Below are 72,089 nucleotides of genomic sequence, written 5' to 3' on the forward strand. Positions count from 1 at the left end.
ACTCAGGCTGCAGTGGCAGGCCTGTGTAAGAATTGTCAGAGCTCCCTATGGGTGGCAAAAGAAATGCTGCAGCCCATAGGGATCTCCTGGAACCCCAATACCCTGGGTATCTCAGTACCATATACTAGGGAATTATAAGGGTGTTCCAGTAAGCCAATGTAAATTGGTAAAAATGGTCACTAGCCTGTTAGTGACAATTTTGAAAGAAATGAGAGAGCATAACCACTGAGGTTCTGATTAGCAGAGCCTCAGTGAGACAGTTAGTCACTACACAGGTAACACATTCAGGCACACTTATGAGCACTGGGGCCCTGGGTTACCAGGGTCCCAGTGACACATACAACTAAAACAACATATATACAGTGAAAAATGGGGGTAACATGCCAGGCAAGATGGTACTTTCCTACACAACCCCCCCCCAAACGAAGGACAATAACATTAGCCATGACCTGATGAGTCTTCATTGTCTAAGTGGAAATATCTGGAGAGTCCATCTGCATTGGAGTGGCTACTCCCAGGTCTATGTTCCACTGTATAGTCCATTCCCTGTAGGGATATGGACCACCTCAACAATTTAGGATTTTCACCTTTCATTTGTTTTAGCCAAAGTAGAGGTTTGTGGTCTGTCTGAACAATGAAGTGAGTGCTAAACAGGTATGGCCTCAACTTCTTCAGTGCCCAGACCACAGCAAAGGCCTCCCTCTCAATGGCAGACCAACGCTTTTCTCTAGGGGTCAACCTCCTACTAATAAAAGCAACAGGTTGATCCTGGCCCTCAGAATTAAGTTGTGATAGCACTGCCCCTACTCCTAATTCAGATGCATCAGTTTGGACATATAATTTTTTAGAGTAACAAGGGCTTTTCAGGACAGGTGCAGAGCACATGGCCTGCTTCAGCTCCTCAAAAGCTTTCTGACAGTTTGCTGTCCATAATACCTTTTTAGGCATTTTCTTGGATGTGAGGTCATTAAGAGGGGCTGCAATGGAGCCATAGTTCTTAATGAACCTCCTGTAATACCCAGTGAGGCCTAGGAAGGCTCTCACCTGAGTCTGAGTGGTAGGGGGAACCCAATCAATAATTGTTTGGATTTTCCCCTGAAGTGGTGCAATCTGTTCCCCACCAACAAGGTGTCCCAGATAAACCACCTTACCCTGCCCTATCTGGCACTTTGAAGCCTTGATAGTGAGGGCTGCCTTTTGCAGGGCCTCCAAAACTTTCCATAGGTGGACCAGGTGATCATCCCAGCTGGAGCTAAAGACAGCTATATCGTCCAAATATGCTGCACTGAAAGCTTCCAGCCCTTGCAGGACTGTGTTCACCAACCTCTGAAAAGTGGCATGTGCATTTTTCAAACCAAAAGGCATTACAGTAAACTGGTAATGTCCTCCAATGGTTGAAAATGCAGTCTTGGGTTTTGCATCTTCTGACAATTTGATCTGCCAATACCCTGCAGTCAAGTCAAAAGTGCTTAGATACTTGGCAGATGCCAGTGTATCTATGAGCTCATCTGCCCTGGGTATAGGGTGAGCATCAGTTTTGGTTACCAAGTTGAGACCTCTATAGTCTACACAAAACTGCATTTCCTTCTTTCCATCTTTGGAATGGGGTTTTGGTACCAGTACCACAGGAGAAGCCCATGGACTGTCAGAGTGCTCAACCACTCCTAGTTCTAACATTTTCTGGACCTCTTGCTTTATGCAGTCCCTGACATGGTCAGGCTGCCTATAGATCTTACTTTTGACAGGCAAGCTGTCTCCAGTATCTATAGTGTGCTCACACCAAGAAGTGGTACCTGGCACAGTAGAGAAGAGTTCAGAGAATTGATCTAGTAGGTTTATGCAATTGTCTTTCTGCTCAGCAGTAAGACAATCAGCCAAAACTACACCTTCCACCAGAGCATCTTGTTCTGTGGAAGAGAAGAGATCAGGTAGAGGATCACTGTCTTCTTCCTGTCCCTCATCTGTTGCCATGAGCAGGGTGAGATCAGCCCTGTCATAGTAGGGTTTCAGGCGGTTGACATGGAGCACCCTAAGGGGACTCCTGGCAGTGCCTAAGTCAACTAAATAGGTGACTTCTCCCTTCTTTTCAACAATTGTGTGGGGTCCACTTCATTTATCTTGGAGTGCTCTTGGGGCCACAGGCTCCAAGACCCACACTTTCTGCCCTGGTTGGTACTGAACCAAAACAGCCTTCTGATCATGCCATTGCTTCTGGAGCTCTTGGCTGGCCTGAAGGTTTTTACTGGCCTTTTTCATGTACTCAGCCATCCTTGATCTGAGGCCAAGTACATAATCCACAATATCCTGCTTAGGAGTTTTTAAAGGTTGTTCCCAACCCTCCTTTACAAGTGTGAGTGGACCCCTAACAGGGTGTCCAAAAAGAAGTTCAAAGGGGCTGAAGCCCACTCCTTTCTGGGGTACCTCCCTGTAGGCAAAAAGGAGGCATGGTAGAAGGATATCCCATCTACTGCGGAGTTTTTCAGGGAGACCCATAATCATGCCTTTGAGAGTTTTATTAAATCTCTCCACCAGTCCATTTGTTTGTGGATGATAGGGTGTTGTGAACTTGTACGTTACACCACACTCCTTCCACATGGCCTTTAAGTATGCAGACATGAAATTGCTTCCCCTGTCTGATACTACTTCCTTTGGGAAGCCCACCCTGGAAAATATTCCCAGGAGGGCCTTTGCCACTGCAGGTGCTGTAGTGGTCCTTAAAGGAATACCTTCAGGATATCTTGTGGCATGGTCCACTACCACCAAGATAAACCTATTGCCTGAAGCAGTAGGAGGGTCAAGGGGGCCAACTATGTCAACCCCTACCCTTTCAAAGGGAACCGCAACCACAGGCAGTGGAATAAGGGGTGCCTTTGGGGTGCCACCTGTCTTGCCACTGGCTTGACATGTTTCACAGGACTTACAAAATTCCTTTGTGTCTTCAGACATTCTAGGCCAATGAAACAGCGGAACAAGCCTGTCCCAAGTTTTCATTTGTCCTAGATGCCCAGCTAGGGGAATGTCATGTGCCAGGGTTAGGAGGAACTTTCTGTACTCCTGAGGAATCACTAATCTCCTGGCAGCTCCAGGTTTAGGATCCCTATGCTCAGTGTACAAGAGGTTGTCCTCCCAGTAAACTCTGTGAGAGTCACTGACATCCCCATTAGCCTGTTTGACAGCTTGCTGTCTGAGACCCTCTAATGTGGGACAGGTTTGCTGTGCCACACTCAGCTCCTCTCTGGCAGGCCCCCCTTCACCCAAAAGCTCAGCAGTGTCTGCTTCCAGCTCCTCTGGTGTAGGTTCTGCACAGGGAGGGAATTCTTCTTCCTCAGAAGTTGAAACCACTGTAGAGGGAGGGATAGTAGGAAGTGGTTTGCTTCTACTAGCCCTAGCTTTAGGGAGCACTTGGTCCATTGTTCCAGGATCCAAGCTTCCCTGTCCTTTTTGCTTTTTGGCCTGAGCCCTTGTCAAAGCAAAAATATGCCCTGGGATGCCCAGCATTGCTGCATGGGCCTCCAACTCCACATCTGACCAAGCTGATGTCTCCAAATCATTCCCTAATAGACAGTCTACAGGTAAATCTGAAGCTACCACAACTTTCTTTGGACCAGTAATCCCCCCCAGTTGAGATTTACAACAGCCATGGGGTGGCTAAGTGTGTTGTTGTGAGCATCGGTTACTTGGTACTGGTGACCAAGTAGGTGTTGTTCAGGGTGGACCAGTTTCTCTATGACCATAGTCACACTGGCTCCAGTGTCGCTGTAGGCCTGAACCTCAACACCATTTATTAGGGGTAGCTGCTTGTACTTATCCATATTAAGGGGACAAGCAACTAAGGTGGCTAAATCAATAGCCCCCTCAGAGACTAACACAGCCTCTGTGGCCTCCCTAACAAGGCCAACCCCAACTAAGTTACCAATAGTGAGCCCAGCTACTCCCTTGGATTGGCTATTAGTAGGTTTGCTCCCACCACCACTGCTATTAGTAGGGACACTAGGTGTAGCAGTAGGGGTTGTAGTGGTAGGAGGCTTGGTGCCTTTCTTTGGACAACTGGGATCTGTTGTCCAATGGCCTTTTATTTTACATAAATAGCACCATGGTTTCTTTTCCTTGTTTTGATTAGAAGAGGATTTGGGCCCACCACCCCCACCAGAGTGTTTTTGTGGGCCTGATGAAGACTCATTTTTAGATTTGTCCCCACCCTTGTCAGAAGACTTATCATCCTTCTTCTTGTTGCCATCTTTGTCACCCCCTGTATGAACTTTTCTGTTCACCCTTGTTCTGACCCATTTGTCTGCCTTCTTTCCCAATTCTTGGGGAGAGGTCAGATCAGTGTCCACCAAGTGGTGCAACAAATCAGACACACAATTATTAAGAATATGCTCTCTCAGGATCAAGTTATACAGGCTGTCATAATCAGTAACTTTACTGCCATGTAACCACCCCTCCAAGGCCTTCACTGAATGGTCAATGAAATCAACCCAGTCTTGTGAAGACTCCTTTTTGGTCTCTCTCAACTTTATCCTGTATTGTTCAGTGGTTAAGCCATAACCGTCCAGGAGTGCATTCTTAAGAACTTTGTAATCATTAGCTTCATTTTCTTTTACAGTAAGTAGCCTATCCCTACCTTTTCCACTAAATGATAGCCATAGGATAGCAGCCCACTGCCTTTGAGGGACATCCTGTACAGCACAGGCCCTCTCAAGTGCAGCAAACCACTTGTTAATGTCATCCCCCTCCTTATAAGGGGGAACTATCTTGTGCAGATTCCTGGAATCATGCTCTTTTGCAGGATGACTATGGGGAATACTGCTGCTGCCACCATGGGTTTCTAAACCCAGTTTCTGTCTCTCCTTCTCTACTTCTAAAGTCTGTCTATCCAAATCCAGCTGTTGCTTCTTGAGCTTCAGTCTGGTTTGTTCCACTCTCAATCTATTGAGCTCCCTTTCTAACAATCTGTCATCAGGGTGGGTGGGAGGGACCTGCCTTGAAACAGAAGTATGGTGAGAATGGACAGAAGGAGACCTGTCCCTTACAGAGCGCACCCTAACAGCTTGGCTAACAGAAACATCAGTACCACTGTGGTGAGAATAAATGCTTTTGCTATGATGTGAGACAACACTATTTGTATGGTGTGACTCCACATCATTACCAACTATGCTAGACTGTCTAGTAATGGGCAGGCTAGGAAGTTTCTTTCCTGAATCTTTTCCTGGGGGAGTCCCTGGATCAGATTGGGAACCATTAGCTACTTTTTCAACAGATGGGGCACTTCTTGCCTTATCTTGTTCTCTAAGCATGTTAAGTAACAATTCCAAGGAAGGATTCTTCCCTACACTCAAACCTCTCTCTATGCAGAGACTCCTTGCTCCTTTCCAGCTAAGGTGATCATATGCAAGTTTGGACAGATCAACATTTTGGCCTGTGCCAGACATTTTTAGAGAGAGTTAAAGTGATAGAAAAAGATAAAAAAGTTTGTCAGAGCTTTTAGAAAGACAGAGAAAAAAAAACGTTTAAAACTTTTTAGAACTTTTTAGAAAGTTAGAAGTACTTTTCAGCACTTAGAAAAGAGTGAAAAGAGGAAATGCAAAACTTTTTGGCTATGTGTATATACACTGACCTTGTTTTGTATATTTTTCTCTTATGAAAAGTACAATGACAAGAGTGGTAAGTAGTCTCAAAGCACTTATCCCACTGCTGCACAACCAATGTAGGAGGCTGGACTGGCTTGTAGTGAGTACCAAGGGGTACTTGCACCTTGCACCAGGCCCAGTTATCCCTTATTAGTGTATAGGGTGTCTAGCAGCTTAGGCTGATAGATAATGGTAGCTTAGCAGAGCAGCTTAGGCTGAACAAGAGACGTGTGAAGCTACTACAGTACCACTTAGTGTCATATGCACAATATCATAAGAAAACACAATACACAGTTATACTAAAAATAAAGGCACTTTATTTTTATGACAATATGCCAAAGTATCTTAGAGTGTACCCTCAGTGAGAGGATAGGAAATATACACAAGATATATATACACAATAGCAAAAATATGCAGTATAGTCTTAGAAAACAGTGCAAACAATGTATACTTACAATAGGATGCAATGGGGAAACATAGGGATAGGGGCAACACAAACCATATACTCCAAAAGTGGAATGCGAACCACGAATGGACCCCAAACCTATGTGACCTTGTAGAGGGTCACTGGGACTATTAGAAAATAGTGAGAGTTAGAAAAATAACCCTCCCCAAGACCCTGAAAAGTGAGTGCAAAGTGCACTAAAGTTCCCCTAAGGACAAAGAAGTCGTGTTAGAGGAATAATGCAGGAAAGACACAAACCAACAATGCAACAACTGTGGATTTCCAATCTAGGGTACCTGTGGAACAAGGGGACCAAGTCCAAAAGTCACAAGCAAGTCGGAGATGGGCATATGCCCAGGAAATGCCAGCTGTGGATGCAAAGAAGCTTCTACTGGACAGAAGAAGCTGAGGTTTCTGCATGAACGAAAAGGGCTAGAGACTTCCCCTTTGGTGGACGGATCCGACTTGCCGTGGAGAGTCGTGCAGAAGTATTTTCCCGCCAAAAGAATGCCAACAAGCCTTGCTAGCTGCAAATCGTGCGGTTAGTGTTTTTGGACGATGCTGTGGCCCTGGAGGGACCAGGAGGTCGCAAATTGGACCGGGAAAGAGAGGGGACTTCGAGCAAGACAAGGAGCCCTCTCAGCAGCAGGTAGCACCCGGAGAAGTGCCAGAAACAGGCACTACGAGGATGCGTGAAACGGTGCTCACCCGAAGTCGCACAAAGGAGTCCCACGTCGCCGGAGACCAACTTAGAAAGTCGTGCAATGCAGGTTAGAGTGCCGTGGACCCAGGCTTGGCTGTGCACAAAGGATTTCTGCCGGAAGTGCACAGGGGCCGGAGTAGCTGCAAAAGTCACGGTTCCCAGCAATGCAGCCCAGCGAGGTGAGGCAAGGACTTACCTCCACCAAACTTGGACTGAAGAGTCACTGGACTGTGGGGGTCACTTGGACAGAGTCGCTGGATTCGAGGGACCTCGCTCGTCGTGCTGAGAGGAGACCCAAGGGACCGGTAATGCAGCTTTTTGGTGCCTGCGGTTGCAGGGGGAAGATTCCGTCGACCCACGGGAGATTTCTTCGGAGCTTCTGGTGCAGAGAGGAGGCAGACTACCCCCACAGCCTGCACAAGCAGGAAAACAGTCGAGAAGGCGGCAGGATCAGCGTTACAGAGTTGCAGTAGTCGTCTTTGCTACTATGTTGCAGGTTTGCAGGCTTCCAGCGCGGTCAGCAGTCGATTCCTTATCAGAAGGTGAAGAGAGAGATGCAGAGGAACTCGGATGAGCTCTTGCATTCGTTATCTAAAGTTTCCCCAGAGACAGAGACCCTAAATAGCCAGAAAAGAGGGTTTGGCTACCTAGGAGAGAGGATAGGCTACTAACACCTGAAGGAGCCTATCAGAAGGAGTCTCTGACGTCACCTGGTGGCACTGGCCACTCAGAGCAGTCCAGTGTGCCAGCAGCACCTCTGTTTCCAAGATGGCAGAGGTCTGGAGCACACTGGAGGAGCTCTGGACACCTCCCAGGGGAGGTGCAGGTCAGGGGAGTGGTCACTCCCCTTTCCTTTGTCCAGTTTCGCGCCAGAGCAGGGTTAAGGGGTCCCCTGAACCGGTGTAGACTGGCTTATGCAGAATTGGGCACATCTGTGCCCAAGAAAGCATTTCCAGAGGCTGGGGGAGGCTACTCCTCCCCTGCCTTCACACCATTTTCCAAAGGGAGAGGGTGTAACACCCTCTCTCAGAGGAAGTCCTTTGTTCTGCCATCCTGGGCCAGGCCTGGCTGGACCGCAGGAGGGCAGATGCCTGTCTGAGGGGTTGGCAGCAGCAGCAGCTGCAGTGAAACCCCAGGAAGGGCAGTTTGGCAGTACCAGGGTCTGTGCTACAGACCACTGGGATCATGGGATTGTGCCAACTATGCCAGGATGGCATAGAGGGGGCAATTCCATGATCATAGACATGTTACATGGCCATATTCGGAGTTACCATTGTGAAGCTACATATAGGTAGTGACCTATATGTAGTGCACGCGTGTAATGGTGTCCCCGCACTCACAAAGTTCAGGGAATTGGCTCTGAACAATGTGGGGGCACCTTGGCTAGTGCCAGGGTGCCCTCACACTAAGTAACTTTGCACCTAACCTTTACCATGTAAAGGTTAGACATATAGGTGACTTATAAGTTACTTAAGTGCAGTGTAAAATGGCTGTGAAATAACGTGGACTTTATTTCACTCAGGCTGCAGTGGCAGGCCTGTGTAAGAATTGTCAGAGCTCCCTATGGGTGGCAAAAGAAATGCTGCAGCCCATAGGGATCTCCTGGAACCCCAATACCCTGGGTACCTCAGTACCATATACTAGGGAATTATAAGGGTGTTCCAGTAAGCCAATGTAAATTGGTAAAAATGGTCACTAGCCTGTTAGTGACAATTTTGAAAGAAATGAGAGAGCATAACCACTGAGGTTCTGATTAGCAGAGCCTCAGTGAGACAGTTAGTCACTACACAGGTAACACATTCAGGCACACTTATGAGCACTGGGGCCCTGGGTTACCAGGGTCCCAGTGACACATACAACTAAAACAACATATATACAGTGAAAAATGGGGGTAACATGCCAGGCAAGATGTTACTTTCCTACACCAGGATACAGCAGTGGGCAAACCACCCACTGGAGAGACTTGAGAGACTGTGGCTTTACATTCCCCAGGATACAGCAGTGGGCAAACCACCCAGTGGAGAGACTTGAGAGACTGTGGCTTTGCACTCCCCAGGATAAAGCAGTGTGCAAACCACCCACTGGAGAGACTTGAGAGACTGTGGCTTTGCACTCCCCAGGATTCAGCAGTGGGCACACCACCCACTGGAGAGACTTGAGAAACTGTGGCTTTGCACTCCCCAGGATACAGCAGTGGGCGTAGAACCCCCTCGTGCAGCAGTGGCGTTGTGCGTTCATCAGGCTGAGGTGCCACTTCCCTCTCCCTACCCCTCAGGTGCTTGTATATTTTCAATCTGATGCCCCATCAGTGTTCTCTCCGTTTCCAGTCAGGTATCATGTGTGGGCCTCGCCCATGCATTTTGGGCCCAATGGTCCACGGACAATGAGTAGTACACTATCCGGACTTGTGTAGTTGGTTTACATATTTGTATATACTGAATTTGGAGTTTTGACTAATAAATTTTTAATAATTACAATGGTTACAATCTTTTCCTTTTGTCCTTGCGTTCTTCCAGGAGGTGGGGGCGTGGATGTATCTGTAATGTTGCTGCATGTATTTGTGTGCATGTTGTTGTGTGTGAGGGTGGTCGTGTTGCATGTGTGTGTCACTCTCTTTCCCTGTGTTGTAGGTGCAGTACTCACTGTGGTCACCGCCGCCGCCGTTCATAGTCCTGGTAGAAGAGGAGGTAAACCAACATGGGCAGTACGTGTAGTTCGGGCTCCATGGTGTCTTGGTTGCTCGTTGGGTGTCGAGAGAAGGGTGTTTTCGTTTCTGTGTACTGTTTCCACCGTGCTTTTGATAGAGTTGGTTCCGCCCCAGAAAAGGTGGTGGATAGGCCTCTTGTGATAGGGTGGGCGGCACTTTGTATCCCGCCTGTCTGTTGGTTGTGTCCGCCGCGCTGTTTGTTTCTACCGCCGTGGCGGTCGGAGTTTTAAAGTGGCTGTCTATGTTGGCGGTTTCCGCCACGGTCGTAATACCATTTTTTTTTCCCGCCAGCCTGTTTGCGGTATTACCACCGCTTTAACACCGACTGCCAGTTTTGTAATGAGGGCCAAAGTGTTTTTTTCAGTATCAAGTATTTCGTAACCCTCTTAGGTTTATTACATAAAATAGGAATCTGAGCTTTCTTGCTTTCTTACATAAAGTAGGAATCTGAGACCTGCTTGTTACATGTCATTTTCTGAAACAGAGGCGAGACCCATTGAAGTTATTTAGTGATTCAAACATGTGATCACAGATTGCACACGGGCCTCTCTAGCTAGAGCATCAACCATCTGAGCTGTCTCACTAGCATTATAAGGTGGCCTATTGCTATCTTACGCTGGGTCGCTAACCTTCAGTTTACTTGCAATTTAAAAGCAAACCATTATGACACACTAGCTGTACTATCATTTTTTAGGGTCAAGTCTGTGAGTGCGTATGCTAGTGCATGTGTCTCACTTGCAAGAGACTGTTGTGTTCAGTAAAGGCTTGGAGCCTGCCTATCGCTCACTATTTGTTGGTTTGTGTGGCACTCTTCTTTACAGCCTTGTAATTTGTCAACGACCGCCTGGCATAATTTCCATTCCTCTGTGTGGAACAGGGATCAAGCACTAATTGATTCAACTTAATTAGTGCCAGTCCGCTGCTTCCAACGTGATCAAGGTACTATTTTGTTTGTTTTTAACTTTTAGTGCCCTGCAAACAGAAGGCTTGTGACTGCTAAAAACATGCCCAGCAGGACAATCTAAATTGCAAAATTGTATTTTTTTAAAGCTAACTTTTTTTATTTTGCAAAGTCCTCTTTTTTCACTTCCGACTCATGCTTTCTTGTATTTTTGCTTGTGGGTGCTGTAAAGATTACAATGAATTTGTTCAAAATATTGCTATGCAACAGTGTTTCTTTATTACATGTAATCTCTGAAATGATGCTTTAATGCATAATCATGCCTCACACACCAATCCACCCCACTCAAATCTGCCCACTACTATCCACCCCAATCGAACCCACTTTACCCCACCCCAATCCATCCCACCCCAATCCAGTCCACTCCAACCCACTGCACTTCAATCCTCTCAACCCTGCCCCACTCCAATTTACCCTCTCTAATAAAACACAATCTTCACCACTCTGAAAAAAACTGCACCATCCCACCCCAGTCCAATCCAATCCAATCCAATCCACCCTTCTCAAGTCAAATTTACCCCACTCCAATCAAAACAATGTGCCCCACTCCAATCTGCCCAACTGAATTCCAAAACAATCTTGCCCACTCCATTCCAAAACAATCTGCCCCACTGCAATCCCAAAAAATCTGTTCCACTCCAGTCTGTCCCACTCCAATCCAAAACAATCTGCCCACACCCTTCCAAAATAATCTGACCCACTGCAATCCAAAACAATCTGCCCCACTCCAATCCAAAGCAATCTGCCCCACTCAATTCCAAAACAATCTGCCTCACAGCAGTCGAAAACAATAGGCCTACTCCAATCTACCCGACTTCTATCCAAAACAATCTGTCCCACTTGAATCTGCCCTGCTCCAATCTGCCCCACTCCAATCTCAAACAACCTGCTTCACTCTAATGCGCCAGACGACAGTCTGCCGCACTCTAAACAAAAACAGTCCACCCCACACCAATCTGCCCCACTCCAATATAAAACAATTTGCCTCACTCCAATCTAATCCACCTCACCTCAATCCAATCCACCCCACTCCATCCCAGTTCTTCCCCCTTCAATCTACCCCAGTCCCATCCAGTCAACCCCACACCAATCTAATCTACGTCACTCCAATCCACCCTAGTACAATCAGTCCCGCTCCAATTCACAACAATCTGCCCACTCCAATCCAGAACAATATGCCCCACTCCAATCTGCCCCAATCCAAAACAACCTGTCCCACTGCTATCTGCCTCACTGAAATCCAAAACAATCTGCCTCTCTGCAAACCAAAACAATCTACCCCACTACAATGCACCACACTCCAATCTGCTGCACCCCAATCATAAACAATCTGTCCCACTGCAATACAAAACAATATGCCCCACTCCAATCTAATCCACCTCACTCCAATCCAATCCACCCCTCTCAATCCCAATTTATACTATTCCCATCCATCCCACTCCTATCCAATCAACCCAACACCAGCCTAATCCACCCCACTCCAGTCCACCCTAATACAATCTGCCCCACTCCAATCCAAAACAGTCTGCCCACTCCAATCCAAAACAAACCGTACTACTCCAATCCGGCCCACTCCAATCTGGCCCATTCCAATCTAAAACAACCTGCCTCCCTCTAATCCAAAACAATATGCTCCACTTTAGTCTGCCCCACTCCAGTCCCAAACAATCTACCCCACTTCAGTCTAAAACAACCTGACCCACTCCAATCTATTTCAACCTGCCACGCTCCAATCTGCCCTGCTCCAATCTGTCCCACTTTATTCCAAAACAACCTGCCCCATTTCAACCTGCCCACTACAATGCCAAACAGCTTACTCCAACCCAAAACAGTTTGCACTGCTTCAATCCAATTCACCTCACCTCATACCAATCCAACCCTCTCCATCCCTTGTATCAAACTCCAATCCACCACAATGCACTCACTACAACCCAGTCCACTCCACACCAATCCAATTCAATAAAGCCCAATCAAGCCCAGTGAAATCTACCCTACTCCAATCCAATGCACATCATCCCAATCCACCACACCACAATCCACTCTAGTCCAGTCCACCTCCCCCACTCCAGTCCACCCCACTCCAGTCCAATCCAACCCACCCTAATCCATTCCAACCCACCCCAGCCCACTCCAGTTTCTCCCACCCAACTCCAGTCATCCCACACCAGTCCAATCCATCCTACTCAAGTCAAACCCACCCCACTCCAACCCACCCTACTCTAATCCAATCCACCCACCTCCAGTCAAGTCCACCACTACCCAATCCACCTAATTTCAGTACAATCTATCCCACTCAATACAATCCATTTTAATCCACCACACTCAGTCCAATCCAGTCCACATTAATCCACCATACGCCAGTCAAATTCATTCCACTCAAAACCACCTTAATCTACCCCACTTCAATCCAGTACACCACTCTCCAATCAATCCACCCCACACCAGTCCAATCCACCCCAAACCAATCCAATGCACTCATTCCCTCCCACTCCAGACCAATCCACCACAATCCACGTCACTCCAACCCACCCCAGACAAAACCATGCCACCCCTATCCAAAACAATCTGCCCACTCCAATCCAGAACAATATGCCTCACTCCAATCTGCCCCATTCCACCTCTGTCCAATCCACCACACCCAGTCCAATCCACCCCACTTAGTCCAATCTACCACACTCAATCCAATCCACCCCACTCAGTCCAATCCACCTCGCTCCACTCCACCCCAATCTGATACATCCCACTCAAGTCCACCCCACTGCAGTCTACACAACTGCAGTAGAATATACCCCATGCCAATTCATTCTACCTCACCTCAGTGCAATCCACCCCAGTCCAATCCATCCCAGTCCAATCCATCCCAGACCACCCACCCCACCCCACTCCCTCCTAATCCAATCCAATCCATCCCACCCCAAACCAATTCACCTCCTTCAGTCCACTCCACCCCAATCCACCCACCCCATTTCACTCCACTTCACCTGACTCCATTCCACCCCATTCCAATTCACCTTATTCCACTCCAATCCACCCCATGCTACCCCAACCCAGCCCACTCCACGCCTGTTCAGTTCACTGCACTGCAATCCAATCCATCCAGATGACCCCACTCCAATCCACCCCACTCCAACACAATCCACTCCACTCCAACCCACACCTTTACAATCCACCCCAGCCCAATACAATCCTCCCCACCCTATCCCAGTTCAGTATACCCCACTCCAATTCAACCCATCCACCCCACTGCACTCCAATCTACCCAACCTCCATGCAATCCACCCGAATTAAATCAACCCCACCTAAATCCAATCCGCCCCACCTCAGCCCTTTCACTCAGGCACTTCTGGTCACGTTAAAGCATGGGTGCAGCTCTAATCAAATCCCATAAATAGCTGTGTTCTGTTGAAACCCAACGAATAATTTTGAGGAATTGGGTTGTTGGTTAACTGGGAATCGAGCCCTAGTCAAGCAGCAACCACAATTAACCCATGCCCAACCCTCTGATAGATTGTCAGAGAGCCTACAGGCTTAATTTCAAGGCAGTGTATAAAAGTATTTGTGCAGCACTTCAGAAAGTATTGAAGTGAGAAAACAGATCCCACAACAGAAAAATATAGTTATTTTTAATAAATAAAACATGACTCAAATGACAGAAATCCAACCAGTCGCACCGGAGAAATGCAATTTCATATATTATTGTTGTAAAATAGGGCCAAAAAACACAAAAGTGGAAACTGTTGATAGCTGGTCCGGCAGGACAGAGACAAAGTCACAAGTTGAGGCCGATTTCAATGTAGCACGGGCCAGCTACAGGGACCCAGTTATGGCTGCTGAACACAGTACCTTAAATCGTGGTTTGTGCGTCGAAGATGTGTCACACAGCTGAAGCGATGCACTGGTTCTGAGGCTGCGATGCGGGGGCTGCGTCGTCCTTGAGGATCCCATGACAGGGCTTGCGGTGCTAAGTCCGGGGCTGAGTATGTATTGCACAACAGCAGTTCTGATGAGGCTTGCGATGTGGGTCGTTGTGACAGGGAAGACGCTCACAGTGATGGCAACATGCTGGTTCTGCTTGGGGTTGCACCGCAGAGAAGCATTGGAACCTCAGAGGCTGGCAGAAAAACGTAGGCCCACTTCCAAGGGTCAAAGATGGAGGTGGCACCACTTTGTGGGATAGACTGACAGACAGTAGAGTCCAGGTGCTGGTGTTGTGGTTGTTGGAGCTTTCTGTTCCTGGGGGTCAAATCAGGAGGGCAGCCAATTAGCCCCTGGAGGCACTCTGGGTTCAAGAGGTGCAGGTCCAGGTCTTCTCACCTAGGCAAGAGGCCAGCAGGCCAGCACAGCAGTGCAGCAGTCCATCAGAGCAGCAGTCCAGCAGTTCAGAAGTCCGTTCAGCAGCACAGTGGTCCTTCTTCTAGGCAGAGTATCCACAGGCCAAGAAGTGTACTGAAGAGCTGGGGTCCAAGATTCATACCTGGAACCCTACTTTGAAGTGGAAAAAGCTTTTAGAGGTTCCTACCACCCCTGAGGTGTCAGGCATCACCTTCCACCCTATCCAGCTTATCTGCAGTCACAATAGCCTAGTGACAAGCCCTTGTGAGAGTGCCCAGGCAGAGACCTTTGATGTGCAAGTGTGGTAGGTGACAGCTTCTCCCCCTCGTTAACTCAGAGTGGTCCATCCTGCCAACATCTATCTTCCCTTTGTCTCACTGTCTGGGACCAATACACACAGGCCAACTACAACTAGTCTTGTGACCCAGGGTCAGGATGTAGACACCAAATGGTTAGGAGAAGAAAATGCCAATGTTCTAAAAGTGACATTTTCAGAAGTGTGATTAAAAATCGGGCTTTACCATTAAAGAGGGCTATTATTCCATTGTTTTAGAAACTAAACTTGTTCTGTCTACGTAGTCCCAGTTGGAAGTTACAGCTTATTAAATGTAATAAGGTAACCACAATGTTATTCTTTGGGAGAGGTAGGTCTTTCAGTAGTGATAGACAAATGTAGGAATATTTCACTACTGGGATATTTCAAAATTAAAACTAGATTTTCTACTTTTTAAATACACTGCACTCTGCCCTCTGGACTGTGTAAGACCATCCATAGGGGGAACTTAAATGTATTAAAAAGGAAAGTTAGGGCCGGACAAAAGGTTTCTTTTGCCAGGGCAAAATGACTGTTTAAACCTGCAAACACAGGCTGCAATGGCCCCTTAGGTGGTGGCAGAAACTTTACTAGCTGTGGAGTCAAAGGAGTCATGCACGATCAATAGGCGGTGACCTACCCCTCTCTTCCCCCTTGGAGGCTCAATAAGCAGTGCTCTATCCTTCTCTGACCCCTGGAGCACGCAGGACTCCTTTGGTTCCGCTGCCAGCACAGTCTCTGCCACCACCTAAGGCGCCAGTAGCTCACCTGATGTTGGTCAGCTTTTAGACATCCCCAGGTATACTACATACATTAAGGGTAATATTAGTGTTTAAGTGATTGGGCAAATTTAGTAATTATTCAATTAAGCTTCCCCAGTCACTAGTAGATTAGGTTTTTTGGCCCTGAAGAATTGCCCTCATCGATATTAACATATATTGGCAAGAAACATGTTAACCCATTTTTATACCACTTCATGAGCTGCTTTGGACCATTGTTTCCATATTCAGCCACTCATTGCTTCTAATTATAACAGGAGGGCCCCTATATTAACATTTACTCAGGCACCTCTTGGGTATTTTTATTTCACTACACTCATTGCAACGCCGGCCCAATGAGGAGCTACTCAATGATGAAGCATGACACCCATCTGAGTGTGTGAGGGCTCTTGCTTCTGAACAATCATATTCCTCGAACTGAGCTTACAGTTGTGAATAAACCTCATTCCCCCTTTTCCCCCTCTTTTCTCTTTCTTCAACACCCTAGAGGATTTGCATACCCCATTGTTATTAAATATTGTAACAGGAGCCTGTATATTGGACCTACAAGCTCTCTCTGTCCCTCCTCTGTTTTAGGTTTCTCTAAACTTAACTATCACTAACTCTGGAATTTCAATGTGTAAGATAAACTACTTCATTGAAATACATTTTGGGAATCATCAATGGGAGGTATTGAAACAGTAAGGCACAGATTTCATTCAGAGAGAACCCGCTCAAAGGAACCTCACAGATTATAGAAGGAAAAAAAGAAAAGCACATAATGTTGTATCCCAGGTAGATAATTCTACTAAACGGCACACAGGAATATCCCAGGAGCCATGATCCTGAAATCATATTATCAAATATCAGTGTCACGTATGGACTTCTTCCCGCAGAACATTTTGTAGGAATTGCAGAGAGATAATGGTCTGATGTATGATTTTGGGTGAATTTAGCATCTGATAAAGTCTGTATAAATAAGGTAGATCTTTTTGTCTGCCTGCCTACATCATGTCTGAAATGAAAAATCCAGAATCTTGGTAAGCCGGTGCATGTGATTCAGGATCTCCCCAAGCCTTGTTGTCGTCCCGGCTACCAGTCCAGGCATAACCCGAGAGTCCGCACCCTCTCTGCCGCAGGTAGTGTTGGGCCGCCTGGAGGCGCTCAAATTGGCTTCCCAATTCTGAACTAACACTAATCCGAATAGCTCCAGCTCATTGCAAGACAGCGGTTCTGAATCTGACTCAATGGGTAGCATGGCCCTCTTCCCATGTATTACTCCTCATATGGGTAATGATCTCTAACTTCCTGACTGACCCTGACATATAACCAGGCAGAACCCATCCTGGGCTGGCTACAACTAATATGCTCTATATACAGATATTCTCCATTATTACAATGTGGGGGGAAATTATTGACTGGTGTGTTGCTGATAAAGATTATTTGCAACTCCTAATGTTGCATGGTTCCCACACTATTGGGGTATATGGGCAAGACCATAGCATGTAGATTGGTTTTGGGCCTGGAGCCCGGGTAGCCTCCATGACTGTGGCGGCAGCCCTTCTGTTGAGTGAGGACCTCTGACATAACTGATGGTTTGAGACCCCAGAATGAGCATAGGAACAAGTTGTTCAAAGTATAAAATGTTGAGGTTGTATACACAGTTTGGTTAAATGACAACGCAGCGCTAGACTGAGAATTGGGCAGTTATATGTTTAACACAAGTTGCAGATTCCACTACTAGATTACATATGCAATGGGTTGAGCAAGAGGCATATCACACCATACGCCCACCATATGTCACACCATGGAACCGGGTAATGCTCCATATAAAATTCTGACCTGGAATGCGAGAGGGTTGGGCACCTCTCACAAGAGGCCTAGAATAATATCCCAGTTACATAGAAGACAGGCACAAATAGTTTGTTTACAGGAAACACACCTCCTGACATCTGAGGCACAAAAGCTACAAAAGAGGTGGAGGGGCCAACTCTTTTACACGTCTGAGTCAGCCTATGCCCAAGGAGTTGCAATATGGTTCAGGATGAGAGTGCCCTTCACAGCTCAAGAGACATGCACAGACATGCAGGGCACATATGTTCTCATCAAGGGCACACTGATTGCGGAGCCCTTGATTCTGGGCTGTTTATATGCACCTAACACATAGCAGGAGGCCTATTAGGTACACGTAACGATGGCCCTTGCCGATTGGGAGCATCATCCATGGGTTTTGGGGGGATGACCTTAATGCTGTACTGGATGTTTCCCTGGATCTCTCCCATCCTCCTCTACCTGGTCCAGTGGCAATACAGCAAGCAGAGTCCTTGCAACAGTGGATGTTGGGTTGGTCACTAGTGGATGTCTGGTGGACCTGAAACGTAGGGCACTGGGAGTACTCGTTTACTCTTACCCACACATGCTGCATATGCGTGTTGATAGATTCCTGTGCTCCCCACAACTTCTGTCTGATGTAATGCACATCACTTAACTTGTGAAGACGCTCTCCAATCATACCCTCGATAGCTGACACTGCAATAGGGCAAAACACCAACACCCATACCCACCTGGAGACTGAAGCCCACTTACCCAGATGATGCTCCCTTTAGAGAATCACTGGCACAAACCATAGACAATTACTTATATGGGGACAGCTACATCACTACTACACAAGTGGGAGGCTTTTAAAGTACTCATTAGTGGTGCCTCCACTGGCACATTGGTGGGCACCCAACACGAAGCACTAGTGACTCTCAAGAAGGAAGAACACAGAATGACCAACATAGACCAGCCGGTGGCAAGGGGGGAGGCAGACCCTACACTACTACAGAATGCAAGAATAAAACTTGCAGAGGGCCTAGAATGATTGAGAGTAATAGACCACAGAACTTATGTGCAAAGGACTCACTCTGAAGCTGACAGGTTCAGCACTTTCCTAGTTCGCCTAATACTCCCTACCCAATCCCCAACCCCTATACTTGCCATATGCTCTCTAAGTCAGGGCATAGTCTCCACACAAATAGACATCAACACCGCTTTTCGCAATTTTTATGCTGACCTCTACACTGCCTCTGCTGCCCCACCTTTCGCAACACTAGCCACATGCCTGAGTAGGAAACGCCTGCCTGAAATAACGGCATCAGATCGAGACACTCTTGGTGCTAAAACTACAGTGGGTGAGATTAGGGGAGCAATTTAGGAAGTGGCCTATAATTAAACTCTGGGATCAGATGGACTCCCTGTTGACTTTTATGCAATGTATCTGCACAATTTGGCTCCATAGCTGGGCAAATTAAACATGGAATCATTACGGGCGGGCACCTACCTCCAACAATGAGACAAGCAGTAGTCGCATCCCTGTTGAAACCAGGCAAGCCTCCCCTAGAGTTGGCTTCTTACAGACTATTGTCCCTCTTAAATACGGAGTATAAAAACCTGAGCAAAATTTTAGTGCAATGCCTGCTTCCTCAGATGCCACAGCTTCTTCACACGGACCAGAGTGGCTTCATGTCAAAACAAAACACCTCATTAAATATACGCCTTTTATTTCAGATAATAGACAACACCCAAGGTCAGTACCCAAATGCTGCAGATGTGTGCCATTGTTATTTGAGCCTTAAAGTGGATGAAATCCTAATAGTGAAGCTTGGGGATAATTGAAATAATATCCCCTTGACCTGAAAATATGATGCTGTCAAGCATACTTTTTTGCCTTTGCAGTTCAGCGTTGTGAACTTGTTGGAATTAGGGCCACATTTACAAGAAATGAATAATTGCTGCTTTGCAGCAGCGATGCATCATAAAGAGTTGTTATGCCCAGGAATCTGCTACAACACCATGGATACGCCATATTTACAATATGGGGCACCATGGTGCAAGGACACAAGGTGCGTCAGAAATTCTGATACATCTGTGGGAGCTTTGACGTAACATTTCTGCCAAAAAGTGATGCATTGCTGAAGTTGACCTCAGAACTGATGCAACTGATTGGTTTCAGGACCAATGTAAAAGACTGTACAATGGGGAATATTATCATCTAGACTTTTACATTGGTCCTGGATGTAAGAGGGTATGCATGTAGTATGCCTATGTGTCATATTGCAGTAGACACCGTGTACATATATGTATGTAGAGACCTGACTATGTGTGACAGTGAGTGACAGTGTAATGTAAGTGAATAAAAGTATATGTTGGAATGTGAAGTGGAAATAAATGTATTACATACTTAGGGGGTCATTCTGACCCCCGCTGGCGGCGGAAGCCGCCCGCCTGGCGGGAACCGCCAGAAGACTGTACTGCGGTCAAAAGACCGCAGCGGTCATTCTGACTTTCCCGCTGGCTGGCGGGCGACCACCAAAAGGCCGCCCGCCCAGCGGGAAAGCCCCAGCAACGAGGAAGCCGGCTCCGAATGGAGCCGGCAGAGTTGCTGGTGTGCGACGGGTGCAGTTGCAATCTTAATGGGGCCAGTGGCATGGGCACTGCAGGGGCCCCCAGGGGCCCCACAACACCCGTTCCCGCCATCCTGTTTCTGGCGGTGAAAACCGCCAGAAACAGGATGGCGGGAAGGGGGTCGGAATCCCCATGGTGGCGCTGCTTGCAGCGCCGCCGTGGAGGATTCCCTGGGGCAGCGGGAAACCGGCGGGAAACCGCCGGTTTCCCTTTTCTGACCGCGGCTTTACTGCCGTGGTCAGAATGGCCCCAGAAGCACCGACAGCCTGTTGGCGGTGCTTCCGCGGTCGTTGGCCCTGGCGGTCCATGACCGCCAGGGTCAGAATGACCCCCTTAATGTGTTTATTTACCTGTAGTCCTTTTGGAGTAGGACGACTTGAACTTGGGGTCCCCTTCCTCCATTGAGAAGTGACAATTCTGGCCTGTCTCTTGCAAATAATACAAAACGTCACATCGCCTTGCTGCAGAGGATGACGGAATCATAGGTGCCATGGCCCCAGTTTGGTCAAGGGGTCCTACCCCATGGCTGACACATGTGTGGACCCACTACTAGTAAAGAGGAAGTGAAATACAGACATATTCCAGTGTGCAAAGTGACTTCAGTTGGCCAGATTACTATTGGAAAGCCAATGTGTCATTTTTACAACTGCGTTTAAGCAGGCATAGGAATTTAGACACATTTTCGACAAGCCAACAATGCATCAAATTCCTTAAAACTTGTAAATAGAGATGCGTTTGTTCTGCGTGGGATTTTAGGAGGGAACGCCTACCTTGCAAATGATTAACTAAACGTGACACAGCCACTTGTAGCGCAGGTAAAAAATGACTAATGGGACAGAAAGGTGATGCATTTTACTGAACTCATCACTTTGAAAATATGGAGCAAAGAAAGTGCCATTGCTGCATCAAAAAAAGTGACGCAGCAGCGGCGCAAGCTCCTTGTAAGCATGGGCTGGAACTTAGTGTCCAAGATCCCTTCCTCCTTTGTTGCCAGTCCTCATGTTACAGGATGTCTCCCCACTCAGCCATGCCTCTCACATGTATTTAAAAAGGGGCATCCAGGTCAAGGGCCTGTCTGTCTGGCCCAGCAGAGGTAATCCCTCCCCTACTGCTGCTCCCCTCCCCAACAGCCACTGCACTTTGGACTGTCTTGGGGTTAAAGTTTTTCTGCCGGCTTTACTTTAAATTAATAGAGATTTTAAAAGTTAATCTAGTGAGTGTGCCTATATAATTACAGCCATTCCTGTTTCAGCGATGGCTCCTCCGCTAAGATGGAGGAGTGTCGCCCCACTGCTCTGCTCAGAGCAGTGCAAAAAAGGAAAAATAATTTGATAATAACACATTAGCATTTAATTTATCAGTGCGGAGCCAGGTTAGGGCAGGGTGGGACTGGGCTGTGTCACAGGGAGGAAGAGTGGTAGGTGCACCATACGTGCACATGACGGTTTGGCCGGCCGTCTTGGGCTGGCCAGATATGCACCCTTAGCATTTCTCTACCCGGCTGTATTGCTCAGATGGATGTAGAACATGCACAGGCTCCCAATCCCTCTCTAAGCACCGAACAAGGTTGCTCAGATCAATCAGGACGCTGCTGTCATGCTGGTGACAGCAACATCGTGATTGGCTTAGGGGAGTCTTGCAGCCTGTATGTTTCTGTGCTGCCGGGATTGAGGAAGATTAGAGGACGGAGAAGGATGGCAGAGGCACACAGGTAAGAGTTAACTATTTTTTCATCCCCCGCCCCGCCATCCGGGTTACCTATTAGCCACCACTGTCCTCTTTTAATTAATGTTAATTATGGTAAAATTTGACTAATGGAACAAACAACTCTCTTTCAAATGGCCCAAAGAAGAAAGTCAGCCCACAAATGGATTATGGAATGTATGATGAAGTTTAAGATCTAATTGAACAAGTGTGCTAGTTGTACTGTAAACATATTAAATCCAGGGTTTGAAAAAAAGTGATTGCCTCCAAGGACCTCCCGAGATATTACATCTGTATTGCAAATTTGCCCACATCAACAAACCCAATCTCGAACAATGGTAAGTTCATCTGACCCTTTTGAGAAAAGCTTAATGTTTACTGTTCATAGGGAAGTTAATTATACTAAGTTTCCCAGTGATCTTCTGCCCACCCCAACTTCCAGCTTAAGCAGGATAAGTTTCATAATGGGAAACAATGCTAAAAATAATACCTTCCCAGGTAAATGTGGTTGCCACATGATAGCCCTAAGAGAGAACTTTCTGCCAAAGTGCTACTAAGAAACTACTGCCTGGAGGTTTAATGGTGGAAAAGTAGGGCACTTGGTGATGACACCCCTACAAGGACCTTTTATTGGACTCAGTTGGGATACTGTATTCATTCAAAATATGTTGCATGAGGATATGCCATGGCATTATGATGCTTCAGGGTATGCAGCGGCTTAGAGTAGGTAATACTGGAACAAAATAATCTCTGGCAAGCAAGGCAACCCTCTGAATACGAGAAATAGGAGTGAGTTATTATTATATGACAAGGTTTGATGTTGCTTAAGAGATTAAAGGCAAACTATGGTTTTCCTTCTCAACCGAAGAGGGATGTGGTGCAGTTTGAGCTAGAGGACAAGGAAATACCCAGTGGTCTGACAAGCATGGGATACAGACATTCTCCCTTAGTTGCATTGCAGATGCAGGCTAATCAAGAGAGGCAATGTGTAAAGTATTTGTACAACACAAATATTACAGTAAAACAGTGAAGACACCACAACACGACTCCACACCAGTTTTTTAAAAATAGATAATCTGTAGCTAGTTAAAATATGACCAAAACGACAAAAATCCAACCAAAATTGATCAAGCTATAAACCCTTCCTCAAAAGGGCAGGAATACTACCTTCACTTATTCTCGGACTATACAGTAATTTTCCCACATTAAATACCATTCCCGTCTAGGATAGCAAAGAGGACAGTTCTGAAGTCGGAGCAGAAGAGTCAGCTCCAAAAGTTTTGGGGGTTAAGTGCTGCAGCTGAGGGCAAGGTCTCTGTGCCCCAGGGGCTGCAGGTGCATGATTCCTCACCTGGGCCGGTTCCTAGTGAGTCCAGCCACCTGTGAGTGCAGTGCAGTTAGGGAGGGGGTCACGTGGGTCTGGGTGGGCGCAGTACCCTTAGGATCTGAGGTAGCATGCAGTAGACAGGCTGCTGGGGTCGCGTTCTCCTGTCTAGAGCCATGGTGAGTTGGTGCTTTGTGGTGCTGATCCTAGGAGAGTGCAGCAGTCTCCTTTGAGTGTGGTTAGAAGCAGGATTGTCACGCTGCCCCTAGGCTGGTCCCTACTTGCAGATAGGTGAGGACGCGGTTCTCTCAGGTGCCCAAAAAGTGCTTCAGAGTTTTTGGTTGAGTGGCGCATTGCTTGGCTTGGGGGCAGCCGGAGTTGCATGAGGCAGAACCAGTAGGAGGGAACTGTGGCACTGAGGGACCACCAACACATGTGTTGCACCGGGCTCAGGAACCTTAGGCTTGCTATACAGGGGACCATTCTCGCAATAAATCAGATGCTTGCGAGAGGCAGTGCCAGCTCCCTGGGTCGCAGCCGGCTGTTGAAGACCTACAAGAGTAGGTGTTGGAAAATGGCCCTCTCTGAAGGGTTTCCCCACACTTTTTGCCTTTCTCCTCCTCTTTTTCTGACCTCATTTTTGTTGGCTTTAGGACTCTGGGCACTTTACCACTGCTAACCAGTGCTTAAACGCATATGCTCTCTCCCTAAAACATGGTAACATTGGTTCACATCCAATTGGCATTTTTAATTTACTTATAAGTCCCTAGTAAAGTGTTCTACATGTACCAAGGTGCTGTATACTTACTAGTGGGCCTGCAGCACTGATTGTGCCACCCACATAAGTAGCCCCTTAACCATGTCTCAGGTCTGCCATTGCCAGGCCTGTGTGTACAGTTTCACTGTTGCTTCGACTTGGCATGTAAAAGTACTTGCCAAGCCTTAAATTGCCCTTTTCGTACACATGTCACCCCTAAGGTAGGTCCTAGTAACCCATAGGGCCAGGTGCTATGTAAATAAAAGGCAGGACATTTATTTATAAGTTTTACATGTCCTGGTAGTGAAAAACTCCCAAAGTCATTTTTCACTACTGTGAAGCCTGCTCCTCTCCTGAGCATAGCTTGACTAAGACACCACATGATACTCGCCAATCTAACCGGTGCACCATAGAGATTTTGTGGCCTTGGTGGGGTGGAGTTCCTGAAGCATGCAGATGCCTATGCTGTGATGTCGTATATAAGCGACAACATGCCTGGCCTTATGCACATTATTTAAGACCCTAGTGTTCCAGGTTAAGCATTTAAGCCTCGAAACTGGGGGTACGGTATTGCGGTGACAGCAGTGGGCACTTAGTCAAGGAGTCTGAGGTGCAGGAAGCTCAATATAAGACTGAGTGCAGCGGTGGGAGTGACAAACAAAACAAACCAAACAAAGCAATAAACATCCAAGCAAACCCTGTTGATCGCCCCACCACCCATGCCGGCATCCCAGATGGGCCAGACTGCATTGACACATTTAAAAAACACCTCAAAGCAAAAAAGCAAAATATGTACCTGGGAATCATCCATTACGGGCGAACTGGAAGTCCATCTTCTTCTGACCAAATGGGGGTGGTTGGGTGGCTGAAGAAAAATAAATTGGAGGCCCAACGTCCCACTGGCTAGCGAAACACCAGAGAATCAAGAACTGTGCACAGGAGCCAAAAGCAGGGAATGTGGCAGGTGACTAAAGGGCATCAATCATCATCACTCATCTGGTTAAGCGCCGCTCCAGGGTTGGCAGACGAGTCACCCTCCTCAGATCTCGTAATTGTTTTAACAAATTTGGCACCCAGTTTAGGGTCAGCGAAGTAATGGATATTTCCCTGGTGGTGGATTCTCAGCTTGGCAGCATATATATCAGTGAATAAGAGACATCAGTTTTTATTAGGGAGCCCTTGACTAGCGATAAGTCCCACCTCACAGCTTGGACTGCAGATGTGTAATCTGGAAAATGGTAATCCTATTGTTCTGGAATTTGAGGGGCCCCTGATCTCAAGCAAGCCACAGGACCATGTCTTGATCCTTGTAATTTAATAATCGAGCAATGATTCGACAGGCAGGGGCACCTGGAGGAGACCATGAACTGTGGGATCTCTGTGTCCTTTTAACCACCAGAAGAGCATGCATTGCTTTGCTGAAAATCAAGCACAGCATGTCCTCCACATAGTCCTCCATGCGACCCATAGATGTGGACTCCAGAACACCAAGGATGTGCAGGTTGGATCTCGCTTCCAAGTCCTCACTTTACTGCAGATAACCTCTAATCCCTTTTCCATCTGTAACATTTTCTCGCTTGCAGTATGTTGTTCGGCATCTAGGTTCGAGTTGCAGCATTCCGGCTGATCAGTTCTGCCCCCATAGTTGTCAAATTTTTCTTTAAGGCAATCCATTCTATCAGTCAGTTGGTCAATTTTGGAGTCAAGGGTAGTAAGACTGTGCTTAAGATCTAAAAACATGGAATGGGTAGTCGACAACTGGGAGGAGGCATCCTCCTCAGAAGGATCTGGGCAGAGGTTTCAAGGCAGCCTCTCTGAGCCACCGGCCTGCTTACGACCCTCAAAGGTGAGTTTAGGCTGTTGGGCATCAGCTTTTCCTAGTTGTTAAAAATGGGGTCTCTGTTTGGCAGTCAGTTTGCACTTTGTCCAAGCAGGGACTCTCAATCTAGTCAGGGCAATGTAGATACACACTTAGATAATTCCTGCTCATCCCCTTGGTAGCTTGGCATAAGTAGTCAGGCTTATCTCAAAGGCAATGTGTAAGGTATTTGTACCAACACACACAGTAATACTGTGAAAACACTACAAAATGGACATCACACTAGTTTAGAAAAATAGGCAATATTTATCTTAAACAGATCCAACATACACAAGTCAAGATATGAATTTTTAAAATAAAAAGAAGCTTACTCCATAGAAAACAATGGAAATGTTGTTTTTACACAAAGTATTTGTTTTGTGTTAAAAGCAGAGTCGCACGGGTGAGCGTGCATCCGAAAAGTCAGCAATACATCGATTCCTTACTTGTAAGTGAGGCCGTGCATTGTTTCTTCTTTGGTCGGGAAGGCGATGCAGCATTTTTTTCTCCTGCAAGAGAGCGATGCGTCGATTTCTGGACTGGGCAACTTGGATCCACGCAGGTTCACAATGATTTGCTGTTGCGTTGTTTCTCTAGCTGTGATGCAGGTAATGCTTCGATTTCCCAGTCACGATGTAGGTGGTGTGTCGATTTTAGCTGCGAGGCGGGTGGTGTGTCATTTTTACAGCCACATTGAAGTAGGTGTGTCAAACCTTTCCCTGCACACCTTCCTGTGCAAGGATTTCAGTCTTTGTTCTACTAGCTTCACCTTTCAAGGGCCCAGGGACTGGATAGGGCACCACTTGGCAGGGCAGGCATCTCAGCAGAGAGTCCAGGTGGTGGCAGACGAAGTCTTTAATGGCTCTGAGACTTCAAAACAGGAGGCAAGCTCAGTCCAAGCCCTTGGAGATTCTTCACAAGCAGGAATATACCACAAAGTCCAGTCTTTGTCATCTTTCGGGCAGAAGCAAAGCACAGTCACAGGCAAAGGGGCAGTACTCCTCCTCCAGCTCTTCAGCTCTTCTCCTTGGCAGAGGTTCCTCTTGGTTCCAGAAGTAATCTGAAAATCTGGGGTTTTGGGTCCACTACATATACCCCTTTCTGTCTTTGAAGTAGGCAAACTTTTATGGAAAGTCTCTGTTGTTCACAAGGTCCTGCCTTGCCCATGCCTGGCTCCAGATTCACACCAGGGGTTTGGAGACTGCTTTGTGTGAGGGCAGGCACAGCCCATTCAGGTGTAAGTGACCACTCCTCCGTCTACTCTATCCCAGATGGCCCATCAGGAAATGCAGGCTACACCCCAGCTCCCTTTGTGCCACTGTCTAGTGGAGATTCACAAACAGCCGAATTGTCAGTCAGGCTCTGACAGGGAATACACAAGCAGGCAGAGTCACAGATTGGTTTAAGCAAGAAAATGCCCACTTTCTAAAAGTGGCATTTTCCAAAAAGGCAACTTTACCGAAAGATGTATTTTTAAATTGTGAGTTTAGGGACTCCAAACTCCAAATTTCCATTTGCTCCCAAAGGGAAACTGCACTTAAAGGATATTTAAAGACAGCCCATTTGGGTGTTAACCTATGAGAGGGATAGGCCTTGCAAAAGTGAAAAACGAATTTGCCAGTATTTTACTGTTGGGACATGTAAAACACATCAGTACATGTCCCATCTTTAACATACATTGCACCCTGCCCATGGGGCTACGTAGGGCCTACGTTGGGGGTGCCTAACATGTCTAAAAAGGGAAGGTTTGGGCCTGGCAAGTGGGTAACATGCCAGGTCGAATTGGCAGGTTAAAACTGCCCCCAGAGACACTGCAGTGGCAGGTCTGAGCCATGTTTACATGGCTACTCATGTGGGTGACACAATCAGTGCTGTAGGCCCACTAGTACCATTTGATGTACAGGCCCTTTGCACCTCTAGTGCACTTTACTAGGGACATACTAGTAAATCACATATGCCAATCATGGAGAAGCCAATTACTTATATAATTTACACAGGGAGCACTTGCACGTTAGCACTGGTCAGCAGTGGTAAAGAACTATACTCGTCACCAGAGAAGCGTAAACATGGCTGTCATTTTGCAAATCTTTTTTGCATTTAACATTTTGGGCGACCATATTGGGAATCTTATGTTTCAAGTTCCAAAAACGAACTACAACGCAAAAACACTTCTGAAAAATGTCAGCATTTGGAGACATAATGCCAGTAAGAGCAGACTTAACAGTCATTACTTTCTAAAGCAGCAGGCTGCTTTTTCCACGCATCTCCTCCTCTGCGGTCTCTAGCGGATAATTTAGATGCAAACCAGGTACTTTGTGCTAGCTCCCCACCACAGAGATAGCTCTTGGGTGGCAGAAACCCACTAGACAGGACATCGATACTGCGCTGCGGACGTAGCGGATGTGAACGTAGCCTGGGGGCAGAGCAGCAGCAGCGAGCGTCAGGCCGCAGGAGGAGCGGGGGACACCTGGCCGGGCTGCGCCGTGCACCAGGGCCCTGCCAGGAGAAGTTTTTCCACAATTTTATAAACCGCCAACCACAGCCCTCTGTACCATCGTTAACTAGCCCGGAGTCGTGCTGGGCTCGGCTTGGCTGGGCTGGGGGACCAAAAGACCGGGCAGAGAGGAGCAGTGTGGGGGCAGCAAGGCCCAGCATGGAGGCTATGGAGGCTACGGAGGCTACGAAGGCAACAACAGTGCAGGCAACAGCCACAGCAGAGAGGCATCCGAGGCCTGAAGAGACGCCTGACGAGACACGAGTCCCCGGCGTGTACTTCTATCTTTGCTCACTCCCGCGTGTCTTTCTGCTCCTTCTGCTCTCTGCCTGCTCACCTGCTCAGCCGTCCATCTGCTCAATGACTGGTCTGTCTGCCTGCTTGACTACGGGTTTACTCCCAGTCAGTTCCTGTGGAAGACCCTCGGACAAAGACTCCAAAAGACTCCTAAAAGACTCAAAAATCTCCAAAAAGTCTGAAAGACTGAGAGACTGAGAGGCTTGGAGGCGCGGAGCCTGAAAAAGAGATTGAAAAAGAGATTGAACCATTGATCCATTGACTAGCTGGAACCTGTCAATCAGACTGACCACAACAGACTCTACTAGCCCAGTGCAACTCACAAGAACGGGTCAAGGGTCCCCATACAGCCCCTTATCCCCCCTTGCCAATCAACAACAACGTAGAACACAGACAAAGGTAGCAGAAAACCCAGAAACTTATAAATCCACAACTTTGGCCTATACAAGGGGTGAAGGGCATAAACCGGGGAATGAAGCAAGCAATTACAGACTACAGGCCACAAGCATGCTCGTGCCCCCCCCTCTCCAGGGCGGGTGTGGTGGCGCTTACCCCATTCCAGCACACAATGTATATGAGCACCCGGATCATAAACTTCTAATCGCAGGAGACTTCAACAACAACATCTCGGACAGGTTCTGAGTCTCCCTAGAGATCTCTTCAGATCGACTCTAGAAACTTTCTTTATAGAACGCCAACTGAGACCATCACATGCAAAGACCATGAGGCCGGGCCCATCTATTCCAACTTTGAAAAATATTTCTACATTAGATTATATTTTCTTGAGCCCGGCTTTATGACATAGATGCCTAAATCATGAGGTGACTCGAAGATCGGAGAGTGACCACAATCCTGTCATAATAGAAATAGCCCTTGAAGGAGCGACACTGCCGTCCTATATGGCCTTCAACCTGAAACAAATTTATGCCCAGTGGCAAAGAGAATCAAATGGAGTGAGGACAAGGTAAAATACGAGCTTTGGAAGCAGGATCATGGTCCTCTAATCTTAGACAGAGAACTAGTAATGTTGGCTCACAGTGGGCACATATGATAAAGAACTTACATACTTCATGCAGCTGCCAAGCGCAACATGGACCTACAAAAAACATAAGTCAAAGGGCATGGCTGTCCACCGCAACAAGGGAACATATACAGAGCAAACGAAAGTGCAGGCAGTTAGAAAGAAGATATAGAAGGAACAAATCGCTGGCAGTAAAAACTCTCAGGAGACAGGCAAGGAAAGATCTCAAGGGCAAGGCATGGAAACTGAAGCAGAAGGAGACTGAAGAATGCTGGATCCATTTGCAAGCTTTGTTACCCACAAACAAAAGTAGAGAGTTTTGAGACTACATTAACTCATTAGAATATGGCTCAGTAAGTAAGGCTAACACAATTCCTGCCAGTGTTTGGGAAACACACATGGGCTCCCTTTATGTGGGTTCCGGATGCACTGAAGCTCAGGGCACTGTGGGGAGACAAATTGATCTTGATGCCCTAGAAAATAGCATACTAATGGTCACAGTCAAATCGACTAAAATGGTCCTTAGCAGCATCAGGCGGGACGGAGCCCCAGGCCCAAATGGCCTTCCCGGAAACATATTTAAAGAAGACCAAGAATTTTGGCCCGCCACCTTGACCACCATTTTCAATAACTGCCTTTGCCAATCAGGGGTCCCAGGAGCCTGGAAAGGCTCAATATTGCATCCAATCTTTAAGAAAGGGGACTCCACCCTTCTGGGAAACTATAGGTTAATAACTAATTGGATGGTAAGGGCTTTGCAAGGGTCCTGCTTAGAGAACTGGAACACTTGATCACAGAAAATAATATTATTCCACCGTACCAAACAGGATTCAGGCCGAGCTCATCTATTCTACATAATGTGCTGTCTCTCGCATACTTGGGAAAGAAAACCTTGAAACCAGCCGCTCAACCTCTCTTTGTGTGTTTCATTGATTATAGTGCGGCATTTGACAACGTAGAACGCCATATACTTTGGAAAAAGCTGACTACCTGGGGGATACCAGGGAACCTACTAGCAGCTATAATGGCTCTTTATTCTGACACATGGGTGAGAGTCAAGATCTCAACTACGTATATGACCAAAAGAACATATATCAATAAAGCGATAAAACAAGGATGTGTCATTGCTCCAACTCTCTTCAATCTGTATACGTCCGAGCTTGGCATAGTCCTACTTAGAGGAAACACATTTCCCCCAAAATTGCGAAAGACAGTGCTCCCCATAATCCAATTTGTGGACGATATAGACCTACTTGCCCAGACTCAATTAGGCTTGAAAAGGAGCTTTGCCATCCTGCATGATTAGAATGAAAAAAATGCACTGATGGTTAATACTGCAAAAACCAAGGTTCAGGTTTTCGGTCGTCAGACGCATAAATACCTAAGAGTTTGAAAGCTCACTGCATTGTGTATAGACATGGAAGAAAAGTATCAGTACCTGGGAGTGTGGCAAAGAGAACCACTTGTGCTTTAGCTAAACTCCATCTCCGGCTTCAATCACCTCCAACAGAACCAATAGGGAGAGTTATAAAAGCAAAACCTTTACCCATGATTACCTACGGCCACTTAGCATATCATGGCAGGATAACGAAATTCCAGGAGAAATGCCAAATGGGAGCTTATAAAAGGATTTATCAAGTCCCCAAATTCACTAGACATGCAGGGATCCACCTAGAATAACAAGTATGGACATGAATTGCAAAAAGGACATAATCAAGTTATGACGTCTCTAGGGCCAATACCGACAGTCTGAGGAGCTCGCTGAAAGTAATCTTTGAAGATGTTTCTAGTAGCTGGGCCAGCTATCTGAGGCAAGCCGTGGCATTTTTTTACTTAGTCCCTATGTATTAATCGGATCCCTGAATCTCGAGGGCCCACCTGAAAAAGATATTGAAAGAACATGGCACGCAAATCTCCAGAGAAAAGGATATAGCCATTATCAGAGAAATTAGGGGGGCTGAGGGTTTAGCCGAGTCGCATAGCTCTGCCAACCTCCAGCTGTATATGAAAGGAGCCCTGGGAGCTTGAACATTTCAGGGCATTCTACATATGCGGCTGCCTGGGAATTCAGATGTAGTTGGAAGTGAAAGTGGGGTCCCTCTCAGCAATGTATTCTTTGTAACTATCATATCGAATCTATTAGTCACTCAATATGCTGCTGCCTTGGATTGGCCTAAGAGAGATGTTGACTTTTAAGACCCATTTTCTCAAAACACGCAATACGGTCATGTAAAGAAGCTGTTAAATACATATTTACTGCTGAGAGTCCCATGGAGCTGGCCCGGGAAAATCCACTGCTAGCATATGCCCACCAATGCACAGAAATCAAAAAGGGGTGGCAGCACAAAAAGCTAAGTTACTAACAAAGTGGCTGAAGCCTCCCCTGAAATGTTGACCCCGATCGGTCTTAATGGAGGATGACTAGTCGCTGTACTAGCATTTACTTATGAGATTGGCAGTAGTGCCCGAACAGCTGGTCACTGCCATAAGGGGAGGCGCCGAGTGGAGGAGGTTGCTGCGTTGCAGGTCACTTGTATTCTAATTTTAAACTCTTAGAGAATTTCTACATAGTTTTTCATTTTAGACTTATTTGTGTATTTATCACACTTCTCTTTAGGCACAAGGTTCAGCATTTACGTAACAAACAATTTGCACCTATGCTCTGTAGGCACCCTACATTTCATATACATAGTAGCCTCTAGCTACGCAATCCCTTTTAACAAGTATTTCGCAGTGAACCTATAATCTTAGTAGACTCACGGAACTTTAGGTAATGCGTTATAAAATTGTACCGTGAGAGTATGCATTTTATAATTTTTACAGATGACCTTTATGCCACATAGCATTGTTGGATATGCATCATGCACTGTGATTTAAACTGATTTTAGTCTAAGAGAGCTTCAGGTAATGGCGTGATGATAGATGTCGAGAAGGCTATGGCTTTTAATGATGCATTGTAATTTTAAGCTTTGCAGAAATCGTAATAATTCTTATGTATTATGTTTTTGCAAAGGTTTTAAGTAATCATGCAAATAAAGATTTATTCATTCATTCATTCAGTGGTAAAGTGCCCAGAGTACCAAAAACAGCAAAAACAAAATCCAGCACTGAGTCAAAACATAGGAAGCAGAGGCAAAAAAGACAGGGGAGACCAGGCCAAGGATGCCAGGTCCAACACTACTTTTGTGGTCGCAAATGTTGGAAGCACCCATGCAAACAGCCTCTCAAAAGTGGCATGGGTTCAGTCAGAGTAGACCTTGGGCCAGGTCCTGCCTCTCCCCTCAAGTAGTTCTGGAAGGGGGGCAGAAGCAGACCAGCCACTCCAGTGCTTTTCAAGCTCCCCAACCAAAATGAGATAATAACTAGCAACGTCTATTGTCCAGCAGCCCACAGTGAGACTGCAGTACAGGTGTCAAAGTGGGAGCTGCAAGCACCTGAGATCCCTGCCACACCTCGGGGGCAACCCACAGGGACACGAGCAGGCCTGCAAGGGGTGAAATTCTCAGCCAATAGTCCCAGGCAACAAGCACTCAGCGGCACTGTGAGAGGGCATGTTAGGTAGGGGAAGTTCTCCTTCCAGCACACCTGGCACAGTGATTAGTTGAATATGGGTAGAATCACAATTGTGCGGGGGCCAGGTGGTATCTGAGTCAAAGTTCAAAGTAAGTAATAGCCAGTGCAGCAGCCTCTGCTGAGCCCACCCCGCTGAAGCACCAGCCACCCCAGCGGGGGTGCGGGTTGTCAAGCAGCCCAAAGTGCCCACCAGACTGCAGCACCGCCGTGCAGCTTGTGCCAGAGCTACAGTGAGATAAGACCAGGAAGTTCAGGTAGGTTCATCCCGCAGTGAAGCCAATGTATTTTTGACTGCAACCACATGGGGGCCACACTCTCTGCTCCCGAGTCCAGCGCACTCCTGTGAAGTCATTCCAGGAGCTGCTTGACACTAGCACAGCACCTCACAGAGGTCGGCCACACCAGATCTCCCTCCTTTAGCCAGACATTTCTCAGGAAAGGGTCCACCAGTAAACTCTTTAGGTTGTAAATGAGAATGCTCTGATGGCTGCTGAGAGCCACTTCTCAACCACAGTGTCGTGATCAGGGCTAGCCGAGCCAATTGCTGATCCCCGCATAGGACCCAACTTGGTCCTCCACCCAACATCTTCTCCATCAGTTCCTGGCCAAGCCTCCTGAGTGGAGATCCAATGTAGGATCATCAGATGGACCCACAGCATTCAGTCGTAGCCAATGCAGGCGCAGCACACGGTTGTAGCCAGCTGCACCCACGAGGCAGGTCTCACTCCAATGTTGCCTGTGCGCAGCTGGTCTGTAGAATGCTGTCCACAATATCACGGACAAACAAATTGGCTGCTCCTTAGGGCATGATGATGGTTTACCGCCTCCAGCAAGACGCTTATACCCCCGCTTAAATGGATAGCTGTAGGAGAATACTCCTCGGCTGGCAGAGCCTTACGGTATGGTGGCCATCATGCTATCGGGCTCTTAGGGGCCCCCCCAGAAATTACACTTAAAAGATATTTTAAGGTAATCCCAATTCTATGGGAAAGGCAGTCCTTGCAATAGCGAAAAACAAATTTAGGAGTTTTTCACTATTTGGACATTTAACATTAAAAGTACACGTTTAACTTTTTAACTTCAGGGCACTGTGCTCTTGTGGCTAACTAGAGCCTGCCTTAGGGGTGACTTACATGTAATAAAAAGGAAGGTTTGGGCCTGGCAAGAGGGTACACTTGCCAGGTTGAAATAGCAGTTCAAACGGCTCACACAGGCCCTGCAAGGGCAGGCCTGAGACATGTTTAAAAGGTTGCTGTAGTGGGTGCCACAATCAGTGCTGCAGGTCCACTTTTTACATTTAATTTACAGTCCCTGGGCACAACTAGTGCACTGTATTAGGGTCTTACAAGTAAATTAAATATGCCATTTGTGGATAAGCCAAAGTTACCATGTTTTAGAGTACATGGCACCTGCACTTTAGCACTGGTCAGCAGTGGTAAAGTGCGCAGTATCCTAAAAGTCAGCAAATAGGTCAGAAAAACAGAAGGTCAGAGGGCAAAAATGTTTGGGGAAAAGATGCCAAGGATGCCAAGTCTAACAGTAACCCTAATGCCTAGGATGGGAAGCAGCCAAAAAAGTCAACATGGACACCATATTTTTCCACTAAAAACTGACCCTTTGTGTGCAATGTACTTAGCCATGGATTTTGGGACATAGCTCAGCCAGCACCGAGAGAAACCTAGAAAGCATGTAAATTTCTGAAAACTAGATGTATAGGAGAAACTAGGATGGGGTGGCTTATGTGGCTCTCACTAGTTTGTGTTAGACAGAATCCCTTGCAAACCTCAAACTTTTGCTATGAAAACACATTTTTCTGAAAATTCTGTGATGGAAAATTCTGGAATGTGCGGGGTGCCACAAACCTCCTTCCGTTGTGCATTCCCCTTAGTCTTCTGATAAAAATAGTACCTCACTTGCGTGGGCGGGTCTTGTGCTCGCCACAGGAAATGGTCCAAAATGCAACATGGACACATCACATTTTTTCCACTGAAAACTGACCCTTTTTTTTCAATGCGCCTAGTGGGGGAACCCAGCCAGCACATAGGCAAACTTAGCAAAGCTGTACATATTTAAAAGCTATAAACTTAGGGGAATCTAGAATGGACTCCCCTAAGAACCATGTTCTATCGCTCCCAGCCCATAGTCTGGAGGAGCATGTACGCGTTCAAGTCACAGCAGGTGAACATTATCCCTGAGCTCCTAGACAGGGCCTGAGATGAGGCGTTTAACCCGACATGCTGTGGGTTTGCCAATGGACTGCATAAATCATGCCAACTCATTTGGTGACTGCTGGAACCACTGGGCTGTGTTGTATACACCTTGCACACTGTTTTTTACTAGGTTTTGAGCACAAAGTAAAGCAGAATTTCACGTTAGGTCCTAAAGAAAGCTTCAATACCTCTGTTGAGGATGGCAGGCAGAAAAATGTCAACCTCTTTTTGGAAATGTGAACAGATGTGTTTAGATTCAACCTGTTCTGTCGTGGTTTAAATCCTGACCCAGAGATGCCCGAATAAATCTATTAGCATATTCTGTAGTTAGTTTTAATGCACATCACTTTTTCTTTTTTGCACATTGGTTCACACTCTGCCCTCTCACCACATATCACTCACCAGTATAGGTTGGTTGCACCTCTTAAAACATCTGTAAGAGTTCCTCCCTCCTAGTAGAAAGGGTAATAGCCAGCACAGCGATTAGCTATCATGGGGTGAGGAGATTACCTAAGGTGAAGCATGCCACCTCCAGGTGGGTGAGAGAGTTTGTCCTATAAAGAGGATGCCTTTATCATAGATCACTTCACTGATGCAGTCTTTAATTTTTTGGTTAATTTTTCTTTCTCTTTTTGCCTTAGATTATTCTGGCCAGAGACCTGCAGGTTTTGTAGTGATAGAAGATGTTTGAAAACTAGACACCTATGTGAATCCATGGTGTGTTACCCAGAATTCTTTGTAATCCTTAAACTTTAACTAAAAAAACACATTTTTTTCACATTTCTGTGATGGAAAGTTTTGGAATCTGTGGGGATCCACAAACATCCTTCCACCCAGTATTCTTCTAAGTATTCTGATAAAACTGGTTCCTCACTTGTGTGAATGAGTCTAGTGCCTGCAACAGGAAACGGCTCAAAACACAACATGGACACGTCACATTTATTCACTGAAAACAGACCCTTTTTTTGCAATGTAGATTATCGGTCCTAGTTCAGCAGGCAGCTAGGGAAAACTAGCAAACCTGTACATTTCTTAAAACTAGACATCTAGGGAAATCCAGAACGGGCTGACTTGTGTGGCTTTCACCAGGTTGTGTTACCCCAAATGCCTTGCAAACCTCAAACTTTGACAAAAAAAAAATCGTCACATTTCTGTGGTGATAAGCTCTGGAATGTGAGGGAAGCCACAAACTTCCTTCCACCCAGCATTCATCTTAATTGTTTGATAAAAAATGGTATCTCATTTGTGTGGGTAGGCCTAGTACCCGCAACAGGAGACAGCCCTAAATGCAACATGGACACATCCCATTTTTCCACCGAAAACTAACCATTTTTTTTGCAGTGTACATAGCTGTGGATTTTGGGCCCTAGATCACCCTGCGCCTATGGAAACCTAGCAAACCTGTAAATTTTTAAAATCTAGACACCTAGGGAAATCAACAATGGGGTGACCTGCATGACTCTCACCAGGGTGTGTTACCCAGAATACCTTGCAAACCTTAAACTTTGAATTAAAAAAAAACATTTTCCTCATGTTTCAGTGATAAAAAGATCGCAATCTGCGGATGAGCCACAAACACCCATCCACCCCACATTCCTCTAAGGCTTCTGATAAAAGTGGTGCCTCACTTATGTGGGCAGGCCTTGTGCTCGTGACTGGAAATGGTCCAAAACGCAACATAGACACATCACGTTAAATAGCTGTGGATTTTGGGTCCTAGCTCAGCTGGCACACAGCGAAACCTAGCAAACCTGTATGTTTTTGAATAGTAGTCACCGAGGGAAATCAAGAATGGGGTGACTTGTGTGGCTCTTCCTTCCACCTTGCATTCCCCTAAACCTTCAAATAAAAAAGTAACCTCATTTGTGTTGGCTGGCTTATGCTTGTGGCAGGAAACAGCCCAAAACGCAACATGGAAAAATCCAGTTTTTCCACTGAAAACTGATCCTTTTACTGTAATGTGCCTGTGGTGGGTTTTGGACCATACCTCAACCAGCACATAAGCATATGTAGCAAACCTGTACATTTTTAAAAGCTAGACACTTAGGGATTCCCAGAATGGGGTGACTTGTGTGGATTTCACAAGCTTGGTTTACCCAGAATCCCATACAAACCTCAAACTTTTATTAAAAAATTAAATTTTTCCCACATTTCTGTGATGGTAAATTCTGTAATCTGCAGGGAACCACAAATGTTCCTTCCACCCAGCATTCCCCTAAATTATCTGGTAAAACTGGTACCTCACTTGTGTGGGTAGGCCTAGTATCTGAGACAGGAAATGGCCTAAAATGCCACATGAACACATTACATTTTTCCACTGAAACTGACCCTTTATTTGTAATGTACTTAGCTGTGGGTTTTGAGTCCTAGCTTAGCTGGAACATATGGAAACCTAGCAAACCTGTATGTTTTTGTAAACTAGACACCTAGGGAAATCAAGAATGGAGTAACACGTGTGGCTTTTGGGGTACCCATAATCCCTTCCAAACCTCAAGCTTCAACGAATATTACACATTTTCCTCACATTTCTGTGATGGAAAGTTATGGAATTTGCAGGAAGCCACAAACTTCCTTACACTCAGCATTTCTCTAAGTCATCTGACAAAATTGGTACCTCACTTGTGTGGGCAGGCCTTGTACTTGTGACAGGAAACATCCCAAAATGCAACATGGACACATCACATTTTTTCTACTGAAAACTGACCCATTTAATGCAATGTGCCATGCTGTGGAATTTGGGCCCTAGTTCATCCAACACCTAAGGAAACCTAAAAACCTGTACATCTTCAAACTCTAGACACCTTCAGGATTCCAGAATGGGGTGACCTACCTGGCTCTCACTGGGGTGTGTTGCGCAAAATCCACTGCAAACCTTAAAGTTTTTACTAAAAAAAAAACCTTACTCCTTTGTGATGAAAAGTTCTGGAATCTGCAGGGAGCCATAAACATCCTTCCACTCTTCATTCCACTAAGTCTTCTGATAAAAATAGTACCTCACTTATGTGGGCATGCCCTGTACTCACAACATTAAATGTCCCAAAACTCAACATAAACACATACCATTTTTTTATTGAAAATAGACCCTTTTATTGCAATGTACTTAGCTGTGGATTTTGGGTCCTAGCCCAGCTGGCACATAGAGAAGTCTAGTAAACCTGTATGTTTTTGAAAACTAGACACCTAGGGAAATCAAGAATGGGGTGACGTGTGGCTCCTGTGTTACCCATAATCCCATCTAAACCGTAAACCTTGACTTAAGAACACATTTTTCTCATATTTCTATGATGGAAAGCACTGGAATCTGCGGGGATCCACAGACTTCCTTCCATCACGCATTCCCCTAAGTCTTCAGATAAAAATGGGACCTCACTTGTGTGGGTGGGCCTTGTGCTTGCACAGGAAACAGCCCAAAGCGCAACATAGACAAATCACATTTTTCCACTGAAAACTGATGCTTTTTTCCCAATGTGCCTATCTGTGGATTTCGGGCCACAGCCCAACAAGCACATAGGAAAACCTAGCAAACCTGTACATTTTTAGTAGCATGACACCTGGGGAAATCCAGAATGGGGTGACTTGTGTGGCTTTCACCAGGTTATGTTTCCCAGAAACCCTTGTAAACCTCAAACTTTGACTAAAAGACACATTTTTGTCTCATTTCTGTGGAGGAAAGATCTGGAATCTGCAGGCAGCCACAAACTTCCTTGCACCCAGCATTCCCATACGTTTTCTGATAAAAATGGCACCTCACTTGTTTGGGTAGGCCTAGTGCTCGCAACAAAAAACAGCCCAAAATGCAACGTGGACACATCCCATTTCTCCACTGAAAACGGACTCTTTTATTCGCAACGGACTCTTTTATTTGCAATGTACATAGCTGTGTCAATTTTGGGCCCTAATTTAGATGGCACCTAGTGAAAACTATCACCTGGACACTAAGGTGATAAACATCAAGGAGAATCCATAATGGGGTGACGTCTGTGGCTGTCACCAGGCTGTGTTACCCAGAATCCCTTGCAAACATTGCAAATGAAAACAACACATTTTCCTCACATTTCTCTGATGGAAAGTTCCGAAATCTTTAGAGATCCAACACTTCCTACGGCCCAGAATTCCTCTAAGCCATCTGATAAAATTGGTACCTCACTTGTGTGGGCAGGCCTTATGCTCATACAGGAAACAGCCCAAAATGCAACATTGAAAAATCACGTTTTCCACTGAAAACTGACCCTTTTTTTGGCAATGTGCATAGCTATGGATTTTGGGCCATAGTTCAGCCAGGACATAGGGACATCTAGCAAAACTGTACATTTTTAAAACTAGATACCTAGAGGAATCCAGAATGGAGTGGCTTCTGTGATCTTTCACCAGAGTGTTTTACACAAAATCCCTTGCAAACCTCAAACTTTGACTTACAAAAACATTTTTCTCAACTTTCTATGATGGAACGTACTACAAACTGCAGGGAGCCACAAGCTTCCTTCCACCCAGCATTCCACTAAGTCTTCTGATAAAAATGGTACTTAACTTGTGAGGGTGAGTCCAGTGCCCATGACAGAAAATGTCCCAAAACGCACCATGGACATCATTCTTCCACTCTTTTTAATTAATGTGCCTACTTGTGAATTTTGGGTCCTAGCTTAGTTGGCAACTCAGGATATCCATAAAACATGTGCATTTTTGAAAATTGGACACCAATGGGAATCCAGAATGGGGTGACTTGTGGGGTTCTCACCAGGGGTTGCTACCCCGAACCCCTTGCAAACTTTAAACTTTGACTAAAAAACATTTTCTCACATTTTTGGGAAGGAAAGTTGTTGAATCTGTGGCGAGCCACAAACTTCTTTTCACCCAGCATTCCCCCAAGTCATCTCCTAAAATTGGTATCTCACTTGTGAGAATGACCGTAGTACCCACAACAGGAAACGGCCCAAAACACAACACAGACACATCTAATTTTTTCACTGAAAACAGACCCTTTTTTGCAATTTACTTAGCTGTGGATTTTGTGTCCTAGCTTAGCTGGCACCTAAGGACACCAAGCAAACCTGTACATTTTTTAAAACTAGACATCTAGGGAAATCCTGAATGGGGTGACTTGTGTGGCTTTCTCAAAGTCCTGTGCAAACCTCAAACTTTGATTTAAAAGACAAAGGGCCTCATTCCGACTTTGGCTGGCGGTGGTTGCTGCCAGCCAAACGGGAACCGCCACTTGGCCGCTCCGCGGTCAAAAGACCGCGGAGGCCATTCTGGCTTTCCCGCTGGGCCGGCGGGCGCCCGCCAAAGGAGCGCCCGCCGGCCCAGCGGGAAAGGCCCTGCAACAATGAAGCCGGCTCCGAATGGAGCCGGAGGAGTTGCAGGGGTGCGACGGGTGCAGTTACACCCGTCGCGATTTTCACTGTCTGCAATGCAGACAGTGAAAATCTTTCTGGGGCCCTGTTAGGGGTCCCCTGCACTGCCCATGCCAGCGGCATGGGCAGTGCAGGGGCCCCCAGGGGCCCCACGACACCCGTTCCCGCCATCCTGTTCCTGGCGGTAAAAACCGCCAGAAACAGGATGGCAGGAAGGGGGTCGGAATCTCCATGGCTGCGCTGCAAGCAGCACCGCCAAGGAGATTCAGCCCAGCCAGGGGTAATCCGGCGGGAAACCGCCGGATCCCCTTTTCTGACCGCGGCTTTACCGCTGCGGTCAGAATGGGCACTGAAGCACCGCCAGCCTGTTGGTGGTGCTTCCGTGTCCCTCCACCCTGGCGGTCATAGACCGCCAGGGTTGGAATGAGGGCCAAAGTTTTGTCACATCTCTGTGACTGTAAGTTCTGGAATCTGCAGGGAACCACACAATTCCTTCCACCCAGCTTTCCCCTAAGTGTTCTGGTTCAAAATGGTATCTCACTTGTGTAGGTAGGCCTAGTATCCGTGGCAGGATATGGCCCATAATGAAATATGGACACATCCCATTTTTCCACTAAAAACTGGCTGTTTCTTTGCAATGTACATAGATGTTGATTTTGGGCCCTAGTTCAGCCGCCACCTAGGGAAACCTAAAACACCTGTACATTTTTGAAAACTAGACTCCGAGGTAAATCCATAATGGGATGACTTGTTTAGCTCTCACCAGAATGTGTTGCCCAGAATCCCTCACAAACCTTAAACTCTGACTATAAAACCCATTTTCCTCACATTTCTCTGATGAAATGTTCTGGAATCTGTGGGGATCCTCACACATTCTTCCACCCAGGATCCTTCTAAGTCATCTGATAAAATTGGTACCTCACTTGTGTGAGTGAGCGTAGTGCACGCAACAGGAAAAGGCCAAAAATGCAACACAGACACATCTCATTTCTTTCACTGAAAACCAAAACTTTTTTGCAATTTACTTAGCTGTGGATTTTGGGTCACAGCTCAGGTGGCACCGAGGGAAACCTAGCAAACCTGTACATTGTTTAAAACTAAACATCTAGGGAAAACCAGGATGGGGTGACTTGTGTGACTTTCACCAGGTTGTGTGACCCAAAAACCCTAACAACCCTCACACAATGACTAAAAAAAACACTTTTGTCAAGTTTCTGTGATGGCAAATACTGGAATCTACAAGGAGCCACAAACATCCTTCCACCCAGCATTCCCAGAGGTTTTCTGATAAAAATGGCACATTACTTGTGTGGGTAGGCCTAGTACCTGCAACAGGAAACATCCCAAAATAAAACATGGAAACATCCCATTTTTCCAGGGAAAACTGACTCATATTTTGCAATGTACATAGCTGTAGACTTTGGGCCCTTGTTTAGCTGGCACCTAGGGAAACCTAGTAAACCTGTACATTTTGTAAAAACTAGACACCAAGGTGAATCCATAATGAGGTGATGTGCCTGGCTGTCACCTGTTTGTGTTACCCAGAATCCCTTTCAAACCTTAAACCTTGACTAAAAAACTAATTTTCCTCACATTTCTCTGATGGAACGTTCTGGAATCTGGGGGGATGCCCAAACTTTCTTTTACCTAGCAGTGTTCTAAGTCATGTGGTAAAATTGGTACCTCATTTGTGTGAGTAAGCATAGTGCTCACAACAGGAAAAAGCCCAAAACGCAACATGGACGCATCACATTTTTCCACTGAAAATTGACTTGTTTTATGCAGTGTACATAGCTGTGGATTTTGGGCCCTAGCTCAGCCAGCCCCTAGGGAAACCTAACAAACCTGCATATTTTTTAAAACAAGACACCTAGACGAATCCATAATGGTGGTGACTTGTGTGGCTTTCATTCTGGGTTGTGTTACCCAGAATCCCTTGCAATCCATAAACTTTGACTAAAAAAACACATTTTCCTCATATTTTTGTAATAGAAAGTTCTGGAATCTGTGGGAATCCATAAACATCCTTCCACCCAGCATTCCTCTAAGTCATCTGATAAAATTGGTACCTCACTTGTGTGAGTGATCCTATTGCCTGCAACAGGAAATAGCCCAAAACACACCATGGGCACATCACATTTGTTCACTGAAAACAATCCCTTTTTAGCAATGTACTTAGCTTGAGCAAATGCTAAACACCACACATAGGCAAAGAGATCTAGTCAGGACCAGCACCCACAGGAAGATTGAATGTGCCAAACCTTTGGCTGAACACCTCAACATATACATGATAAATGTCCCTAAATTAATGCAGGATGTTAGGGAAACACAAGATTCACTTGTCTATAACACCATGCATTGGATCAGGAAAGCCAGAGGATGTCGATCTATAAAAAAGGACGACATAAGGTATGCTATCCTTATTAGTGGTGGTTGACCCTCAGCAAGATTGTATAGGGCTGAATTTAGTGAATAGTGTTGTTTTGTGAGGGTTCATATACCTTTAACATAGATTCAGGCCCCGGATAGCATCATTAATTAGGTTCAAGTTAAATGTTCCAAATATAGCCCCAGAACAGCTGAGTGGTATCAGACAAAAAAAATATAATACACCACCCTCCCCTGCCAAAAAGGGTATTTTTTAGGTTTTACGGTGGGTATGGGTTTTGGGGTGGTAAGTGCATTTTTAGGTTTTAGAGTGGGTTTGGGTTTTGGGGTGGTTAGGGCATTTTTAGGATTTTAGGATGAATGGGTATGGGCTTTGGGGTGGTAAGAGCTTTTTTAGGTTTTTCGGTGGGTATGGGTTTTGGGAAGGTAAGGGCATTTTTAGATGTTAGGGTGGGTATGGGTTTTGGGGTGGTACGGGCATTTTTAGGTTTTAGGGTGGGTATGGGTTTTGGGGTGGTAAGGTCTTTTTAGGTTTTAGGGTGGGCATGTGTTTTGCGGTGGTAAGGGTATTTTTTAGGTTTTAGGGTGATTTGGGGTTTGGGGTGGTAAAGGGTGTTTAGGTTATAGGGTGCGCATGGGTTTTGGGGTGGTAAGGGCATTTTTAGGTTTTAGGATGGTTAATGGTTTTTGGGGTGGAAAGGGGTGTTTAGTTTTTCAGGTGGGTATGGGTTTTGGGGTGGTAAGGGCATTTTTAGGTTTTAGGGTGGTTGTGGGTTTTGCGGTGGTATGGGCATTTTTAGGTTTTAAGGTGGGTATTGGTTTTGGGGTGGTAAGACCATTTTTAGGTATTAGTGTGGTTATGGGTTTTGAGGTGGTTAGGGATTTTTCGGTGTTAGGGTGGCTATGGGTTTTGGGGTGGTAAGGGTTTTTTTAGGTTTTAGGATGAGTATGGGGTTTGGGGTGGTAAGGGTGTTTAGGTTTTAGGGTGGGCATGGGTTTTGGGGTGGTAAGGGCTTTTTAGGTGTTAGGATGGGTTTTGGGGTGGTAAGCAGTGTTTAGTTTTTAGGGTGGGTATAAAAATCTGTACTGAGGGTTCATGACGGAACTCAGAGGGAAGAGCATTCCAAAGGCGGACGGCCTTGGTGGAGAAGGAATTGGCTCCCCAAGCTCTCTTGAACCAAAAGATATTAACATGTCGGAAGGAGGAAGATCTCAGACTTCGGGAGGGGGCATAGATAAGGATCTGTTTTCTAAAGAACATCGGACCCTTATTATGGAGGGCCCTGTGAACAATGCACAGGGCTTTAAAGTGGGTGCGCTGCTTGATAGGAAGCCAGTGGAGTATTGAAAGAGCCGGCTTTGCAGACAGATGTCTGGGAAGATCAGTAAGAAGCCTGGCTGCTGCATTCTGTACGGTCTGCAACTTCTTTATCACATAGGCCGGGGAACTGAAAAACAAAGAGTTCCCGTAGTCAAGGTGGGAAAGAATCAGAGTTTGAACAAGGATTCTTCTAGCTGTGGAGGGTAGAAGGTTAAAACCTTCCTAAGGACTCTTAAGATACCAAAACATGTAGAAGAGACTTTTTTAGCTTGAAAATCCATTGTCAAGCGAGAATCCAACCAAAAACCAAGGCTTTTTACCTGAGCCTTGGGGGGAGGAAGGTTGTTAAAAACCTCTGAGTGCGATGAGAGGGGGGAGGCTGGGGAACCATTACCCAACACAATAACTTCTGATTTTCCATCATTAAATTTAAGCTTAGATTGAATCATCCAGTCTCCAATATCCTTCATACAGCAAGAAAGATTGGCCGCGGATGAATCCCCAGAACTAGATAGTGATACCACAAGCTGGGTATCGTCAGCATAGGTGACCAAGGAAAAATTGTAAGGAACAATCACTTTAGCCAGTGGGGATAGATAAACATTGAAAAGAGTCGGACTCAGGGAGGAGCCCTGAGGGACTCCACAAGTCAATGGAAAAATCTCAGAGAAAAAGGCTCAATCCAAAACTTGAAAGGACCTTTCTTTAAGGAAGGCAGAGAGCCAAGACAGGGCTAAACCTCCTATCCCTAATTCAGAGAGCCTGCAGCAGAGAAGATTATGGTCCACCGTATCAAAAGCTGCGCTAAGATCAAGTAGAATGACGGCAACGTAAGCCCCTTGATCCAAAAGTTGACGGGCTGACTCCGTCACTGTAAGGAGAGCTGACTCCGTGCTATGATGAGCTCTAAAGCCCATTTGAGTAGGGTGGAGGAGTTCGTGGCTTTCCAGGTAACTGGTTAATTGATAGTTGACATGTTTCTCCAGGATTTTTGCTAAGATGGGAAGAAGAGCAATAGGTCTATAATCCTCCAATAAAGAAGGATCCAGCTTAGGCTTTTTTAGAAGAAGCTTAATAATGGCGTGCTTGAAAGATAAAGGGAGAGAACCTGAAGATAAGGAGTGATTCAGTATTTTTGTGAGAGGAGGAACAACAATATCTGAAACCCGCGAGAGAAGGGCTGGGGAAGCGGGATCAAGGGGAGAGCCCGATTTAATTTTGAGGAGGAGATTGGCTGTTACGGCATCTGAAAGAGGTGCAAAAGCAGTTAGTGAAATTCCAGAAAAGGCGGGGTCCATAGCTTGATCTTCAGATGACTCCTGGGGAAGAGAGGAAGAGAACCCAGAATATATCTTGATGACTTTATCATGGAAATAAGATGCCAAACGGTTACTATATTCAATGGAGGCCTCTGTGGGAGGGGCTGGCATAGGGGTTATGGTGAGTTCTTTAAAGATCTGAAAAATTTCCTTCTGTGAGCAGGAAGAGTTTTCTATTTTAGTGCCATAGTAGGTGGACTAGGCGGCTTTGATATTTTGGTGATAGAGTCTGATGGATTGCCTATAAACTTCTCTGTCGGAGGGGCTGTAATTCTTTCTCCATATTCTTTCAAATTTTTTACATTTCTTTCTCAATTCTAATAAGAAAGGAGAGAACCAGGGTTTAACCTTATGGGATAGCTTATTGACTCTTGATTTGATAGGCAGAATACCATCCAAAGAGGAGGAAATCCCCTCATCAAACGAATCTGCAGAGGTAGAGGCAGGAAAGCTATTGAACCTAAGGGAGGCTTGGAGAGCAGCGCGCCACTCACTGGAAACCAGCTTTGACCAGATGCGCCCGGAGGTTAAAGAGCTAGATTGCAGATCTCGCATGAAATTATAGGGGAAAGAAAAAGATAGAAGGGAGTGATCTGTCCAAGTTAGAGGCAAAGGAGGCAGGGCAGTAAGATCAGGGAAATTGCTGAATATAAGGTCCAAAGTATGGCCTTTGATGTGAGTGGATCCAATTACATGTTGAGTTAAGTCAAATTGTCCTTTCTAAAAAAGTATCCACGGCAAAAGAAAGAAGGTAAAAACATATAGGGGGTCTTTACAACATTGGCGGTAAAAGCCGCTTACCGCCGTGCAGAAGACCGCCAATACACCGCGGCGGCGGAGGGAGACCGCCACAGCTATTATGACACACATCACGGATTCCGCCGAAATTCAGAAACCCACACAAGTCCGCCACACCAAAGGTCAGCGATAAATATGCGGAAACAAATCCTCCACCTCCATGCCAACAGAAACACGCCCATGCTATTACGACCCACGAATCCACGCGGCGGTCTTTCAACCGCGGTATTCCATTGGCGGTACACACCGCCGCGCTCAAAATACACACACAGCTCCAAAACACCGCCACATTACAAATACACACACCTGATACACATACACACACCACTCCCACACACCCAACACAATATAAAACACACACCCACATCACCCACAAACCCCTACGACCACAAATTTGAGACGAAGGCCAGAGAGAGACAGCACAGAATAGATAACACCATCACACAGAGGCACACTACACCATCACCCACACAACATCCATGCACAAAACACCACATACCACTACACTCACCATACTCATCAACACATACACCACCCCACACATCACACACACCACCCCATGTCACGCCAAAGACACCCCCGCTTCTCCAAAGAGGAGCTCAGGGTCATGGTCGAGGAAATCATCAGGGTAGAGCCACAGCTATTTGGCTCACAGGTACAGTACACATCCATAGCCAGGAAGATGGAGCTATGGCAAAGAATAGTGGACAGGGTCAATGCTGTGGGACAGCACCCAAGAAATAGGGAGGACATCAGGAAGAGGTGGAAAGACCTACGGGGGAAGGTGCGTTCCACGGTATCCAGGCACCACATCGCGGTACAGCGGACTGGCGGCGGACCCCCACCTCCTCCCCCACAACTAACAACATGGGAGGAGCAAGTCTTGTCCATCTTGCATACTGAGGGCCTCGCAGGAGTCGTTGGAGGAACGGACACTGGTAAGTCAAATCTTCACTATCATATCCCCCACCCTACCTGCATGCTATCACACACCCCCACCCTCACCCCCTCCCCTATCACTCCAACTCCTCACTAATCTACCCATAACACCAACCACCCATCCCAACCCAAAGATCTGCATGACACAACTAAGCATGGACACCCATCACTAAAGCATGCCCACTGCACATACCCACAACACCCCCCAAACATCACCACACAAGCCCCCACACAGGAATGCCTGCACTGGGGTTCACGCACACCCAACCATTGCACACCATGAAACACACACATGCAATAATCATGTACTTATACCCCCGCAGGAACCCGAAGGAACGTCACCACACCAGAGGGTCCAGACAACACCACTCCACCCCCAGAAGAGGCCCACAGTGATGACAGCAGCTCTGCCCTACTGGATCTTGATGACCAGCCCGGACAATCGTGGGCCTCAGGACAGTCGGTTCCCCTTGCCCAGCCACAGCCCAACACCGAGCTTACACCCTCTGGTAACCCCAGCACAGCACCCACCCAGCGGGCCCATACCTCCCTACCCAGGACAGGTCAATCAGCGGTGTGTCCACCACTACAGGGCACCCAGGGTAACCCACCACCCCAACAACAACAGGGACCTGGGGGCAGTGGTAGTGGGCACACGGTCCAGGGGACAGAGGCACAGGAACACCGGGGAACTGGGTGGGCTGCTGTGCGACAGAGGGAGGACAGGCCAAGGGAACCTACTCTCAACGAGGCCCTCTCCTCCATCATGGGAGCATACCACCACTACCAGGAGACGATGGCAACGGTCCTGGACAAGTTGCAGGAGACCCTGCGTCTGCGGGAGGTGCAGTATTTGGGGTTCAGGGAGGAGCTCAGGACCATCGCCTCCGCCCTGGGCACCATCGTAGGGGTGCTGACGGACATTCAAAAGACCTTGAGGGACACCGTGGCACTTCAAGGGGCCCCTGACACTAGCCAGGACAATGAAATGCCCACCACCTCCGCCGGCGCTAGTGGACAGGACGCCCCGCCACAGGACCAACACACCAGCACCCCACCCCCTGCAGACGGACAACCACCACGAAAGCAGGCCCTGCGATCCAGGAATAGGACAGAGCAAGATGGCAAGACTCCCTGCCAGGAAATAAGACCACCCTGATTGTCCCCCCTCTGTCCCACTTTGTTACCCTGTCCAGCTTGGAACTGCCCCAGCTCCACTTCCAATGGCCAGATGTGCAATGTACCTGTGAGACTAATAGACTGGACTCTGCCATGGACATTCTTCCACCATGACCTCTCCCCATTTCACAACCCCCCTACATTTTTATGCACTTCAATAAACACCCTTGAAACCTCAATAATATTGGAGTCAGTCAATGATTGTGAACTTTGTATTGTCAATTACAGTGTTAAAAAAGGTTACCCTGGAAGGTCAACATACCAATGTCACACATCACAAGCCTTTCAACGGTGCAAGCTGTTGACACGTAGGTTACCACATTACTGAAACTGAAATGGAAGGGGACAACTCAGTTACCAAATAGGGAGTGAAATGTAGGTACAGGCTAGAGGTAGACGTGTGAAATGTAATATGATGTGAAACATGAAATTGTACTCACCTGTGTCTCATTGAAAATATTGCTATATGACTGACTCCCTGTTGTCGTTTTCATCTTCATCAGCTTCATCCTCATCACTGTCCACAGGCTCAACCTCTGCAACAACACCGTCATCTGGATCATCCTCCTGCAGAAAAGGCACCTGGCGTCGTAATGCCAAGTTATGGAGCATGGAGCAGGCGATGATGATGTCGCACACCTTCTTCAGTGAGTAGAATAGGGACCCACCTGTCATATGGAGGCACCTGAACCTGGCCTTCAGGAGGCCGAAGGTCCGCTCGATCACCCTCCTAGTCCGCCCATGGGCCTCATTGTACCGTTTCTCTGCCCTGGTCCTGGGATTCCTCACTGGGGTCAGTAGCCAGGACAGGTTGGGGTAACCAGAGTCCCCCAATAGCCATACACGCTGCCTCTGGAGTTCACCCATCATATCAGGGATGCTGCTATTCCGCAGGATGTAGGCGTCATGCACTGAGCCAGGGAACATTGCATTTACCTGCGAGATGTACTGGTCTGCCAAACAGACCATCTGGACATTCATGGAATGATAACTCTTCCTGTTCCTGTACACCTGTTCATTCCTGCGGGGGGGACCAGAGCTACATGGGTCCCATCAATGGCACCTATGACGTTGGGGATATGTCCAAGGGTATAGAAGTCACCTTTCACTGTAGACAAATCCGCCACCTCAGGGAAAATGATGTATCTCCTTACGTGTTTCAGCAGGGAAGACAACATTCTGGACAACACGTTGGAAAACATAGGCTGGGACATCCCTGATGCCATGGCCACTGTTGTCTGAAAAGACCCACTTGCAAGGAAATGGAGCACTGACAGCACCTGCACGTCAGGGGGGATTCCAGTCGGATGGCGGATTGGTGACATCAGGTCTGGCTCCAACTGGGTACATAGTTCCTGGATTGTGGCACGGTCAAACCGGTAGGTCACGATGACATGTCGCTCTTCCATTGTCAACAGGTCCACCAGCGGTCGGTACACCGGCTGATTCTGCCATCTTCCAATATATCCCAACTGACGGTGCCTAAGAAGGACAACAGCGAAGAAACTGTCAGCATTCCTCCAGGTGTGTACCCACAGTCACACACAAGACTACAACAGACAATTACCCCATCCGGGAAAGGTTTTGAGTGTAGGTCTCGGTATGTGTGATGCAGTAGTAATTGAAGCCATGTGGGCCCCTGAAATGGCGGCTGCCTGACCTCTAAACTGGGACATTGGAATTGTGGGGTAACTGCGCTGGCGTTGGACACCGTCGCGGTAGGCGGTTGTAGAGCGCTGCGCAATGCTGCATTGGTTAACATTGTACCCTATGGGTCCCAGGAGCCAATGAACAGGTGCGCTGGCGGTGATGATGCGCACCGCCGCGGACGTCACCGCAGCGGACGTCACCACCATTTTCTATCTGTTCAATCACTAGATACCTGACCTTCGACAGGAGAGGATCTACACTGCTAGTGCTGCTGTGACCTCGGTCTGGAAGCGACAATGGCTGCTGCGTCTGGGGAAAGGGCCCCTGCCTTCACTGCACAGGAGTTGGAGAAACTTGTGGATGGGGTCCTCCCCCAGTATACGCTACTCTACGGTCCTCCAGACCAACAGGTTAGTACACAGGGAGCACGTTGTATGGGCTAGGCCTGGGTGGAGAGGGCTGGGTGGATGAGGGAAGGGGGCAGAGTACATAGAACAGTCATGCATGGGGATGAATGGGCCACAGGGATAGAGTTGGGAGGGGGCCAATTACAACGACAGTGCTGTAGGTAATGACTGTTCCTCTTTCCTTGTGCATGTCATGTAGGTCAGCGCCCACCAGAAGAGGGACATTTGGCGTGCCATCGCCAAGGAAGTCCGGACCCTGGGGGCCCACCAGAGACGGGGCACCCACTGCCGGAAGAGATGGGAGGACATTCGCCGCTGCAGCAAGAAGACGGTGGAGGCTCAGCTGGGGATGGCCTCCCAACGTGGGAGGGGTGCCCGTCGCACCATGACCCCCCTGATGTTCCGGATCCTGGCGGTGGCCTACCCGGAGTTGGATGGGCGCTTAAGGACATCACAGCAGACACAAGGGGGTGAGTACAACCTCATCCTATGGACTTTGCGTGCAGTGGAGCAGTATGGGTGGGGGTGGTGGGCTGTGGGTGTCCCTAGGCCAGGGCGAGTTAGGTAGGCAAGGCCCCTCCGTTATGTAGGCCATGTGGCACTCTACCCCAGCTAAAAAAAAAGGCAAATTGATGTATAGTTGCCCTGTTGCCATCCATGTGGGCAGATTTCTACCATTGCCATGTAGGCCATATCCCAGAAATTGCATGTGCAGAGGGCAGGAGCACGGCGTAATGCAGGGGGCTGCTGAGTTTGTCTTGTCCACCAACGGTAGCGGTATGCCATGCACTAAAACTCTCTTTCTTCTGTCTCCACCCTTTTTCTGCTCTCCCTGTCCTTCTGTACATCAGCATCAACAGGCCTAGGTACAGTGGCACCGGAGCACGAGGGAGCTGCATCCCACATGGCCATGGAGGGCCACACCACAGACTCTGAATTCACCAGTGGGACGGAGGGCGAGGGGAGCTTCACGTCGGCCACAGGATCACCAAACAGCGACACGGACTCGTCCGCCGATGTGAGCTCCCCTGTGGTGGCAGCACCATCTGTGCGCCCCACTTCTACAGGTACAGCCGGCACCTCCCCTACCAGCACCGCCCTCCCAGCAGCACCTCAGCGTTCGCCCCGTGCCCGCTCACCCAGGAGGGTGGGCATCACCTTCGCCCCAGGCACCTCAAACCCTGCCCCAGTCACCCCAGCTGCCCTCAGTGAGGAGGCCATTGACCTCCTCAGGTCACTCAATGTTGGGCAGTCTACCATTGTGAATGTCATCCAGGGAGTAGAACGAGAGTTGAAACACGGTAATGCATTCCTGGAGGGCATTCATTCTGGTCAGGCTGTCCTTCAGCGAACCCTGCAATCTCTGGCCTCAGCACTGATGGCAGCCATTGTCCCTGTGTCCAGCCTCCCCCCTCCAACTTCCTCCACCCAGACCCAATCCCCTGTACCCCAGCCCATCCCAAGCACACCTACAGACCAGCATGCACACATGTCAACACACACAAGTAGCTCAAGCAAACATAGGCACCACACACACCACAGGCACTCACACAAGCATCAGACCCATACAGACACAGCAACATCCACTGTCTCCACTGTGTCCCCCTCCTCCTCTTCTCCCTCCTCCCTCCCAGTCTCGGCTACAGACACACCTGCATGCACCACATCTACAGGCACTAGGACTCGCACCAGGACACCCAGCACCACAAGCCGCTCACCTGCACTCACCACCTCCACTGCCATTTACACGTCCCCTGTGTCCTCTCCCAGTGTGTCTGTGACGCCCCCTCCCAAAGTACACAAACGCCGGCAATCACTCACCCAACATCCATCCACCTCACAACAGCCTCCAGTACCTGCACCCAAAACAGCTAAAGTGACACCTCCTACAACCACCTCCTCTTCCTCCACTCCCAGAGCCCCTCCAGCTACCCATCCCAGTGTACGTCAGAAACTGTCCCTATGTCAAATTGACCTTTTTGCCCCCACCCCCCCCTCCAATTCATCAGTCTCGTCGTAGCGCCTCAGCCAAAAAGCCTCCAGTACCAGTGGTGCGTGTACCAGGTTTTTGGAGTGCCCCGTCCACCAGGGCAGGCAGTAGGACCCGGAGCCAAGGCACTGTCAGCCCACCCCCTGTAAATGCTCTGAAAATTGGAGAGTGGACGACGGGACCGTGTCAAGACTCCTGGTGGGACAAACAGTGAAATGGGATCCAAGGCGATTGGTGAGTCATCTGTAACTCAAAAGAAGGTGGGGAAGGTCTCGAGGAAGTCTCCCCAACCTGTTGTGAGTGTCACGGCGGAGAAGTGCGCCATAATTTCCGGCGGTCCAGACACAACCGCCAGCACCGTCGTTACTGGTCAGGAGCCTACCGCCAGAGTCATAGCCCAGGAGGGCTCAAGTATCGTTACTGGTCAGGAGACCACCGCCACCGCCGGAGTCACAGCCCAGGAGGGCCCAAGTATTGTTACTGGTCAGGAGACCACCGCCGGAGTCACAGCCCAGGAGGGCTCAAGTATCGTAACTGGTCAGGAGACCACCGCCGGAGTCACAACCCAGGAGGGCTCAAGTATCGTAACTGGTCAGGAGACCACCGCCGGAGTCACAGCCCAGGAGGGCTCAAGTATCGTAACTGGTCAGGAGACCACCGCCAGAGTCACAGCCCAGGAGGGCCCAAGTATCGTTACTGGTCAGGGGACCACCGCCACCGCCGGAGTCACAGCCCATGAGGGTCCAGAATCCCACAGCCCCGCTGGGCAATGATGGAACGTCAAGCCACACACCAATGTCCAGTATGGAGTTCGTCATGCCACACACCAATGTCCAGTGCAGAGTTCGTCATGCCACACACCAATGTCCAGTGTGGAGTTCGTCATGCCACACACCAATGTCCAGTATGGAGTTCGTCATGCCACACACCAATGTCCAGTGCAGAGTTCATCATGCCACACACCAACGTCCAGTGTGGAGTTCGTCATGCCACACACCAATGTCCAGTGTGGAGATCGTCATGCCACATACCAATGTCCATTGTGGAGATCGTAACGCCACACACCAATATCCGTACCAGAACCGCCATGGAAAAGCACCGCTGAACAGGGCAAAGACCGCCATGGTGAAGACTGCTGAACAGGGCAAAGACCGCCATGGCTAAGCACCGCTGAACAAGGCCAAGACTGCCATGGTGAAGACCGCTGAACAGGGCAAAGACCGCTATGGTGAAGACCGCTGAACAGGGCAAAGACCGCCATGGCTAAGCACTGCTGAACAAGGCCAAGACTGCCATGGTGAAGACCGCTGAACAGGGCAAAGACCGCCATGGTGAAGACCGCTGAACAGGGCAAAGACTGCCATGGCAAAGCACCGCTGAACAGTCCATAGCCAGCCATGGCAAAGCACCGCTGAACAAGGCCAAGACCGCCATGGTGAAGACCGCTGAACAGGGCAAAGACCGCCATGGTGAAGATCGCTGAACAGGGCAAAGACTGCCATGGCTAAGCACCGCTGAACAAGGCCAAGACTGCCATGGTGAAGACCGCTGAACAGGGCAAAGACCTTGTGGGTATGAATAGTCCGGCACATCAGGCATCGTTCTCCCATGTACAGCTGGGACTGTGACAGGAGATGTACTTTCACGGGGAGACTCATCCAGTCTGGGCACCAGTCCCACCCAGTACCAGTAGAGAACTGCATCTACTTGCGAAGATGTGTCTTTGCACTCCCCAGGATGTACCAGTGGGCAAGCCACCCACTGTAGAGAGTTGAGAGACTGTGGCTTAGCACTCCCCAGGATGTAACAGTGGGCAAGCCACCCACTGTAGAGACTTGAGAGACTGTGGCTTTGCACTCCCCAGGATGGCACAGTGGGCAACCCACCCACTGAAGTGACTTGAGAGACTATGGCTTTGCACTCCCCAGGATGTAACAGTGGGCAAGCCACCCACTGTAGAGACTTGAGAGACTGTGGCTTTGCACTCCCCAGGATGGCACAGTGGGCAACTGTAGGAGGCTGGACTGGCTTGTAGTGAGTACCAAGGGGTACTTGCACCTTGCACCAGGCCCAGTTATCCCTTATTAGTGTATAGGGTGTCTAGCAGCTTAGGCTGATAGATAATGGTAGCTTAGCAAAGCAGCTCAGGCTGAACTAGGAGACGTGTGAAGCTACTACAGTACCACTTAGTGTCATATGCACAATATCATAAGAAAACACAATACACAGTTATACTAAAAATAAAGGTACTTTATTTTTATGACAATATGCCAAAGTATCTTAGAGTGTACCCTCAGTAAGAGGATAGGAAATATACACAAGATATATATACACAATAGCAAAAATATGCAGTATAGTCTTAGAAAACAGTGCAAACAATGTATAGTTACAATAGGATGCAATGGGGAAACATAGGGATAGGGGCAACACAAACCATATACTCCAAAAGTGGAATGTGAACCACGAATGGACCCCAAACCTATGTGACCTTGTAGAGGGTCGCTGGGACTATTAGAAAATAGTGAGAGTTAGAAAAATAACCCTCCCCAAGACCCTGAAAAGTGAGTGCAAAGTGCACCAAAGTTCCCCTAAGGACAAAATAGTCGTGTTAGAGGGAGAATGCAAGGAAAACACAAATCAGCAATGCAACAACGATGGATTCCTGTCTGAAGGTACCTGTGGAACAAGGGGACCAAGTCCAAAAGTCACAAGCAGCTCGGAGATGGGCAGATGCCCAAGAAATGCCAGCGGTTGGTGCAAAGAAGCTCTTTCTAGGCTGAAGAACTGTGAATACTGCAGGAACGACAAGGGCTAGAGACTTCCCCTTTGGAGGATGGATCCCCCACGCCTTGGAGAGTCGTGCAGAAGTGTTTTCCCGCCGGATGGACGCCAACAAGCCTTGCTACACGCAAATCGTGCGTTTGGCGTTTTTGGACGCTGCTGGGGCCCAGGAGGGACCAGAAGGTCGCAAATTGGACCTGCAGAGAGAGGGGACGTCGAGCAAGACAAAGAGCCCTCACTGAAGCAGGTAGCACCCGGAGAAGTGCCAGAAACAGGCACTACGAGGATGCGTGAAACGGTGCTCGCCGAAGTTGCACAAAGGAGTCCCACGTCGCCGGAGACCAACTTAGAAAGTCGTGCAATGCAGGTTAGAGTGCCGTGGACCCAGGCTTGGCTGTGCACACAGGATTTCCGCCGGAAGTGCACAGGGGCCGGAGAAGCTTGCAAAGTCGCGGTTCCCAGCAATGCAGCCCAGCGAGGTGAGGCAAGGACTTACCTCCACCAAACTTGGGCTGAAGAGTCACTGGACTGTGGGGGTCACTTGGACGGTGTCGCTGGATTCGAGGGACCTCACTCGTCGTGCTGAGAGGAGACCCAAGGGACCGGAGATGCAGCTTTTTGGTGCCTGCGGTTGCAGGGGGAAGATTCCGTCGACCCACGGGAGATTTCTTCGGAGCTTCTGGTGCAGAGAGGAGGCAGACTACCCCCACAGCATGCACAAGCAGGAAAACAGTCGAGAAGGCGGCAGGATCAGCGTTACAGAGTTGCAGTAGTCGTCTTTGCTACTATGTTGCAGGTTTGCAGGCTTCCAGCGCGGTCAGCGGTCGATTCCTTATCAGAAGGTGAAGAGGGAGATGCAGAGGAACTCGGCTGAGCTCATGCATTCGTTATCTAAAGTTTCCCCAGAGACAGAGACCCTAAATAGCCAGAAAAGAGGGTTTGGCTACCTAGGAGAGAGGAAAGGCTACTAACACCTGAAGGAGCCTATCACAAGGAGTCTCTGACGTCACCTGGTGGCACTGGCCACTCAGAGCAGTCCAGTGTGCCAGCAGCACCTCTGTTTCCAAGATGGCAGAGGTCTGGAGCACACTGGAGGAGCTCTGGACACCTCCCAGGGGAGGTGCAGGTCAGGGGAGTGGTCACTCCCCTTTCCTTTGTCCAGTTTCGCGCCAGAGCAGGGGCTAAGGGGTCCCTGAACCGGTGTAGACTGGCTTATGCAGAATTGGGCACCTCTGTGCCCAACAAAGCATTTCCAGAGGCTGGGGGAGGCTACTCCTCCCCTGCCTTCACACCATTTTCCAAAGGGAGAGGGTGTCACACCCTCTCTCAGAGGAAGTTCTTTGTTCTGCCATCCTGGGCCAGGCCTGGCTGGACCCCAGGAGGGCAGCTGCCTGTCTGAGGGGTTGGCAGCAGCAGCAGCTGCAGTGAAACCCCAGGAAGGGCAGTCTGGCAGTACCAGGGTCTGGGCTACAGACCACTGGGATCATGGAATTGTACCAACAATGCCAGGATGGCATAGAGGGGGCAATTCCATGATCATAGACATGTTACATGGCCATATTCGGAGTTACCATGGTGAAGCTACATATAGGTAGTGACCTATATGTAGTGCACGCGTGTAATGGTGTCCCCGCACTCACAAAGTTCAGTGAATTGGCTCTGAACAATGTGGGGGCACCTTGGCTAGTGCCAGGGTGCCCTCACACTAAGTAACTTTGCACCTAACCTTTACCAGGTAAAGGTTAGACATATAGGTGACTTATAAGTTACTTAAGTGCAGTGTAAAATGGCTGTGAAATAACGTGGACGTTATTTCACTCAGGCTGCAGTGGCAGGCCTGTGTAAGAATTGTCAGAGCTTCCTATGGGTGGCAAAAGAAATGCTGCAGCCCATAGGGATCTCCTGGAACCCCAATACCCTTGGTACCTCAGTACCATATACTAGGGAATTATAAGGGTGTTCCAGTAAGCCAATGTAAATTGGTAAAAATGGTCACTAGCCTGTTAGTGACAATTTGAAAGTAATGAGAGAGCATAACCACTGAGGTTCTGGTTAGCAGAGCCTCAGTGAGACAGTTAGGCACCACACAGGGAACATATACATGCACACCTATGAGCACTGGGGCCCTGTGTGACAGGGTCCCAGTGACACATACATATAGGCCACAAACCTATGAGCACTGGGGTCCTGACCAGCAGGATCCCAGTGACACATAACAAACATACTGAAACCATAGTGTTTTCACTATGAGCACTGAGGCCTGGCTATCAGGATCCCAGTGAGACAGTGAAAACAGTGACAAACACCCTGACATACACTCACAAACAGGCCAAAAGTGGGGGTAACAAGGCTAGAAAGAGGCTACCTTCTCACACAACCCCCCCCCAAACGAAGGACAATAAGGCTAACCTTGGCCAGTTGAGACTTTATTGTCTAAGTGGTGATAAGTAGAGAGTAGCTCTGCAATAGACTGGTTACTCCCTTTATCATCCACTATATGGTTACTTCCCTGTGGGGATGTAAACCACCCTGTTTGAAGTTTTTTAGCTAAGCAACAATGTGAAGATGTATTTTCAGAGTTTCTATCAGTAAGTTTTAGTTTAGAGCAGTGGGAATTGTCCACTGAACCTATTTGTAGTGATGGAAATGCCAGACAGGGATGCTGTCTCAGAAAAGCCATAGCTGGGCAAAAACTTTGTCCATATGGCTGGAAGAGAGAACAGGGATGCTGTTTCTCTTGGGTTGGAGCAGGGCAGGGATGCTGTCCTATCAGCTCCACACTAGGGCAGGGATGCTGTCCTAAGTGTTGCGAGGCAGTGCAGAGTTTCTGCACTAAAGTTTCTCTGGGAGGGTTGGAGGGATGCTCCATGTTAACTAAAATGGTGCTCTTTTTCTCACCAATGTTAGTTATCCCACAGAGAGGTACTTCCACCTCAGGGAGTCCAGCTTTGCCAGCTGATGATTCCCTTGGAACAGGTGCCACCCCAGGAGAGGTTTCTCCCACCACAGGAATAGTATCCTGAATGGTAGGGTGGTTAGGGGATACTGTGATACCCTTTTTACCTGTTGATGGAGAGGGATCCTGAGTTTTCAGGCCTTCTCTCCTTTGCTTTTTCATTTCACTTGAAATGAGAGGGAACAATTCCTCAGGGATGCCCAGCATGGCTGCATGGGCATAAAACTCTACATCAGCCCAACCTGAGGCCTCTAGGTCATTACCTAAGAGACAGTCTACAGGTAAGCTAGGTGATACCACCACCTGCTTAGGGCCAGTAACTCCACCCCAACTAAACTGAATTATAGCTAAGGGAAGAAACTTAGTGGAGTTATGGACATCAATAATCTTATACTGTTGTCCAATGATGTGTTGTTCAGGAGGCACTAGGTTTTCAGTCACCAAAGTGAAACTGGCACCTGTGTCCCTGTAGGCCAAGGCCTCAACACCATTTATTGAAACTGTCTGCCTGTACTTATCCATTGTAAGGGGACAAGCAGCCAGTGTGGCAAGGCCAATGCCACTAGGTGTGACAGAAACTGTCTTGGGACTGATTACATCAGTTTCCACTATGGACCCATAAGTGAACCCAACTACACCCTTTGCTTGACTGTTGCCAGCAGTCCCACCACTAGTACCACTACTGCTAGGGGCACTAGAGCTTGATGTATTAGTGGTGGTAGGCTCAGGGGGTTTACCTGGACAGGACTTATCCCCTGGCCTATGGCCTCTGTTTTTACACACAAAGCACCAAGGCTTTTTAATGTGTGCAGGTTGGGAAGAAGAGGAAGAATTTGTTTTATCCCCACCCTCTGAAGAGTGTTTAAGATTTGAAGTGGGATCTTTGGTTTTACCCTTATCCCCATGCTTATCTTGAGATTTTTCACCATCTTTCTTCTTATTGCCATCTTTGTCACCCCCTGTATGAACTTTTCTGTTCACCCTTGTTCTGACCCATTTGTCTGCCTTCTTTCCCAATTCTTGGGGAGAGGTCAGATCAGAGTCTACCAGGTACTGGTGCAACAAATCAGACACACAATTATTAAGTATATGCTCTCTCAGGATTGTGTTATACAGGCTTTCATAATCAGTAACTTTACTGCCATGTAACCACCCCTCCAAGGCCTTCACTGAATGGTCAATGAAATCAACCCAGTCTTGTGAAGACTCCTTTTTGGTCTCTCTGAACTTTATCCTGTACTGTTCAGTGGTTAAGCCATAACCATCCAGGAGTGCATTCTTAAGAACTGTAAAATTATTGGCATCATTTTCTTTCACAGTAAGGAGCCTATCCCTACCTTTTCCACTAAATGATAGCCATAGGATAGCAGCCCACTGCCTTTGAGGGACATCCTGTACAGCACAGGCCCTCTCAAGTGCAGCAAACCACTTGTTAATGTCATCCCCCTCCTTATAAGGGGGAACTATCTTGTGCAGATTCCTGGAATCATGCTCTTTTGCAGGATGACTATGGGGAATACTGCTGCTGCCACCATGGGTATCTAAACCCAACTTCTGTCTTTCCCTCTCTATTTCTAAAGACTGTCTATCCAAATCCAGCTGTTGCTTCTTGAGCTTCAGTCTGGTTTGTTCCACTCTCAATCTATTGAGCTCCCTTTCTAACAATCTGTAATCAGGGTGGGTGGGAGGGACATTTCTAGATACAGAGGTATGATGGGAATGAACAGAAGGAGACCTGTCCCTTACAGAGGGCACCCTAACAGCTTGGCTACCAGCATAATGTGAGATCACATCATCAGTATGGTGTGATTCAACCTCTGTACCAACTATGCTAGACTGTCTAGTAATGGGCAGGCTGAGAAGTTTCTTTCCTGAACCTTTTCCTGGGGGAGTCCCTGGATCAGATTGAGAACCATTAGCTACTTTTTCTACAGATTGGGCACTTATGGCCTTATCCTGTACTCTAAGCATATTAATTAACAGTTCTAAGGAAGGATTCTTCCCTACACTCAAACCTCTCTCTATGCAGAGACTCCTTGCTCCTTTCCAGCTAAGGTGATCATATGCAAGTTTGGACAGTTCAACATTTTGGCCTGTGCCAGACATTTTTAGAGAGAGTTAAAGTGATAGACAAAGAGAAAAAAGTTTTCAGAACTTTTTGGAAAGACAGAAAAAAACTTTTTAAACTTTTAAGAACTTTTTGAAAGTTTAGTAGTACTTTTCAGCACTTAGAAAAGAGTGAAAAGAGGAAATGCAAAACTTTTTGGCTATGTGTATATACACTGACCTTGTTTTGTATATTTTTCTCTTATGAAAAGTACAATGACAAGAGTGGTAAGTAGTCTCAAGCACTTATCCCACCACTGCACAACCAATGTAGGAGGCTGGACTGGCTTGTAGTGAGTACCAAGGGGTACTTGCACCTTGCACCAGGCCCAGTTATCCCTTATTAGTGTATAGGGTGTCTAGCAGCTTAGGCTGATAGATAATGGTAGCTTAGCAAAGCAGCTCAGGCTGAACTAGGAGACGTGTGAAGCTACTACAGTACCACTTAGTGTCATATGCACAATATCATAAGAAAACACAATACACAGTTATACTAAAAATAAAGGTACTTTATTTTTATGACAATATGCCAAAGTATCTTAGAGTGTACCCTCAGTAAGAGGATAGGAAATATACACAAGATATATATACACAATAGCAAAAATATGCAGTATAGTCTTAGAAAACAGTGCAAACAATGTATAGTTACAATAGGATGCAATGGGGAAACATAGGGATAGGGGCAACACAAACCATATACTCCAAAAGTGGAATGTGAACCACGAATGGACCCCAAACCTATGTGACCTTGTAGAGGGTCGCTGGGACTATTAGAAAATAGTGAGAGTTAGAAAAATAACCCTCCCCAAGACCCTGAAAAGTGAGTGCAAAGTGCACCAAAGTTCCCCTAAGGACAAAATAGTCGTGTTAGAGGGAGAATGCAAGGAAAACACAAATCAGCAATGCAACAACGATGGATTCCTGTCTGAAGGTACCTGTGGAACAAGGGGACCAAGTCCAAAAGTCACAAGCAGCTCGGAGATGGGCAGATGCCCAAGAAATGCCAGCGGTTGGTGCAAAGAAGCTCTTTCTAGGCTGAAGAACTGTGAATACTGCAGGAACGACAAGGGCTAGAGACTTCCCCTTTGGAGGATGGATCCCCCACGCCTTGGAGAGTCGTGCAGAAGTGTTTTCCCGCCGGATGGACGCCAACAAGCCTTGCTACACGCAAATCGTGCGTTTGGCGTTTTTGGACGCTGCTGGGGCCCAGGAGGGACCAGAAGGTCGCAAATTGGACCTGCAGAGAGAGGGGACGTCGAGCAAGACAAAGAGCCCTCACTGAAGCAGGTAGCACCCGGAGAAGTGCCAGAAACAGGCACTACGAGGATGCGTGAAACGGTGCTCGCCGAAGTTGCACAAAGGAGTCCCACGTCGCCGGAGACCAACTTAGAAAGTCGTGCAATGCAGGTTAGAGTGCCGTGGACCCAGGCTTGGCTGTGCACACAGGATTTCCGCCGGAAGTGCACAGGGGCCGGAGAAGCTTGCAAAGTCGCGGTTCCCAGCAATGCAGCCCAGCGAGGTGAGGCAAGGACTTACCTCCACCAAACTTGGGCTGAAGAGTCACTGGACTGTGGGGGTCACTTGGACGGTGTCGCTGGATTCGAGGGACCTCACTCGTCGTGCTGAGAGGAGACCCAAGGGACCGGAGATGCAGCTTTTTGGTGCCTGCGGTTGCAGGGGGAAGATTCCGTCGACCCACGGGAGATTTCTTCGGAGCTTCTGGTGCAGAGAGGAGGCAGACTACCCCCACAGCATGCACAAGCAGGAAAACAGTCGAGAAGGCGGCAGGATCAGCGTTACAGAGTTGCAGTAGTCGTCTTTGCTACTATGTTGCAGGTTTGCAGGCTTCCAGCGCGGTCAGCGGTCGATTCCTTATCAGAAGGTGAAGAGGGAGATGCAGAGGAACTCGGCTGAGCTCATGCATTCGTTATCTAAAGTTTCCCCAGAGACAGAGACCCTAAATAGCCAGAAAAGAGGGTTTGGCTACCTAGGAGAGAGGAAAGGCTACTAACACCTGAAGGAGCCTATCACAAGGAGTCTCTGACGTCACCTGGTGGCACTGGCCACTCAGAGCAGTCCAGTGTGCCAGCAGCACCTCTGTTTCCAAGATGGCAGAGGTCTGGAGCACACTGGAGGAGCTCTGGACACCTCCCAGGGGAGGTGCAGGTCAGGGGAGTGGTCACTCCCCTTTCCTTTGTCCAGTTTCGCGCCAGAGCAGGGGCTAAGGGGTCCCTGAACCGGTGTAGACTGGCTTATGCAGAATTGGGCACCTCTGTGCCCAACAAAGCATTTCCAGAGGCTGGGGGAGGCTACTCCTCCCCTGCCTTCACACCATTTTCCAAAGGGAGAGGGTGTCACACCCTCTCTCAGAGGAAGTTCTTTGTTCTGCCATCCTGGGCCAGGCCTGGCTGGACCCCAGGAGGGCAGCTGCCTGTCTGAGGGGTTGGCAGCAGCAGCAGCTGCAGTGAAACCCCAGGAAGGGCAGTCTGGCAGTACCAGGGTCTGGGCTACAGACCACTGGGATCATGGAATTGTACCAACAATGCCAGGATGGCATAGAGGGGGCAATTCCATGATCATAGACATGTTACATGGCCATATTCGGAGTTACCATGGTGAAGCTACATATAGGTAGTGACCTATATGTAGTGCACGCGTGTAATGGTGTCCCCGCACTCACAAAGTTCAGTGAATTGGCTCTGAACAATGTGGGGGCACCTTGGCTAGTGCCAGGGTGCCCTCACACTAAGTAACTTTGCACCTAACCTTTACCAGGTAAAGGTTAGACATATAGGTGACTTATAAGTTACTTAAGTGCAGTGTAAAATGGCTGTGAAATAACGTGGACGTTATTTCACTCAGGCTGCAGTGGCAGGCCTGTGTAAGAATTGTCAGAGCTTCCTATGGGTGGCAAAAGAAATGCTGCAGCCCATAGGGATCTCCTGGAACCCCAATACCCTTGGTACCTCAGTACCATATACTAGGGAATTATAAGGGTGTTCCAGTAAGCCAATGTAAATTGGTAAAAATGGTCACTAGCCTGTTAGTGACAATTTGAAAGTAATGAGAGAGCATAACCACTGAGGTTCTGGTTAGCAGAGCCTCAGTGAGACAGTTAGGCACCACACAGGGAACATATACATGCACACCTATGAGCACTGGGGCCCTGTGTGACAGGGTCCCAGTGACACATACATATAGGCCACAAACCTATGAGCACTGGGGTCCTGACCAGCAGGATCCCAGTGACACATAACAAACATACTGAAACCATAGTGTTTTCACTATGAGCACTGAGGCCTGGCTATCAGGATCCCAGTGAGACAGTGAAAACAGTGACAAACACCCTGACATACACTCACAAACAGGCCAAAAGTGGGGGTAACAAGGCTAGAAAGAGGCTACCTTCTCACAGCAACCCACCCATTGAAGTGACTTGAGAGACTGTGGCTTTGCACTCCCCAGGATTTAACAGTGGGCAACCCACCCACTGTAGAGACTTGAGAGACTGCGGCTTTGCACTCCCCAGGATGGCACAGTGGGCAACCCACCCACTGAAGTGACTTGAGAGACTGTGGCTTTGCACTCCCCAGGATACATCAATGGGCAAGGAGCCCCGTCGTGGATCTGGCTTCGCATTCATGTGGCTGAGGTGCCCCCCCCTTCCCTTCCCCCTGAGGTGCCTGTATTGTTTCTATCTGATGCCCAGACAGTGTTCTCTCGGATTTTGGTCAGGTATCTATTGTGGGAGTCGCCCATGCATTTTTGGACTGTTGGTGCACGGATATTGTTGTGTACATCTCTGCACTACTTCTTGTATTGTACATTTATTTTTGACAGATTTCGTGATATATATATCCGTATATTTTTTAATGAGTAGTATATTGGCACAATACAAAGTTTGACCACTATTCGCTTTGTCTTTTCATTCTTCCGGGGGGATTGTGGGTTGTTACTGTGATTTTTGTGAATGCATTGGTGTGTATGTTGTAATATGCGAGGGTGGGGGTGTTTGGTGGGTGTCCCCGTAACTTTTGCCTCCCCCCTCCCCTGTGTCGTAGGTGCTGTACTCACCGGTATGTTCTGCGCCGACGTCGCTGTTGGTCGTAGATGAGCAGGAATGCAAGGGCAGGGAGTATTTGTAGTTCCAGCTCCATGGTGTCCTCGTTCCTCGTGGGATGTGTTGATGTGAGCGTTTTCCCATAGCACAAGCTGTTTCCGCCGTGTTTTTATCCACGGTGAATCCGCCCCGGAAAAGGTGGCGGATTGGTGTGTTGTGATAGTGTGGGCGGTACATTGTCTTCCGCCTGTCTGTTGGCGGTGACCGCCGCGCTGTTTGTCTGTACCGCCGTGGCGGGCGATGTGTTAAAGTGGCTGTCTTAGTTGGCGGTTTCCACCAGGGTCGTAATTCCCTTTTTTGGTCCGCCGGCCTGTTTGCGGTATTACCGCAGCTTTAACACCGTCCGCCAGGGTTGTAATGACCACCATAGCCTTCTAAAAACGGGGGGAAAACAGCAATATCAGTTGAAAACACACATTAGGGAAATTCAATTGGCAGCTAAAATAATGTATTATTATTAGAAAAGGATTAAAGGTGCTCACAGAGTCCTGTTATGGTGCCCGACCGGCGTCCGTCCGGCATTAAGTGCACCAGGGAAGCCAATCGAGGCTCAGAGGACAGAACAACTAGACCGCTAACCAAAATGGCAGTCTAGTAAGTCCCAATCAGGAAGTAAAAAGCTAAAAAGACGGAGCTACCGGTAGCCACTGAACATGGGCTCCGATGCTCCAGTCAAGCAAAAACGATGCCCCCAATAACATGAATGTACCCCCAATAAAATGTAATTCCAAGAAAAAATTTTCCTTTCTAAAAAAAGTAGCCCCGGCAAAAGAAAGAAGGTTAAAACATATAGCCTTCTAAAAACGGGGGAAAAATAGCAATATCAGGTAAAAACACACATTAGGGACATTCAATTGGCAGCTAAAATAATGTATTATTAATAGAAAAGGATTAAAAGTGCTCACAGAGTCCTGTTATGGTGCCCGACCGGCGTCCGTCCGGCATTAAGTGCACCAGGGAAGCCAATCGAGGCTCAGTGGACAGAACAACTAGACTGCTAACCAAAATGGTGGTCTGGCAAGTCCCAATCAGGAAGTAAAAAGCTAAAAAGACGGAGCTACCGGTAGCCACTGAACACGGGCTCTGATGCTCCAGTCAAGCAAAAACGATGCCCCCAACAACATGAATGTACCCCCAATAAAAAGTAATTCCAAGAAAAAATTGTCCTTTCTAAAAAAGTAGCCCCGGCAAAAGAAACAAGGTAAAAACTTATAGCCTTCTAAAAACGGGGGGAAAACAGCAATATCAGTTAAGAACACACATTAGGGAAATTCAATTGGCAGCTAAAATAATGTATTATTCATAGAAAAGGATTAAAAGTGCTCACAGAGTCCTGTTATGGTTTGAGGGTGGGTATGGGTTTTGGGCTGGTAAGGGCTTTTTATGTTTAAGGGTGGGCCTGGGTTTTGGGGTGGTAAGGGTATTTTTACGTTTTAGGTTGGGTATGGGTTTTGGGGTGGTAAGGGGTGTTTAGGTTTTCGGGTGAGCATGGTTTTTGGGGTGGTAAGGGATTTTTAGGTTTTAGGGTGGTTATGGGTTTTGGGTTGATAAGGGGTGTTTAGTTTTTACGGTGGGTATGGGTTTTGGGGTGGTAAGGGCATTTTTAGGTTTTAGGGTGCGCGTGGATTTTGGGGTGGTAAGTTTATTTTTAGATTTTAGGGTGGGTATGGGTTTTGGGGTGGTAAGGACATTTTTAGGTTTTAGGATGGGTATGGGTTTTGGGGTGCTAAGGGTATTTTTAGGAGTTAGGGTGGGTATGGGTTTTGGGGTGGTAAGGGTTTTTTTAGGTTTTAGGGTGGGTATAGGTTTTGGGGAGGTACAGGCATCTTTAGGATTTAGGGTGGGTGTGGGCTTTGGGGTGGTAAGTGCTTTTTAGGTTTTAGGGTGGGCATGGGCTTTGGGGTGGTAAGGGTTTTTTTAGGTTTTAGTGTGTGTATGGGGTTTGGGGTGGTAAGGGCATTTTTAGGTTCTAGGGTGGGTATGGGTTTTGGAGTGGTGAGGGTATTTTTAGGTATTAGGGTGGGTATGGGTTTTTGGGGTGGTAAGGGTATTTTTAGGTTTTAGGGTGGGTATGGGTTTTTGGGTAGTAAGTGCATTTTAAGGTTTTAGGGTGGGTTTGGGTTTTGGGCTGGTAATGGCATTTTTATTTTTTAGGGTGGGCATGGGTTTTGGAGTGGTAAGGGCATTTTTAGGTTTTACAGTGGGTATGGGTTTTGGGGTGGTAAGATCTTTTTTAGGTTTTTCGGTGGGCATGGGTTTTGGGGTGGTAAGGGCATTTTTTAGGTATGTGGGTGGCCATGGGTTTTGGGTTGGTAAGGGCATTTTAGGTTTTAGGGTGGGCATGGGTTTTTTGGGTGGTAGGGGTATTTTTAGGTTTTAGGGTGATTATGGGGGTAGGGGTGGTAAAGGGTGTTTAGTTATTAGGGAGGGTATGGGTTTTGGGGTGGTATGGGCATTATTAGGTTTGAGGCTGGGTATGGGTTTTGGGGTGGTAAGTGCATTTTTAGGTTTTACAGTGGGTTTCGGATTTGGGGTGGTAATGGCATTTTTAGGTTTTAGGGTGGGCATGGGTTTTGGGGTGGTAAGGGCATTTTTTCATGTATTAGGGTGGGTATGGGTTTTGGGGTGGTAAGGGTATTTTTAGGTTTTAGGGTGGGTATGGGTTTTGAGGTAGTAAGGACATTTTTAGGTTTTAGGGTGGGCATGGGTTTTGGGGTGGTAAGGGCATTTTGGGGGTTTTATGGTTTGCATGGGTTTTGTGGTGGTAAGAGCTTTTTTAGGTTGTTCGGTGGGCATGGGTTTGGGGGTGCTAAGTGTATTTTTAGGTTTTTCAGTGGTTATGGGTTTTGGGGTGGAAAGGGCATTTTTAGTTTTTAGGGTTGGCATGGGTTTTGGGGTGGTAAGGGCATTTTTAGGTTTTATGGTGGGTAATGGTTTTGGGGTGGTAAGGGCATTTTTAGGTTTTAGAGTGGTAATGGCATTTTAAGATATTGGGGTGGGTATGGGTTTTGAGGTGGTAAGGGTATTTTTAGGTATTAGAGTGGCTATGGGTTTTGGTGTGGTAAGGACATTTTTATGTTTTAGGGAGGGTATGGTTTTTGGGTTGTAGGGTATTTTTAGGTTTTAGGGTGGGAATGGGTTTTCGGGTGGGAAGGACATTTTTATGTTTTGGGGTGGTTATGGGTTTTGTGGTGGTAAAAGCATTTGTAGGTTTTAGGGTGGGTATGGGTTTTGGGGTCACAAGGGCTTGTAAGGTTTCAGGGTGGGTATGGGTTTCGGGGTGGGAAGGGTATTTTTAGGTTTTAGGGTGGGTATGGGTTTTGGGGTGGTAAGGGATTTTTAGGTTTTAGGGTGGTTATTGGTTTTGGGGAGGTAAGGGGTGTTTAGTTTTTACAGTGGGTATGGGTTTTGGGGTGGTAAAGGCATTTTTCAGTTTTAGGCTGGGTATGGGTTTTTGGATGGTAAGGTTATTTTAAGGTTTTAGTGTGGGTATGGGTTTTGGGGTAAGGGTATTCTTAGGTTTTAGGGTGGGTATGGGTTTGGGGATGTAAGGGTATTTTTAGGTATTAGGGTGGGTATGGGTTTTGGGGTGGCAATGGCATTTTTAGGTTTTATGGTGGGTATGGGTTTTGGGATGGTAAGGGGTGTTTAGTTTTTAGGGTGGGTATGGGTTTTGCATTGGTAAGGGCATTTTTAGGTTTTAGGGTGGGTATGGGTTTTGGGGTGGTAAGTGCATTTTTAGATTGTAGGGTGGGTTTGGGTGTTGGGGTGGTAAGGGCTTTTTTAGGTTTTATGGAGGGCATGGGTTTTGGGGAGGTGAGTGGTGTTTAGTTTTTAGGGTGGGTATGGGTTTTGGGGTGGTAAGGGGATTTTTCAGTTTTAGGGTGGGTATGGGTTTTGGGGTATAAGGTTATTTTTAGATTTTAGGGTGGGTATAGGTTTTGGGGTGGTAAGGACATTTTTAGGTTTTGGGGTGGGTCTGGGTTTTGTGGCTGTAAGGGCATTTTTAGGTTTTAGGGTGGGTATGGGTTTTGGGGTAGTAAGGCCATTTTTATGTTTTATGGTGGGTATGGGTTTTGGGCTGGGAAGGGCTTTTTATGTTTAAGGGTGGATCTGGGTTTTGGAGTGGTAAGGGTATTTTTACGTTTTAGGGTGGGTATGGGTTTTGGGGTGGTAAGGGGTGTTTAGGTTTTCGGGTGAGCATGGTTTTTGGGGTGGTAAGGGATTTTTAGGTTTTAGGGTGGTTATAGGGTTTGGGTTGATAAGGGGTGTTTAGTTTTTAAGGTGAGTATGGGTTTTGGGGTGGTAAGGGCATTTTTAGGTTTTAGGGTGCGCATGGATTTTGGGGTGGTAAGTTTATTTTTAGGTTTTGGGGTGGGTATGGGTTTTGGGGTGCTAATGGTATTTTTAGGTATTAGTGTGGGTATGGGTTTTGTGGTGGTAAGGGTTTGTTTAGGTTTTAGGGTGGGTATAGGTTTTGGGGTGGTATAGGCATCTTTAGGATTTAGGGTGGGTGTGGGCTTTGGGGTGGTAAGTGCTTTTTAGGTTTTAGGGTGGGCATGGGCTTTGGGGTGGTAAGGGTATTTTTAGGTTTTAGGGTGGGTTTGGGGTTTTGGGTGGTAAGGGATTTTTAGGTTTTAGGTTGGTTATTGGTTTTGGGGAGGTAAGGGGTGTTTAGTTTTTACAGTGGGTATGGGTTTTGGGGTGGTAAAGGCATTTTTCAGTTTTAGGCTGGGTATGGGTTTTTGGATGGTAAGGTTATTTTAAGGTTTTAGTGTGGGTATGGGTTTTGGGGTAAGGGTATTCTTAGGTTTTAGGGTGGGTATGGGTTTGGGGATGTAAGGGTATTTTTAGGTATTATGGTGGGTATGGGTTTTGGGGTGGCAATGGCATTTTTAGGTTTTATGGTGGGTATGGGTTTTGGGATGGTAAGGGGTGTTTAGTTTTTAGGGTGGGTATGGGTTTTGCGTTGGTAAGGGCATTTTTAGGTTTTAGGGTGGGTATGGGTTTTGGGGTGGTAAGTGCATTTTTAGATTGTAGGGTGGGTTTAGGTGTTGGGGTGGTAAGGGCTTTTTTAGGTTTTATGGAGGGCATGGGTTTTGGGGAGGTGAGTGGTGTTTAGTTTTTAGGGTGGGTATTGGTTTTGGGGTGGTAAGGGCATTTTTCAGTTTTAGGGTGGGTATGGGTTTTGGGGTGTAAGGTTATTTTTAGATTTTAGGGTAGGTATAGGTTTTGGGGTGGTAAGGACATTTTTAGGTTTTGGGGTGGGTCTGGGTTTTGTGGCTGTAAGGGCATTTTTAGGTTTTAGGGTGGGTATCGGTTTTGGGGTAGTAAGGCCATTTTTATGTTTTATGGTGGGTATGGGTTTTGGGCTGGGAAGGGCTTTTTATGTTGAAGGGTGGGTCTGGGTTTTGGGGTGGTAAGGGTATTTTTACGTTTTAGGGTGGGTATGGGTTTTGGGGTGGTAAGGGGTGTTTAGATTTTCGGGTGAGCATGGTTTTTGGGGTGGTAAGGAATTTTTAGGTTTTAGGGTGGTTATGGGGTTTGGGTTGATAAGGGGTGTTTAGTTTTTACGGTGAGTATGGGTTTTGGGGTGGTAAGGGCATTTTTAGGTTTTAGGGTGCGCATGGATTTTGGGGTGGTAAATTTATTTTTAGGTTTTGGGGTGGGTATGGGTTTTGGGGTGCTAATGGTATTTTTAGGTATTAGTGTGGGCATGGGTTTTGGGGTGGTAAGGGTTTGTTTAGGTTTTAGGGTGGGTATAGGTTTTGGGGTGGTATAGGCATCTTTAGGATTTAGGGTGGGTGTGGGCTTTGGGGTGGTAAGTGCTTTTTAGGTTTTAGGGTGGGCATGGGCTTTGGGGTGGTAAGGGTATTTTTAGGTTTTAGGGTGGGTTTGGGGTTTGGGGTGGTAAGGGGTGTTTAGGTACTAGTATGGGCATGGGTTTTGGGGTGGTAATGGCTTTTTTAGGTTCTAGGGTGGGTATGGGTTTTGGAGTGGTGAGGGTATTTTTAGGTATTAGGGTGGGTATGGGTTTTGGGGTGGTAAGTGCATTTTAAGGTTTTAGGGTGGGTTTGGGTTGTAGGGTATTTTTAGGTTTTAGGGTGGGAATGGGTTTTCGGGTGGGAAGGACATTTTCATGTTTTGGGGTGGTTATGGGTTTTGTGGTGGTAAAAGCATTTGTAGGCTTAAGGGTGGATATGGGTTTTGGGGTCACAAGGGCTTGTAAGGTTTCAGGGTGGGTATGGGTTTCGGGGTGGGAAGGGTATTTTGAGGTTTTAGGGTGGGTATGGGTTTTGGGGTGGTAAGGGATTTTAAGGTTTTAGGGTGGTTATTGGTTTTGGGGAGGTAAGGGGTGTTTAGTTTTTACAGTGGGTATGGGTTTTGGGTTGGTAAAGGCATTTTTCAGTTTTAGGCTGGGTATGGGTTTTTGGATGGTAAGGTTATTTTAAGGTTTTAGTGTGGGTATGGGTTTTGGGGTAAGGGTATTCTTAGGTTTTAGGGTGGGTATGGGTTTGGGGATGTAAGGGTATTTTTAGGTATTAGGGTGGGTATGGGTTTTGGGGTGGCAATGGCATTTTTAGGTTTTATGGTGGGTATGGGTTTTGGGATGGTAAGGGGTGTTTAGTTTTTAGGGTGGGTATGGGTTTTGCGTTGGTAAGGGCATTTTTAGGTTTTAGGGTGGGTATGGGTTTTGGGGTGGTAAGTGCATTTTAAGGTTTTAGGGTGGGTTTGGTTTTTGGGCTGGTAATGGCATTTTTATTTTTTAGGGTGGGCATGGGCTTTGGAGTTGTAAGGGCATTTTTAGGTTTTACAGTGGGTATAGGTTTTGGGGTGGTAAGATCTTTTTTAGGTTTTTCGGTGGGCATGGGTTTTTGGGTGGTAAGGGCATTTTTTAGGTATGAGGGTGGCTATGGGTTTTGGGTTGGTAAGGGCATTTTAGGTTTTAGGGTGGGCATGGGTTTTGGGGTGGTAGGGGTATTTTTAGGTTTTAGGGTGATTATGGGGTTAGGTGTGGTAAAGGGTGTTTAGTTATTAGGGAGGGTATGGGTTTTGGGGTGGTATGGGCATTATTAGGTTTTATGGTGGGTATGGGTTTTGGGATGGTAAGGGGTGTTTAGTTTTTAGGGTGGGTACGGGTTTTGCGTTGGTAAGGGCATTTTTAGGTTTTAGGGTGGGTATGGGTTTTGGGGTGGTAAGTGCATTTTTAGATTGTAGGGTGGGTTTGGGTGTTGGGGTGGTAAGGGCTTT

Source organism: Pleurodeles waltl, chromosome 4_2, assembly GCF_031143425.1.
Source record: "Pleurodeles waltl isolate 20211129_DDA chromosome 4_2, aPleWal1.hap1.20221129, whole genome shotgun sequence".
NCBI classification, from domain to species: Eukaryota; Metazoa; Chordata; class Amphibia; order Caudata; family Salamandridae; genus Pleurodeles; species Pleurodeles waltl.